General features: G+C 35.3%; 1 protein-coding gene, 1 non-coding gene and 1 pseudogene across 2 annotated transcripts; 1 reads left to right on the plus strand and 2 right to left on the minus strand.

The window, feature by feature from the left end:
* Positions 1–13606: 13606 nt before the first annotated feature.
* LOC140869982 (small nucleolar RNA R71) lies at positions 13607–13717 on the minus strand. The gene has a single exon (XR_012146969.1). It is a non-coding gene; the product is annotated as a small nucleolar RNA R71 (small nucleolar RNA).
* A 15491-nt stretch (positions 13718–29208) lies between these two features.
* Positions 29209–31525, minus strand: LOC140862876 (heat shock cognate 70 kDa protein-like; annotated as a pseudogene).
* Positions 31526–32641: 1116 nt separating this feature from the next.
* Positions 32642–33400, plus strand: LOC140862877 (uncharacterized). Its single transcript, XM_073265913.1, has one exon. The coding sequence runs from the start codon at positions 32642–32644 to the stop codon at positions 33398–33400; it is 759 nt and encodes a 252-aa protein (XP_073122014.1).
* The last annotated feature ends 38689 nt before the right edge of the window (positions 33401–72089 follow it).

A 72089-nucleotide genomic window follows, 5' to 3' on the forward strand; every position in this document is an offset into this window, starting at 1 on the left:
CCTATTCAAATATTGATGGATTAATCTTTCGTAATTCTAATCAAATTCGAATGCTGACGAACTGTGAAAATTCAGTTTACACCCAAACCGCATAATGAAACCGAATTATATTTCTAGTCAGTTTTACAATATGTTGATCATCAAAGTGATCGAAATCGAAACCTCCTCTGTCGACTTGGAATCAATTAACATGCATGCAAATAATTGGCCAAGTAATTCACAAGACAAATATAAATTCGATAATCAATAAAATAAAATCAAGTCTGAAAATTCTCGAATAGACAATCAAGTTTTCTACATAAATTGTCTGGTCCAATCACATGGCCTTGATCAATAAAAAAACGGCTAATCACTAATAAACATAATTGATAAAACAAAGTATAAAACCATAAAATAGAAAATACAAGAATAGAAGAAAAACTGGAAGAATATTCAAGAGCCGCCTTCAGTCTTGCATCCAAAAGTCTTTACAAAAGATAATAATACTCCTATTTATAGAGTCCGCACCAATTAGATTCCTTTTCAACCTAGGATTTCACGAATAATCAGCATCCCAAAATTGCGCCCGCGCCTGGAAGAAGTCTCGCGCGCGCAGGTCTTCAAATCAGAGTCCTGAACCTCCTCTCGCGCGCACGCGAGATATAAACTCGCTCGCGCGTTCCCTCAAAACATTGATGCTGGAATTTACTTGTGCGCTCGCGCGAGGTAGTGGCTCGCTCGTGCGCGGCCTGGATCTCTCGTTGCTGGAAATTGCTATGGGGCACTCGCGAGATGGGAACTCGCCCATGCGCGATACTTTATCTCAATTTTCTTCTGAAAGCTTTAACCTACAAAAATCAACCAAGGGAGTAGAATGCATACACAATAAATAAAATATAAATAAAACACATGAAGTAAAATAAATTCATGCAAAATAATCATAAAAATAACACAAAATAATGCATACACAATGCACTTATCAAGGAGCGTAGCACAACAACCACCACCGCCCAGTCGACGCTCCGGTACTGAGACGATTAATGAGTTGTATTCTTGGGCTCATTACCAAAATGAGTGCCAAAACATCACCTTTATCCATCTTGACTCCATGAACGCCATGCTGCAAGGATTGCTTACCCATGCTAGTTTGGACCCCGCTGCCTTTCCCGCACCACCACCGTATCCACCTCCGTTCTGTTTCCCATATGCTACACTAGAATGTTATTTACCAGGAGATTCGGATGAAGAGCTTGCTGGAGCTGATGACGATCACTGATCAGGGGAGTTTGTATTTTAGTGTTTGTTTGTTTATTTTTGTTTTGTGTGTCTTGCTTTAGTTGTCTTTGTTTTTCGTTCTATGTGATTTTAGGTTTGTTTCATGTTTTGTTTAGCATTGGGGACACTGCTAGATTTTAGTTTGGGGAAGGTGTCATTTTTTTTTATTCATGCATCATGTCTTTTATCTGTAGTTTGTGTGTTGTTGATGGATGAATTCATAAGAGACAATGATGATGAGTTGAAAAAATTTTGAAAATAAAATAGACCTTTGGATTGATTGTGAATATTTCATTATACTATAGTTCAACTAGTGAAGTACACTAGGAATGAGAAAGTGTTTGTGGCTAGATCATTGCACGTCACAAAGGGTTTATCAAAAATTGATTCCATACTTGATGATTTCAGTTGAGTCTACTGAGGCACTGATGAGTTTGGAAAAGTGAATGGTTCATAGCGCACCCGTAAAATTTTTTTATGATGTTCCATCCGGGCTTAACTAGGGATTGAAATCCTAATCCCTAGTCTAAGCTAAGTTTGTGGATTAAATGGGGAATGAAAAGCTGGTTTCTTGCAAAAAGAAATCCAATTTTTACAAAAATATTACATCCGGGCTATAGACGAGGGGATTGAAATCCGAATCCTATCAATTTTATAGCTAATTTTGCGGGTTAATTGGGATATGAAATGAATTTTTTTTATATAACTCCATTCGGGCTTGATTAGGGATTGAAATCCTAATCCATAATCTAAGCTCAGTTTGCGGATCATATGGGGTTAAAAATTTACCGGATGTAAAATCCGATGGTGCGTAAAAATATAAGGATGAGAAAACAAGTATGGGAGAGATAGATTTACTCTGATGTGTCATTTAGATCTGTGAGCCCAAGTAAACTAGGTCTTATCGAAGTGCATAACACTGGAGCCACTACTCACACATGCATGTTCACATGAAAATCTAAAGGAAATATGATGATTTGACTCTAAGTTAGTGAGTTTTTCTGAGGCTTGAAAATTTTAGTTTATCCGGTTGTTTTTCCTTTTAAGTGTGTCAATGGCTTCATGTTTTGTGTTTGCATTTTAGTTTGTCACATGTTTTTCTCTAGGGCGAGCAAAAGGTTAGTTTGCGACGGTTGATATGAATCAATTTTACGTGTTTTTATTGCATGATTTCGGTGTGTTTGCATTAGTTTCGCTTCATTTTGTTTGTGTCAAAGTTAGTTTATTTTCATTTAGTGTTTTCTCATGCATATTGTTCACTCCTCTTGCATTTGTGGTTGATTTAGCAGGAAAACAAGAAAAGAAAATATATATATTGGAAGAAACAGAGTGCGCTCGGGCTGTCAAATACTGGAACCCGAGCGCAGTATTTTAGAAAAGAGAATGAAAGGAATATTTTATTCCTTAAAATCTTTTAATTTTAAAAGATTTTATTTAATACCTTTTGCCTTTCTTGGACATGAAGTAATCTTTATTTAAGTGATTTATGTCCTTGAATAAATTGATTTGAGATATTGATAAGCTTATTATAATATTTATCATATCATATCTAATATAAATCTTTCTTTATTTGTGTAGATTTGAGTTGATCAAATCTAGAGGATCCTACGTCTACAAGAAAATATGTTAAATAAGGACTCTAGCCTATATATGGAGATAGGCGTGCACAACCGAGTATAACCAAGAGAAAGAGAGATCGTGAGTTTTCCCGAGAGCTTCATACACGTACCAAAGGATTAAAGATCTTTGGAAGCTTGCATCGGCAATTGTTACTTGAAGAACTGAAGAACACTTGAAGATCATTAATCAAGAAGTGGAATGTTCACGTGTTTAGGCTTCAAGAGTTTTCTCCTTAACTCATTTTCTTTATTCTATGTCATATAGAATTTTTAGGAGAAATTTTACTCTTTATTTTCTCATATGTTTTGAGAAATTAAATTTTACAATAATCACTAGTTTTAGGATTTGTAAAACTCGTTGATTCTTTTCTAGTGAAGTTTTGCCTTGAGGCGCTGCAAGAGTATTTTATATTCTTGCTTAATTATTCTTGAGTCTATTTATTTGGTTGCTTTTTTATTTTATTCACGCTTTAATTATATTCCGCTGCAAATTACTCAAGGTGTTATTATAGGTGTTATTATAGGTGTTGTCAACACCTTGTGACAACACCTCAAATGTTTATGTGCAACCATTATTTCCTTTCAAGTGGCATCAGAGCCATCTTCTTGATACACTAAGAACTGATCCTGGTTTGTTTATTTTATTACAGGGAATAAGATGGACTCATCGTCTGTTGCAAACTCGTTCTTGAAACCTCCGGTTCTTGATGGCACGAATTATGCACTATGGAAAAATAGGATGCGTTATACTATTAAAGCTATCGATGTTCGTGCATGGCAAAGCATTATGACTGGTTGGACTCCTCAAAAAACGCGAGATGAAGATGGAGACTATATCATCAAGCCAGAAGAAACGTGGACTGCCGAGGAAACACAAAGTTCAAGCCACAATGCTAAAGCACTCAATGCAATCTTTGCAACTGTGGATATGAGGATGTATGGAATCATATCTGACTGCACTGTTGCTAAGGATGCATGGGATGCTCTTCAAGAACATTGTGAAGGAACTGATAGCGTGAGGAGAACAAGACTGAGATATTTGAACACAAAGTTTGAAAATATCAGGATGGATGAGAATGAGACTATTGCTGATTATGATAAGAAACTAAGGGAGATAGCTACAGAGGCTCATGCTCTTGGAGGTCCTATTGCTAGTGAAACTATGGTGAACAAGGTTCTTCGATCCTTGCCAAAAAGATTCAATGGGAAGATTTGGGCGCATGAAGAAGTAAAAGACACTTCAAAGATGAAGATGACTGAACTGATAAGTATCCTTCAAGTATTCGAGATGAACTCATCAGCACAAGAGAAGGATAAAGGGAAATCAATAGCCCTGCAAGCTTCAAAGCCTTCATACGAAGAATATGTTAAATTTCATCAAGAAGTTCATCAGTCTGATTTAGAGGATGATTCAATCTCTCTTATGACTAGGAAATTCAATGATTATCTGAAGAAGATGAAAGAGTCAAGAAAGACGGATCAAAAGCTCAAAGCTCCAATGTTTTCTAACAAACCTTTGAGAATTACTGGACCAGAACAGTATCTAAAGAAACCTACTGATACTCCTAAGCCTCGACTGATGTTGGAAGAGAAGAAGAAGTCAGTTCCAAAGAAGTTAGACATGGTACAGTGTCATGATTGTCAAGGATTTGGACACTATGCAAATGAGTGTGCCAACACGCTTAGGAAAGGAATGAATACATCTTTAAGTGATGGAGAGTCTGATGAAGAAGATCATGAAGATGAAGAAAGCCACACTGCCCTATCTGCCCTATTGGAAAGCAAAAAGAAATTTCAAGTCAATCCTTTAGGTGTCGCCGCAGGTGTTGCCACACCTGGCCGTAACACCTCCCAAAGGTCAGTTTTTTTGAATTCCTCCATTACTGATAATATGTGTGATAATGATACAGGTGAAGAGACAATGTCCATGGAAGAAGCTCAGATGATGTTTGAAGAGTTACACACTGATTGGATCGAAAGGAATAAGATGAATACCATTCTTTCCAAAGAAAACTCTGATATAAAGGCTGATGTGTCTAGACTGGAAGTCATGCTGTGTAGGAAAGACATGGAATTAAGTCAAGAGAAGGAAGAACTCGGAAAAGCAAAATCTACATTGGCCAAGTTTAATTCAAGCACTACCAAGCTTGATTCTCTACTTATGATAGGAAGAGATGGTACGGTTGGTCTAAGTTTTGAAAACAGCAAATTTGAGGTTGGTGAAAGTTCAAAAGGTCCTGTGTTTGTCAAGGAAATTAGCTGCACTGAAAGCTAAACCAAAAAGGCCACACCAACTGGTCCTCCAAAATCAAAACGACAGCCTACTGCTCCTTCTGTGTATAGAAGGAAACGTAAGTACATCTGTCACTACTGTCATAGACCTGGTCATATCAAACCATACTGTTTTAAGTTGCAGGATGACTACAGAAACAGATCTGCACCAAAGGTATTGTCGAAGGTGTTGCCAACACCCTCCCACTACATCTACAGGAACAGATCTACTGTAAGAAAAGTTTGGGTACCAAAAGCTGATATTCATTTTTATATGATTTATACTGCTTTAAGAACTAATGTTTCAGGTGCGTTGTACTTTGATAGCGGTAGCTCACGTCATATGACAGGTTCCAAGAAGTTTCTGACTGATTATATTGAACAAAATAGTGGAAAAGTAACCAATGGAGGAGGTTCAAAGGGAAACATTGTTGGAAAGGGAACTCTGAATGTTTCTGGTTTGCCTAAGCTTCGCAATGTGCTTCATGTTGAAGGACTGACCGCAAATCTAATAAGCATAAGCCAAATTTGTGATGATAATTGCATGTGCAATTTGATAAGAAATTGTGCAAAGTTTTTTATGTTTCAAATTTGTGTGTCATGACAGGTTCGAGGTCATCTGATAACTGCTATCAAATTGGAGAAGAGATGGCTTGTAGATACACTAAAGTGACAGAATTTGACCTATGGCATCAAAAATTGGTTCATGCAAATTTCAAGACGCTGAAGAAATTAAGTAAGTTGGATTATGTCAAAGGTATGCCTAACTTAAAATCTGGTATTCCATTTGTTTGTGAAGCATGTCAGAAAAGGAAGCAGACTAGGGTGTCACACGAGGTGTTGCCAACATCTATGACAACACGATGTCTTCAAATTTTACATATGGACTTGATGGGTCCAATAGATGTTGAAAGCTTTGGTGGTAAGAAATATTCTTTTGTTTGTGTGGATGATTTCTCACGATACACTTGGCTAAATTTTCTGAGAGAAAAATCAGACACATTTGATGCCTTCAAGAAACTGCTCACTAAGATTTCAAATCTACATAATTTGAAGGTAATCAGAATTCGCACTGATCATGGTAAGGAGTTCGAAAACTCTTCTTTTGTTAGTTTGTGTGATAAGAAAGGTATTTCTCATGAATTTTCTGCTCCTAAAACTTCACAATAAAATGGAATTGCTGAAAGAAAGAATAGAACTTTGCAAGAAATGGCACGGGTGATGTTAAGTTCGAAAAATATTTCAAAACTCTTTTGGGATAAATCCTTGAATACTGCATGTCATATTTCAAATAGAGTTTATTTGAGGAATGGTACCACTATGGCATCCTATGAAATTCTCATGGGAAAGAGGTCAAACCTTAAATATTTTCACGTTTTTGTATGTGTATGTCACGTTTTGAATGATAGGGATCATCATGCTAAGTTTGATGCTAAAAGTGATAAGTGTATGTTCTTGGGATATTTATCAAATAGTCGAGCCTATAGGATGTATAACTTGAGAACAAGGACTATTTTTGAATCTATTAATGTTGTTTTTGATGATTTTGCAGATCTAAAGAAGAAAACAGCTGAGGATGATGTTGATGAGCTGTTAGATATTTCTGGAAATTCAAATGTTGTCCAAGGAGTGTTGCCAACACATCAGACAACACCTCCAGCAGAAATTCCAAAAACAGAAGTTGAGAAACTTACTGATGAGAATACTGATGTGGACAGTGAGGTGAATGAAATTGGTAAGAATATTCCAAGCAGAATTCAGAAGAATCACCCAACCTCACAGGTTATTGGAGAAGTGCATGGAGACTTGCAAACTCGAAGGAAAGAGAGAGTGGATTATCTAAAGATGGCATGTCTAATATGCGTGAGTTCTACATACTCTCAGGTAATATTTTTTTGTTTCGTGTCAAACATTGAACCCAAAAAGGTTGAAGAAGCTTTAAAATATGAATTTTGGGTCAATGCGATGCATGAAGAGTTAGAACAATTTGTTAAGAATGATGTTTGGTACTTGGTACCGTGTCCTGCTTATGGTAATGTCATAGGAACTAAATGGATTTTCATAAATAAAACTGACGAGTCGGGAAACATCATTAGAAATAAAGCTAGGTTGGAAACTCAAGGGTATACACAGGTTGAGGGGGTGGATTTTGATGAAACCTTTGCTCCTGTAGCCCGCATTGAGTCAGTCCGACTTTTGCTTGCTATTTCATGTTATATGGGAATGAAGCTTTTTCAAATGGATGCAAAAAGTGCCTTTTTAAATGGGATCCTAAATGAAGAAGTTTATGTGAAACAATCTAAAGGTTTTGAGGATCCAATAATCTTGATTATGTGTATAAGTTGAAAAAGGCATTGTATGGATTGAAGCAAGCACCACGTGCATGGTATGGGAGACTAACCGAGTACTTGCTCAATATTGGCTTCAAAAGAGGTTAAGTTGATAAGACTTTGTTTGTGCAAAAGTCTCAAGGTAATATCTTAATTTGCCAAGTTTATGTGGATGATATAATCTTTTGTGCTTCAAATGATAAACTTGTTAATGACTTTGTGAAGTGTATGTCTTCTACATTCGAGATGAGCATGGTTGGTGAGTTAACCTTTTTCTTGGGATTGCAAGTGAAACAAATGCATGATGGTATATTTTTGTGTCAAAGCAAGTATGCAAAAAATCTTGTGAAAAAGTTTCTAAATGACAACACTAAACACATGTGCACACCTATGGGGTCTAATGAAAAGCTGTCTATGGAGGATGTTGCCGAAGGTGTTGACAACACCCTCTATAGAAGCATGATTAGTAGTCTTTTGTATTTGAGTGCTACTAGACCTGATATCATGTATAGTGTTTGTTTGTGTGCTAGATACCAGTCTAACAAAAAAGTTACTCACTTAAAGGCCGTGAAACGTATACTGAAATATGTGGCAGGAACTTTGAACTTGGGTTTGTGGTACACTAAAGAAACCAATTCGAATTTGGTAGGTTTTAGTGATGCTGATTGGGCTGGGGATTTAAATGAGAGAAAGAGCACTTTGGGAGGATGTTTCTACTTGGAGAATAACCTAGTTTCATGGTATAGTAAGAAACAAAATTGTGTCTCTTTGTCTACTGCTGAGTCTGAATATGTTGTTGTAGGAAGTTATTGCTCTCAACTCCTATGGATGAATCAAATGTTGAATGATTATGAAATTAAGAGTGAAACTCCTATTGTGTACTGTGATAATTCTAGTGCCATTGATATATCCAAAAATCCAGTACAACACTCTCGAACCAAACACATTGACATTAGACATCACTTCATTCGAGATTTGGTCGAGAAAAGCATGATATTAATCGAGTTTGTTGGAACAAATAACCAATTAGCTGATATATTCACAAAAGCTTTGGATTTTGAGAGATTCTCCAGTCTAAGAAAGTCTCTCAGTACGTGTGCATTATAGACAAGAACTGAGATGTTGTCAGGAGTGTTGCCAACACCCTGTGACAACACCTTTTCATGCCTGTGCATTTTCTTTAGGATTTTAGGCATACATTCATTCTGTTTAGTGATGTGTTGGATACTGTGTAACCATCTACTATTTTTCACTCACGAATCTTTGCAAAGTTTTTCAGTTTAATATGGATTAATTGAAGAAGAGCTCTGACTAAGTCACGTAGCAGTTGAGGGATGTTCGTGTATTCCATGATTGTGTCCCAAATGAAAAGTGACTTTACAATTTCAGAATATCAATCGAGCAAAAAGATTAAGCTTAAATTGAGTCAATCATCAAATTTGATTGATAATCAGAAGAAAATGGAAAAAGCTACCTAAAGGGGTCCATTTGAAGATCGTTCCTTTAGTGTGCAGGCTACCACTTCTGTAATAATAAATTGGATAACCAAATTTTTCTGAATCCTGAAGTGTTGCTGGAGATGTTGCCAACACCGTTGAAAACACCTCATTTGTCAACATTTATTTTTGCATGTGATCGCATTTTATTTTTTTGTCACACTCTGTTTTAGACATAATTAGGACATGCATATTTTATTTTGTGAATATCTTAGGCCAAAAGGTTATAAATTCTGATTGAACAAAAATTTTGATTTTTGCCCTATCAACTGAATTTTTGAATTTGAAAGGGATTGGACTTTGTTTCAGTGGCGTTTTATTTTGATGAGGAGTTAAAATTGGAAATATTTGGTGAAATATTTTGGTCAAGATTTTCGGTGATAATCAAAGAGATTTATTTCCTAATTTAAATCGGATTTGTTACTGTTTTAAGTTTGTTACCGTTAGGGGATTTTGTTACCATTGGGGCCTACTGAAGTTTCGAGTGAAGTTAGGAAAGGCTGAGTGTTTTATATATGTGGTACTTATAGTTTTTTGGAAATAAATTATTTCCTTGTGCTAATCCTCGCTTCTTCTTATCTTCATAGCTTTTGCTCATATTGCCCAAATTTCTTCTCTGTTTTTCACTCTCGTAAATTTCAAATGGCAGGAAAAGTTTTTGATCCTCAAGACATCCGCTCTGAGATGGGATTTTCAGGAGGTGTTGCTGAAGGTGTCTCGACACCTACCTCACCACACCCCACAAATGAGCAGGCTATTGTTCCAGTTGCTGAGGAACCTGTTCCTCTGGATGAAATTGCACCAGGAGAGCCTGATAATGCTATTGATGTGGAGAACATGTCTGACATGTCCGTCTTGAACAAGTTGTTTCCTTCGAAACCCTTGACTCGCCGATCCAAGAGACAAGCCGGATACAATCCTAACTACACTGCCTCCAAAAGATTTCGAGGGAAGGGTCAACCATCGATGCCTTCTCTTGTGGACACTGAATTCTCCTCTGGAGATGATAGCAATGATGAAGATTACAAGCTTCTCCATCGAAAAATGGGAAAAGCTAGTGCTTTGGAACCCACTGTTCCAACCATCCCAGTTCCATTTGAAACTGCCAAAGCATCTGAATCCGATTCAAGATCTGATGATGAGTCTTCTGCCTCAGAGACTCAAGCTTCTGTTGATGCTGTCAAGGAAGATGCATCTGCATCTGTCACTATGGAGGAAACATCATATGCTGCTCCTCCTGGTCTGTCTGATGAAGAGGAGATGTCAATAGCCCAATTCATGGCTAAGATGAAGAAGTCTAAAATCAATAAGCCTACTGATGCAGCTCCTGTTCAAGAATCCGATGATGAACCTGATTAAGAAATGCTTCAAGAGTATGCTGATAACCGCCCACAACCCTCTGAGAGTTCCAGCTCTGAATCAAGTGAAGATTCAGATGCCGAGAAAGAATTGTAAGAAGAGTCAGGCTCTGATGACTCTGAAAAAGAAGAAAAAGAGGAAGATGTTGAGGAAGGTGTTGCCGACATCTTGGCCAACACCTTGGGAGAAGACTATCAGGTAAGTGAAGCTTATTCCTCAACCTTCTATTTCAAGGAGATTGCTGACTACTGAGTTGATTATTCTGATCGTGAGTTCCTTGAGGAACGAAATATCGATATGGAGAGCTATGGAGCTCAAAATCTGGTCAGATTCTTTGAGGTAAGAAATCTGCTGGCCACTGTTACCACTGCTGGTTCGTACTGCAGAGAAATCATTCGAGAATTCTACTGCAATTTAATTGAAGGAGTGAAGGACCCAAGGTATGTTAAATATGGTAAGGTGTATGTGCGAGGACAGGTGTTTCAATTAAGTCCTGCAGTCATCAATGCTTTTCTCCATACCCCGTCTGTTGATGATGCCCCTCTGCCTACCTTGAATGAAATGACTACTGTCATTACTGGAGGTCAAGTTACAGAGTTTTCAGCTCATCCCAAGAAGCTGCAGTCTGGCAAACTTACTGCCCTATACTCTGTTCTTCACAAGACTTCTGTCAAAACCTGGACTCCTTCCGGGAATTCTTCTGCGGTCACCAAACATCAAGCTCCGGTCTTGTATGTTATTGGAACGGGCATAGCTTTCAACTACGGCCGACTAGTGTTTGACACAGTCTTAGCCTTTTCAGATTGTGCTCAACCAACATTGAAGCTGCCTTATCCATCTCTAATCTATTCTATGCTGCTGTCTCAAGAGATTGAGAAGAATGATGATGAGGTGCTTATTGAACAAGGAGAGAGCTGAAGATAGCACCTGCATTGCTACGAGGCAACATAAAGATAGACCTACCTTGGTCTGAATCAGGTGTTTCTGTACGTGTTGTTGATGAAACTTAAAATTTGTAATTATTTATATGTTAAAAAGTGTGTTTTAAAATTTAAGTTTAATTAAAATTATGAAGTTATATTATTTTAGTGTTATGTGTTTATATTTAAATGTTTTACTAAAATGTTGTATTTTACGGTTTGCGCAGGTTTGGTAAAAATAAAATTACTCAAGCTACAGAGGTCATAATGGAGTAACCTCAAAACCTGTAAAATCACAAAAGAGGCATCTTCAACTTTGTAGAAGACAAGAAATTCCAAAAACTTCATTAAGATGATCAAAATAATCAAACATCAAAATGGAGATAGATTTACTTTTACTATGACCAGCTTGGAGTAAAAATATCATAAGTATTTCATATTTTATCCAAAAGGGGTGAATGAGTTGTCCAAACACATCTACACAAAATATCCTACGTGTTCTATGTTGAAAAGAAAGGCTGAATCGGTGGTCTAAGGCATCAAACATACCAATTAAAGTTGGGTCATGGTATTGACATTCAAGGAGACAAGCACCCACCAACTTTACTATTTCATATTTAATGAGCCTTGGACTCTTGCTCTCATTTGGCCTATAAATAGATGTGTTGTATAAGCTTTGTAGTGTGCAAGAGTGTAGAGAATTCTTCATTTGTAAAATAAATATTGTGTGTGTGAGAATAAAAGTTTGAGTGTGCAAGTTTCTCAAGTTCAAGTATGAAATTTCTTTTATCTTTATTCTTGAGTTTCATGTTCATGGAAAGCTAAATCTTTTTATGTCAAGGTGAAAAGGTTTCATTGTTGGTCAAGTATAATTTTGGATGATTTGTTGTTATCTATTTACATCAAATGCTTGGTACCTTGAATGTGGTTACCTTGATTTGTTGTCAAATATGATACAATAATTACTACAATAATTTATATACTATAAATATATGTATCTATTTATAATAAAGTCATATATATTATTTAGACGATAGCGTGACACTGTCGGTTGTTCTAAATAATATATTGTGATTTGAACTAACATTTACTTTATCGCATCTAACTTTTACTTTATCGCAACTAACATTTATTTTTCCGCAACTAACATTTACTTTCTCGCATCTAACTTTTACTTTTCCGCAACTAACATTTACTTTATCGCATCTAACATAAAGTCATATATTTTATTTAGACGATCGCGTGGATCTGCGGTTTGTTCTAAATAAATATTGTGATTTGATCTAACATTTACTTTTATGTCAATTTATATTTATGCATTTATATATATATTATGGGTACCATGTATTAAATATCGGTGGATATTAATATAGTGGGAACTATTTATATGATATACTTGTTTAAATATTTAATTGTTCTTTTTATGTTTATATTTATTCATCTATATATATATTATGGGTACATGTATTAAATATCGGTTAATCTGATATTAATATAGTGGGAACTATATTATATGATATACTTGTTTAAATATTTCATTGTTCTTTTATGTTTATTTTTATTTTAGTTTCTTTTATTTATTTTTATTAAGCAATCTTAAATAAACCAACAATGAACCTTTGAAACCTTGACAATTTTATAATTTGTGTATTTGAAGTTTTATAATAATATTTTCATCTATAATATATTATTGCTAAAATTAAACTTACAACATCCTCTCCGTGGATCGATCTCGTACTCACGAGTATATTACTTGCAGACAACCTACACTTGGGTGAATTACAATTTAAGTTGTAGCAAGTTTTTGGCGCCGTTGCCGGGGAGGTATAAATTAAGTTTAATTTTGTTATTATGTAAATAGTATGTTGTTTTTTATTGTATGATTGTTTGGAGTCGTAAACAAAGTGGTAGACTTGTTCGAGTAACTGAAAATATTTTAAACATGGACGATAATTCTAATAATCAAGATGATAATAATAATAATAATCATCATCAAGAACATGAACAACCAAGAACACTTAGGCACCATATGAATCCAATAAGAACTAGTACACCATCTTGTTTAGTTTTCCTCCTGATGCATCTAATTTCAATTTTAAGCCACAAGTCATTCAACTTTTACAAAATTTTCATGGCTTAGATTCTGAAAATCCATATTTGCATTTAGAGAATTTGAGGAGGTTTGCAACACTTATAATGATCAAAATTGTAGCATGGATACTGTTCGATTAAAGCTTTTCCTTTTTCCTTAAAAGATAAAGCTAAAACATGGTTGCAAAATTGAGATCAAGTTCAATAAGATCATGGGAAGAAATGCAACAACAATTTCTAAAAAAGTTTTTTCCTTCCCATAGAACAAACTCTTTTAAAAGACAAATTACAACTTTTTCTCAAAAACAAGGGGAAACATTTTATCAATGTTGGGATAGATATAAAGAGTTACTCAATACATGCCCACATCATGGTTTTGAAATATGGAGAATAATTTCTCACTTTTATGAAGGTTTAATACCTAAAGATAGGCAAATGATAGAATTCATGTGTAATGGAACTTTTGAAGATAAAAACCCAAATGAAGCTATGGAATATTTGGAGTCATTAGCAGAAAATGCTCAAAATTGGGATAATATAGGCTCAATTGAACCACCAAGTAAAACCAATAATTCAACAAATGGGGTGGTATTTATCATCTTAAAGATGATGTAGATGTTCAAGCTAAACTTGCATCTTTAGCAAGAAAAATCGAGTCATTAGAAATGAAAAAGAGTGATCAATTAAAAGTGTTCAAGAAATTGTTTGTCATATATGTGACACACATGATCATCTTACAAAAAATTGTCCTACTTTGCCTTCATTTAAAGAATGTCTCCATGAACAAGCCAATTATGTTAACAATTTTAAAAAACCAACATTAGATCCTTTTTCACAAACATACAATCCTGGTTGGAGAAATCATCCCAATTTTAGTTGGAGGAACGATAATAATGCACAACCTTCACAACAACCTCTTCAAAATAACCAAAATCATCAAGGTTATGCTCCTTATATTCCACCTCCAAGAAAAAATTTTGAAGATGAAATTCATGCATACATTCAAAAGCAAGAGTCTATCAATATTCAAAACATTCAATCTATGAATGATTTGAAAGAAAACTCTTGCAAAATTTGCATCTGCACTTAATATTCATGAAAAAGGAAAATTTCCATCTCAACCACAACCTAATCCTAAAAATCAAAATCAAGAAAATTTGATCAAGTAAAATCTGTTATTACTCTTAGAAGTGGTAAAATAGTTAATGATCCATATAGTGATGAAAACAAAGATCAGTCAAACTCAAAGAGTAAGGATGAAAATCTTGATACTTTCGAGAAAGATGATACTTTGAGTCCTAAGATTAAGAAAATTGATGATAAAATAAATAAACATGTTCCTTTTCCTCATGCATTAGTAAATAATAAAAAACAAAAAAATGATTCTGATATTTATGAAGTTTTTAAACAAGTAAAAATAAATATTCCATTATTAGATGCTATTAAACAAGTTCCTTCTTATGCAAAGTTTTTAAAAGATTTATGTACTGTAAAAAGACAATTGCATGTAAAGAAGAAAGCATTCTTAACGGAGCAAGTAAGTTCTATTATTCAAAATAATTCTACTTTGAAATATAAAGATCCCGGTTGTCCAACAATTTCATGTATTATTGGAAAAAATAAAATTAAAAAAGCTTTGTTAGATTTGGGAGCAAGTGTGAATTTAATTCCTTATTCAGTTTATGAAAAGCTTAAGTTGGGAGATTTAAAACCTACATCTGTTACTCTTTTACTAGCCGATAGGTCAATCAAAATACCTAGAGGTATCGTAGAAGATGTGTTAGTTCAAGTCGATAAATTCATATATCCTGTGGATTTTATTGTCTTGGATACACAACCAATAGAAGTACATAACGAAATTCCAGTAATATTGGGACGTCCATTTCTAGCAACTTCAAATGCTTTAATTAATTGTCGAAATGGAATAATGAAATTGTCTTTTGGAAATATGACTTTAGAACTTAATGTGTTCAATTTATGTAAACAACCAAGTATTAATGAAGATGAAGATGATAATGCAATAGAAACAATTGTGGAAGAAAATATACACCAAGAAAACTTAAATCAACAATCTGAAGTTTGTTTAGTAGAAAGTTTTGATTCAAAAAATGTTTTTAAATCAAAGTTATTTGAAGAAATTAATGAACTTGAAGAAGTAAAAGAAAATGATCATCCAAAACTTGAATTAAAACCCTTGCCAATAGAACTAAAATATGCTTTTCTTGGTGAAAATCAAACATATCCTATTGTAATATCTTCTACCCTCTTACCAAAACAAGAAGAAGAAGATTTAATAACACTACTTAAAAAACACAAAATGCAATTGGATGGACTTTGCAAGATATAAAAGGTATAAATCCTTTAATCTGCACACATAGAATTCATTTGGAAGAAAATGCTAAAACATATCAACAACCACAAAGAAGATTAAATCCACACATGAAAGAAGTTGTTAAAAATGAAGTTTTAAAACTATTAGATGCCGGAATTATTTATCCAATCTCGGATAGTAAATGGGTAAGTCCAACACAAGTAGTACCAAAAAAATCAGGCATCACTGTTATAAAAAATGAAAAGGGAGAATTATTACAAGCTAGGATTCCATCTAGTTGGCGTATGTGCATTGATTATAGAAAATTAAATGATGCAACTAGAAAAGATCACTTTCCGTTACCATTTTTAGATCAAATTTTAGAGAAAGTGGCAGGTAATCCTTATTATTGTTTTCTTGATGGGTATTCGGGGTATTATCAAATACCAATATCATTAGAAGATCAAGAAAAAACTACTTTCACTTGTCCGTTCGGAACTTTTTCTTTTAAAAGAATGCCATTTGGTTTATGTAATGCCCCGGCTACTTTTCAAAGATGCATGCTAAGTATTTTAGTGACATGATTGAAGAATTTGTGGAAGTTTTTATGGATGATATAACTGTTTTTGGAAACTCATTTGAAAACTGTCTTAAAAATTTGGAAGAAGTTTTAAAAAGATGTGAAGAAAAAAATCTTGTTTTAAATTGGGAAAAATGTCACTACATGGTTAAATCCGGAATTGTGTTAGGGCATGTCATATCTGAAAAAGGAATTGAAGTTGATAAAGCTAAGGTTGATGTTATTGCTAATCTACCATCACCAAACACGATCAAAGAAATTCGATCATTTTTGGGTCATGCGGGATTTTATAGAAGATTTATAAAAAATTTTAGCATAATATCGAAACCAATTTCAAATCTTTTAACAAAAGATGCACAATTTGAATGGACTCAAGAATGTGAAACTGCTTTTAAAAAGATAATTAATCTTTTAACTACATCACCTATTTTACAACCTCCTGATTGGTCTTTACCATTTGAATTAATGTGTGATGCAAGTGATTATGCTGTAGGAGCCGTGTTAGGACAAAGAAAAGAAGGTAAACCTTATGTGATCTATTATGCAAGTAGAACCTTAAATAGTGCTCAAATCAATTATTCAACAACTGAAAAAGAATTACTTTCAGTAGTGTTTGCATTAGATAAATTTCGATCCTATTTAATTGGTTCTACTACTATTGTTTACACTGATCATTCTGCCATAAAATATTTATCAAATAAACAAGATGCTAAGCCGAGATTAATAAGATGGATTTTGTTGTTACAAGAATTTGATCTTGTAATAAAAGATAAAAAAGGAAAAGAAAATGTAGTAGCCGATCATTTATCAAGAATAATTTCTGAATCATCTCAAAATGAAATACCAATAAATGAAAATTTTCCGGATGATCAACTATTTTATGCTACTACTATGCCTTGGTTTGCTAATATTGTAAATTTTCTTGTGACAAATAAAATGCCTTCTCATTGGAGTTCACAAGATAAAAATAAATTCTTGAAAGAGGTCAAAAAATTTTATTGGGATGATCCTTATTTGTTTAAGTATTGTCCTGATCAAATTTTTCGACGATGCATACCCGACAATGAGGTAAGTAGTGTCATTAAATTTTGTCATTCTGAGGCATGTGGAGGTCATTTTTCGTCAAAGAAAACAGCTGCAAAAATCTTTCAATGTGGATTTTATTGGCCTTCTTTATTCAAAGATACACATTCATTTTGCAAATCTTGTGAAAATTGTCAGAAAATGGGTTCAATTTCAAAACGAAACATGATGCCTTTAAATCCAATCATGATTATTGAAATATTTGACAGTTGGGGAATAGATTTTATGGGTCCATTTCCATTATCTTTTGGATTCACTTATGTTTTAGTAGCTGTCGATTATGTTTCAAAATGGATTGAAGCAATTGCATGTAGAACTAATGATCATAAAGTTGTGATAAAATTTTTGAAAGAAAATATTTTTAGTCGATTTGGAATACCTAGAGCTATAATAAGTGATGGGGGAAGTCATTTTATAAATAAATCATTTTCTTCGTTGTTAAGAAAATATGGTATTACACATAAAGTCTCTACTCCATATCACCCTCAAACGAATGGTCAGGTTGAACTTGCAAATAAAGAAATAAAACAAATTTTGGAAAAAACAGTCAATCCAAATCGAAAAGATTGGTCTTTAAGATTAAGTGATGCATTATGGGCATATAGAACTGCATTTAAAACATCATTGGGGATGTCACCATATAGATTAGTTTTTGGAAAGCATTGTCATTTACCTGTTGAAATTGAACATAAAGCTTATTGGGCAATTAAAGCGTTTAATACTAATTTAGATGATGCATCTAAATCAAGAAAATTGCAATTAAATGAACTAGAAGAATTAAGAAATGATGCATATGAAAATGCAAAGATTTATAAAGATAAAACAAAAGCATTTCATGATAAAAATATTATGAGAAAATCTTTTGAAATCGGACAAAAAGTTTTACTTTATAATTCTCGCTTGCATTTGTTTCCAGGAAAACTTAGATCGCGATGGTCTGGACCATTTATTGTTAAATTTGTCTATCCTCATGGTGCTGTTGATGTTGAAAATCCTAAAAATAATAAAGTATTTAAAGTTAATGGGCAAAGACTTAAACCGTTTATAGAAAATGAAGTTCTTAATGAAGAGTTTATGCCTTTATATGATCCAACTTAATTGTTACTTATATTTTTATTTTATTTTTGCAGAATTGAGTTCACTTCCCGGTTAAGTGGCGGATAACGGTACTCCGTGACTACTTTCAGTCGGTTTTATTTCAATTTCCCAAAATAATTGAATATATATATATATAAATATATATTATGGATGAAGCTATCAAAAAACTTGGTAAATATTTTCCATCTATTTCTAAAAAAGTTCTGAGAATGATTTATGAAGGCAGATGTGAAAGATTGAGAATGCTTATGCAAAAAGGAATCCGGAGGATATTCGTCTTATAATTGAAGCCAAGGTTCGATTAGGTGGTGAAGTTCCAAAATTCTTACTTGTTCGAAATATGTCTGGACTAGGAAAAAGTACCTATGCGAAGAAAAGAAGGGCTAAAAGGTTAGATGTTTGTCATAATTGTGCCAGATGGACTTGTAATAGACAATGCAGATCTTTGGGATATGTTTCCACAAATAGAGAAGATAAAATTGATTTCATTAAGAATGGGCTGAGTAAAGAGTCATTGGATGATATCTCATTGACTCTTGAGACGCATTCTAGTGGAGATGTACAAGGTCAACTTCTCCATTTATGGAAACTATTCCAAGCGCAGCGTCATGGTGATGGTCTTGGGAATCTGACTAAAAAAGACCCTATTTGCCAATTTATAAGAAAATTGGATGGTAAGCCAACCCTCGACTCATAAATATTGAAGGAACACTGTGAGCCACAATCACATCACTGTTTATACGCATGCATGTTATTATTATATATTATTTTTTTACTATTTTCATCATTTTGTTCACATCTGTATTCCTATTTCTGTCTTATTCCTTGTTTTCCTTATAAAATCACTCAACTCTCTCTATATTTTTTTTTTAAAAAAAAAGAAAAAAACATGACGGGATCTTCTTCACAAAAATTGAAAAATATTTGTGTCTTTTGTGGTTCTAATACTGGAAAGAATGAAATATTTGTTGATGCAGCAATTAATCTTGGAAAAAAGTTAGCAGAGAGAAAAATTCACTTGGTTTACGGAGGAGGCAATATTGGGTTAATGGGATCTATTTCAACAGCAGCTCATCTTGGAGGTAGTCAGGTTTTGGGTATTATTCCTACAGCTTTAGCTGAAGGAAATATTACAGGTGTTACGGTTGGGGAAGAGTTGAAAGTTCCATCAATGTACGAGAGAATAACTAAAATGATAGAAAATTCTGATGCTTTTATTGCCTTACCTGGTGGTTTTGGTACTTTAGAAGAAATTTTTCATGTTGTTTCTTGGGCACAACTTAATATCCATAATAAACCTGTTGGCTTGTTGAATATCAATAACTATTATGATGGTTTGTTGACTTTTCTCGATGTAGCCGTGGAACAAAATTTTATTTCAGAAAATTCACGAAGGATGCTCATCTCTGCTTCGAATGAAGACCAATTAATTGATGATCTCCAAGCTTTTGTTCATCAACCTGATTCAGCTATAACAAAGATCAATTGGTCTCAACCAACTAGTAAGAAAAGAAAACTGGATCATTGATTCAACATGTCATGAAATGGTTTGTGTTTGTTCCTCATCTTCAATAATTTCAGGTGATATCTCTTTCATCATGTACTCTTTATTTTTCTTAAAAAAAAAAATAAAAAATTTAAAATTTAAAAAAAAAAATATTTCTATAATAATATTTATTCAATGGCAGAGTAAGGAGTCAAAAACTCCTGACACGCATTAGTTTTTATTTATCATCTTATCACAATAGATTAGATTTTAATATTCCGTATATATTTAAATTGCAAACTACTAAGAAAATGAAGTCTTTTTGTATAGATGTTTATTTATTATTCTTTTTATCAATTTAATAAAAATATATAATTGATGGGATATAAGTTATAAATAATATATAATTGTGTGTTTTCAAATACATATTTTTTAAAACTTTTATGAGTATATAATTAAAGTGATATTGATTGAATAAATAATAACATGTATAATTGAGGGAATTAATTTGTAAAAGTGCAATAGTTACTCACATAAATTTTGTGAGTGAGGGGTAAGAATTGAGAAAACAACTTATAAGCTTTTATTGATTATTAAGAAATGGTTGATTACTAGATTAAACCCATTTTAAAAAAAAAAAAGAAAAAAAAAATTGAAAATTGGCTGCAAAGTTGTTTGAAGTTTGATTGTAAAGATGTAGAGTATTAATATCTCTACTATAATTATTAATGTAATAGATTTACCTCATAAAAAATAAAAAAATAAATAAACTTTGAAAAAAAATGTTACATTTTCAAAGTTTATTGGAGGTATTTGATTATGTAAAAACAATTTTGCAGCCAAGCAAAAAAAAAAAAAACAAAAAAACAAAAAAACAAAAAAAATGGGTTTATTCTTTGTAAATCATCCTATCTTATTTTCAATATTAGGTTATTTGATTGTCTGCTTTACTAGCCATTTTCAAAGAGTGTATAATTTTCTTCCAACTCCACAAGTGAAAAACAGCTATATATGAAATACTTTAACCCGAGAGAATATGGAGTTGAGACTTTTACATTAATATTCCTGATGATATACATGTTATGAAAATGATTTCTATTATCCTTTTAATTATATTATTCTCAAAGTTTTTAGAAAATATTTATGTAAAAAAAAAAAAAAAAATTATATATATTTACTATTTTGATATTGTGTGAAATATATATGTATAGCCCATCCAATTACATATTAATATATTGGTTGATAATGAGATTTATAAATAAACATATGATCTCCTCACAAGTGTGTTTTTTTAAAATTTTAAAGTTTGCAAATTTGAATATATATATTAAGGAATAAAAATCTAACTTGTGATTTTATGATATTTTATGATATTTTATGATATTTTATTACTAAGGGACTAGTAATTAGCCGGTTTGGGGGTGTGATGAAACTTAAAATTTGTAATTATTTATATGTTAAAAAGTGTGTTTTAAAATTTTAAGTTTAATTAAAATTATGAAGTTATATTATTTTAGTGTTATGTGTTTATATTTAAATGTTTTACTAAAATGTTGTATTTTACGGTTTGCGCAGGTTTGGTAAAAATAAAATTACTCAAGCTACAGAGGTCATAATGGAGTAACCTCAAAACCTGTAAAATCACAAAAGAGGCATCTTCAACTTTGTAGAAGACAAGAAATTCCAAAAACTTCATTAAGATGATCAAAATAATCAAACATCAAAATGGAGATAGATTTACTTTTACTATGACCAGCTTGGAGTAAAAATATCATAAGTATTTCATATTTTATCCAAAAGGGGTGAATGAGTTGTCCAAACACATCTACACAAAATATCCTACGTGTTCTATGTTGAAAAGAAAGGCTGAATCGGTGGTCTAAGGCATCAAACATACCAATTAAAGTTGGGTCATGGTATTGACATTCAAGGAGACAAGCACCCACCAACTTTACTATTTCATATTTAATGAGCCTTGGACTCTTGCTCTCATTTGGCCTATAAATAGATGTGTTGTATAAGCTTTGTAGTGTGCAAGAGTGTAGAGAATTCTTCATTTGTAAAATAAATATTGTGTGTGTGAGAATAAAAGTTTGAGTGTGCAAGTTTCTCAAGTTCAAGTATGAAATTTCTTTTATCTTTATTCTTGAGTTTCATGTTCATGGAAAGCTAAATCTTTTTATGTCAAGGTGAAAAGGTTTCATTGTTGGTCAAGTATAATTTTGGATGATTTGTTGTTATCTATTTACATCAAATGCTTGGTACCTTGAATGTGGTTACCTTGATTTGTTGTCAAATATGATACAATAATTACTACAATAATTATATACTATAAATATATGTATCTATTTATAATAAAGTCATATATATTATTTAGACGATAGCGTGACACTGTCGGTTGTTCTAAATAATATATTGTGATTTGAACTAACATTTACTTTATCGCATCTAACTTTTACTTTATCGCAACTAACATTTATTTTTTCCGCAACTAACATTTACTTTCTCGCATCTAACTTTTACTTTTCCGCAACTAACATTTACTTTATCGCATCTAACATAAAGTCATATATTTTATTTAGACGATAGCGTGGCTCTGCCGGTTGTTCTAAATAAAATATTGTGATTTGATCTAACATTTACTTTTATGTCAATTTATATTTATGCATTAATATATATATTATGGGTACCATGTATTAAATATCGGTGGATATTAATATAGTGGGAACTATATTATATGATATACTTGTTTAAATATTTAATTGTTCTTTTTATGTTTATATTTATTCATCTATATATATATTATGGGTACCATGTATTAAATATCGGTTAATCTGATATTAATATAGTGGGAACTATATTATATGATATACTTGTTTAAATATTTCATTGTTCTTTTATGTTTATTTTTATTTTAGTTTCTTTTATTTATTTTTATTAAGCAATCTTAAATAAACCAACAATGAACCTTTGAAACCTTGACAATTTTATAATTTGTGTATTTGAAGTTTTATAATAATATTTTCATCTATAATATATTATTGCTAAAATTAAACTTACAACATCCTCTCCGTGGATCGATCTCGTACTCACGAGTATATTACTTGCAGACAACCTACACTTGGGTGAATTACAATTTAAGTTGTAGCAGTTGTGCAGGTGTTGCCAACACCCCTTCTGCCACTACTGTTTTTATACCCCCCTCTGCTGCATAGAACATTGATTCTACCTTTGTTCAAGCTCAATTGGAGCATGCTCAGCAGAAGATTGCACAGGCTAAGGCCGATCTTGCCTACTAAGAAGGGTTGAAGGCTCATTACGAGTCCCTACTAAGAGGAGTTGGCCCTTCTGAACAAAAAAGGGGGGAGAAGAAAGTGAAGCAGGAGAAGAAGAAGCTGATTCTGAAAGCAATCAATTCTAGATTTGCTTTAGTTTCTTTTTAAACTTTAGTATTTTTTCTAATTAATTTTTATTTTTTTTGTATGTTTGTTTGCTCTGTTGCTAATCAAAACTATTTTGGTGTTTACTCTGAATTATTTGTCTCTATGTGATTACATGTGCTTACTGATTTGGAGTGTTATAGCTAGGGGTTGCCAACACCTACTGACAACACCTCACATTTCACTTAGGGGGAGTTTTGGTTAAGTATTCAGGGGGAGTTTTGATTAAGGGGAAACTGAGTTAAATTGTTTTTGAATTAATAGTGTTTTGTCCAGAAAGGAAAAAAAGGGAAGATTGAAATGAATATTTTATTCCTTAAAATCTCTTAATTTTAAAAGATTTTATTTAATATCTTTTGCTTTTTTTGGACATGAAGTAATCTTTTTATTTAAGTGATTTATGTCCTTGAATAAATTGATTTGAGATATTGATAAGATTATTATAATATTTATCATATCATATCTAATATAAATCTTTATTTATTTGTGTAGATTTGAGTTGATCAAATCTAGAGGATCCTACGTCTACAAGGAAATATGTTAAAGAAGGAATCTAGCCTATATATGGATATAAGCGTGCACAACCGAGTATAACCAAGAGAAAGAGAGATCGTGAGTTTTCCCGAGAGCTTCATACACGTACCAAAGGATTAAAGATCTTTGGAAGCTTGCATCGGCGGTTCTTACTTGAAGAACTGAAGAACACTTGAAGATCATTGATCAAGAAGTGGACTGTTCACGTGTTTAGGCTTCAAAATTTTTCTCCTTAACTCATTTTCTTTATTCAATGTCATATAGAATTTTAAGGAGAACTTTTACTCTTTATTTTTTCATATGTTTTGAGAAATTAAATTTTACAACAATCACTAGTTTTAGGGTTTGTAAAACTCGTTGATTCTTTTCTAGTGAAGTTTTGCCCTGAGGCGCTGCAAGAGTATTTTATACTCTTGCTTAATTATTCTTGAGTCTATTTATTTGGTTGCTTGTTTATTTTATTCACGCTTTAATTATATTTTGCTGCAAATTACTCAAGGTGTTATTATAGGTGTTGTCAACACCTTGTGACAACACCTCAAACTGTTTATGTGCAACCATTATTTCCTTTCAGAGAAGATTACGGGCAGAGAGAGGTGCGCTCGGGCGGTCAAATCCTGCAGCCCTAGCGCGACCTCGAGGAAAAGAAACAGAATAGAGGCAGAAGTTCCAGCACCCGAGCCATCAAATTTTACCGCTCGGGCGCACTCGCGTATTTGGAAATTTTAATTATTGGGTGTTTTAAATGGAAAGAACTATTTGGCCCTATAAATAGATAAATTCTTGACGCTTTTAAGAGTTGAAAATACTGAAGAGCAAAGAGCGGCGATTCGTGGAGATTGGAAGCTTCTTTCTTCTCATTTTGAGTCTTTCTTCTTCCAAACTTTAATATTTTATGTTGAAAAACTTTGTTAAATTGATTTTTATTATAAATTTCAGTAGCTAACCCTTATTTTGTTGGAATTTAGGGGATCCTACCCCCGAAACACTTTTGTGTGATTGAATATTTTGGACGAAATGAGTTTGATTTATATTATTATTTGATTTTGTCATGCTTATATTATTCTATATGTTGAGGAGTAGCTAACTTTAACATAGTTTCGTATGTTTTGAATTATTATCGAGAGATAAATTCATGATTAGGACGAGTGACACGATCCATGGACTTCAAATATGCATAGAGATATGATATTTAGTACATGTTGATAACCATAGACCACCAGGTTGAAATTTATGAGAATTCAAAGAGCGCAAAGCAATCGATAATGATAAATAATCAGAGAGATTTGATTGTTTCATTAACTTGAATTAGGTTGGCATAATTTGAGAGATAGTGTAGACACATTAGGAATTTCTGTCAAATATAAGTGTATAAAGTAAATTTCAATCGTCCAGTTCAATTACGGGAAGGTGAACCAAAATTCCAACAAATTTCTCTCAATATTATTCTTTGTTAAAATTAATCTTTTGCACTTTTAATTTAAGTAGTTTGAATTATTTTGTTCGTTTATAATTTTAGTTATAATCATTCTCCAAATTTTTGTTACTTTGGGTAGAGAAATTAGATAAATAAATTATCGTTGAAATAGTCCCTGAGGACGATACTTGTACTCAGTACACTTTAATATAACTTGATTCGTGCACTAGCGATAATTTCGAGCGGAAGTGAGGAATATTTATATTGAATTTAAGTGTTAGTATTTGCTTGATCAGTCACCGTCGTTCATGATGTGTCCACTGAAGGATTTGGAGGAAAGGGAAGCGCATTGAAGCGCATAATTCCACAACAGTAGATGATCCACCTTAAGTTTAACTAAGAAGCATAGTCGGGCTATAGACTATAAATTTAGCGCTGACTGAGAGGCAACCTAGTGTTTTCTTTCTATTATTTATTTTTATTTTTATTTTATTATTATCTTTTGCCAATCCACCGTCTTACCCGTCGCTTTCCATGTTCAATATGTTGCCCCGTTAAGTGAAGTTGATGTTGGTGCTCTACAAGAGGAGGATATGGAAGAATCACCTTAGTGTCATTAATTTTTTATGTGTGTCATTTTGTGTTTGAAGCATTGGAGACAATGTTTTGAATAAGTATGGGGGGGGGGGGGGGTATTTTATTGCATTAATTTACATTTAGTGTGCATGTTTTTGTGTCGAGTTAGGATAATGAATGGGAGCCGATGATGATTATGGAGTAAGAAAATTGAATTTTTTTACATGCTTGCCTTTGATTTGACATGAGAAATCTTAGAAACGTGAATATTTTTTCGTGCTATTATTAAACCAGTTAATTGTAGCAAAAAATTGATGAAGTTTTTGACTGCTTGACCATTCCACGACACTAGGTTTTAGTGATCTCAATTGTGTTTTGTGAATTTTGGTGATACTCTAATATTGCACTTATGATCTCGTATGCACACTATTTTTAAAAAAAAAATTGAAAAAAATAAAAATCTTTATTTTTGTAAAAAGAAACCAAAAAAAAAAAAAAACAACTCCATCTGAGTCATGGAAAAGGGATTGAAATCCTAATTACCTAGTCCAAGGCTAAGTATGCAGATGAAATTGGGTTGATGATCTATCCGGGATATAGACGAGGGGATTGAAATCCGAATCCTATCAAAATTGTAGCTAAGTTTGCGGGTAATTTATGGGGCTAATGTAAGCCGAGTGCAAAATCCGGTGGTGTGTTAAAAATACAATCTTCAGAGAGGTGTGATTGTTAAAGGTAACTGAAACGAATTGGTGCATGAGAAGGATACCTGCACTGATGTGTTATTAGGTCGCTAAGAGGTCGTATAAACGGATTCTATCTAAGTTTCATGTAACTGGAATAACATCACACACACGTTCACACTAAATCAAAGGTGTATTGTGATGAGTTGAGGGTATTTTTAAACTTGGAATGTACTGACACTTCACTTAGGCGATTTCTTTCCCATGAAATTATCCTAATTTCATTTTGTGTCATTGTGTTTGTAGCTGTTATTTGTTCTTGCTCGAAGGCGAGCAAGCTTTAAGTATGAGGAATTGATAATTATGTTTTTATTCATTATTTTGTGTTAAATGTTGAGTCTATTTTACATGTATTTGTGTTGAGTTAGTGTTATTTAAGTTTTAATTTTATTTTTATTCATGCATATTATCTTCATTTCACGTTCTCTGGTTTATTTGTAGGTACAATGAAGAACAAATGAATTTGGACACAAGAGAATCTCCACAAGAAGGAATTACAAAGCAACAATTGTCCAAAATTTATTTATAATGTTATATCAACCCAAATCTGATCTTCACTGTTCAAAATGAATTTTAGCATGTTATAAATTTGTTGTTCAAATTTTGGCTCGATCCGACGGCTAGAAATTTAGATATGAATTTTTCAAGAATGTTGCGTGTTGGGACAAAAGTTGGGCGCTCGAGACGGAATTTCTTACCGCTCGAGCAAGCCCGGAGAAAAATTACGGAGAAAAAACTGAACTTTTGCGCTTGAGCGGGTATTTTTGTCCGGTCAAGCACGATTGCAAAGAATTTAAAGTGCGAGGCAGAGAACCGTGCGCTTTAGCGGGATCTTTTGCCCGCTTGAGCGCGATCGCAGGATGAAGTTTTATATTTTTCGAACTCTTTTGAAAAGGAAAGAAAGTGTGGACCCAAGGAGGCATATATATACCTATTTTCATCAGATTTTGGGGGAGAGCAGACTTTTATCGAAGAAAGGCGGCTAGGGCTTGAGGATTGAAGGTTTGAAGAATGCTCCATCCTAGATTTTTCTCGATTCTTTTCTTTAATTTTTTTATGATTAAAACTTTGTTTTGAATCATGTTCTTGGTTATGGAGTAGACTTTTTCTTCAACCAAGACCACGAGATTGGGTCGAAACTAATTTATGTTTGAGATGTGGTTACATGTTTGATTATATTTTGGATATTTTTAGTTATTAATTGGTGTTAGTTTAATATTTCTTGTGAATATCTTGATCACGTGGTTACATGTGTGTTGATTAATCATGAATCGAAAGAGTATTTATTAAAGATAACATCAAAGATATCAATCAACATATGGTTAAACTCGATTAGAAATAGTAATCGGTTTCAGTATGCGATTTTAGGTAAAAACTAAATTTTCATAAATATTGAATGTGTTTGGGTTTGATTAAATTAATTTAAAATAATTAATCCGTCCAACTTGAATAGGTTTAGCAAGTCTAGAAATAGATTGTTAAATATTATAGGAAAATTCACTGTGATTGGAATGGACATGATTTTCAAGTTGTGCCACGTTGGAGCAAAAATTCGTTTGATACCTTTGTGTGTCTTGGTTGTCTCGTTAATTGAATTTAGTTTTGAGGTTTCGTTCTTAGATAGTTTAATATTTATTTATTGTTTATTTTAATTGAATTTTTATTTAACTCCTCACAATATTTTTATTATTTTGTCTAGGTTAAGTTAAATAATTAAATCTTGAAAATTAACTACAGTATTCGTGGGATCGATACATGGACTCATTGTTCATTTACTATAACTTGACATAGTCCGCTTGCTAGATTTATTCATAATTGAAATTGTCGACCACATTGTAAATTGAACTTCTTTGAATAATGAAATTTAAAACTTTTCTCGTCAAAAAACAAAAAAGAAATGCCAATTGGAGCGTGAGAAACAATTTTTGAAGTAAAAATAATATTCTTTGTTTTAATAACAAGGCCACTTTATCATAGTAATTAATTTAAAATATTATCTAATTTATTGCTCATGTTTTTCATGGTTAATTACCCACATACAAACAGGTGCACTTTCCTGGTTAATTTAAATATATTAAGTACTAGCAATCAAGATTAGGAGTATGTGAAAGCGATCAATTTCTTTTCCTTTTTTTTAAAAACAAAACAAAACAAAACACACGTGTATTCCTAAACTATCCTCGAGGAATTAGGAATTCCATCAAATTTCAAAATCATTTTTTAAATACTAAATTGATATTTAAAATTCCAAATCGACCATATTCAGTGGTACCAAATACAAAGTAATGTTTAGTCCAAGGAGAAGTTGATGGAATATGTAAGTGATTGACAAATGATTAGGAGTTCGATTCATCTATTAATACTTTTTTGAATGAGCTTATCACCAATAACTGACTCAATACGGTTTGACCAACTTAGTTAGGAGACTATTGTGTTAGCCACAAAGTTTACTTGAACCGAGTAATAGCGGCTCCACGTGCACGTCATTAAATAAGTTTTGTAATAATAGGATTCCAAAAGAAAATTATCCAAAAAGAAGAAAACGTCCATTCATCAAAACATAGAACTCTTAAACAAAAACTAGAACATACATTCACTAGCTACCGGGTACATTTTGTAATAATAGGATTCCAAATACTCTTCAATTCCTTTGTTTTCTTCTCAAACACGTGCTTCTGCATCTTGGTGTTCATCCAACCACTCCATTGCAGATTTTATCTCGTCTTCGATTTTTTCGGCATCGGCAGCTGGTAGTTTGAAACCTAGTTTCGTGGTCGTAAAAGCAGCCCTGGTGCTATAGACATAATTTCTAGAGATTTTTTTGCCGGTGAACTTCTTTTTAAGCTCTTCATATTCTATCCTAAATCTTTCTGCTTCCTTAAACATTCTTTCAATCTCCTTCTTGGAAAACAAGCTGTTGACATGGTTGATTGTAAAACTCTTCTTAGTAACAGTTGTTTGTTCTTCAGCAGTTAAGTTCAAAATACCATCAGCACCAATCTCAAAGCACTCGGTAACTTTAGCAACGCCCCTCGGAGCAGGAGGAATGCCATATAAAGCAAATGCACCTAATAGAATGTGGTCGCTCGCTCTGGGCCTTTCACCTTCACACACTTTAATTTCTACACTAGTTTGGCCATCACGATGATTGGAAAACACTTTAGCCATCTTGGTTGGAATAGTGGTATTCCTTGGGATTATCACATACATTTGATCCTCTTCTGCAAGCACTCCAAGAGATAAAGGTGTGACATCTGATAATATCAGTTTTCGAATTTAATGGTTACCTTGTACAGTAAAAATCGCCGCTTGAACAGCTGCACCATAGGCTATAGCCTCGTCAGGGTGGATGCTTTCGCACAACTCCTTACCATTAAAAAAATCTTGAAGCAATTGTTGCATCTTTGGAATTCTAGTGGATCCACCAACCAGCACCACATCATGGATACTTTTCTAGTCCATCTTGGCATCCTTCAAACAATTCTCAACATGACCAATGCATTTCTCAAACAAATCCATATTTAGATCCTCAAATTTGGCACGTGTCATTTTAGATTCAAAATCGATGCTATCGTGTAAGGCATCGATTTTGATAGTTGTATGTGCCATAAAAGATAGATTCCTCTTCGCCCTCTCACAAGTCGTCTTCAACCTTCTTAATGCTCGTGGCTTGTTACTTATATCCTTCTTGTGCTTCCTCTTGAGATCTTACACAAAATAGTCAACCATTATGTTATCAAAATCCTCTCCTCCAGGATGGGTGTCACCCGCAGTTGCCTTGACCTTTATGACTTTGTCAACCATTGTGAGAACAGAAACATCAAAAGTTCCACCACCAAGATCGAAAATAAGCACATTCCTCTCACCACTAGACTTCTTGTCAAGACCATATGCAATAGCTGCTGTTGTTGGTTCCACGAGGATGCGCAAGACATTGATTCCAGAAATAGTCCCAGCAGCCCTGGTCGCCCGCCTTTGTGAATCATTGAAATAGGCGGGCACAGTGATAACCACATCTCTTACTTTAACTCCAAGAAAAGCTTCCGCAATCTCCTTCATTTTGGTGAGCACCATGGCAGAAATTTCTTCAGCAGCAAATTGTTTCTCCTCATCTCTGTAAGTAACCACAATCATGGGCTTGTCTTCATGACCAGAAATGACCTTGAATGGCCAATGCATCACATCTTTCTGCACCAGAGGGTCGCTGAATCTCCGGCCAATCAATCTCTTCGCATCTGCAAAAGTGAATCATATCCTAGAAGAATTAAATTACATATTGAGAGACTATATGAGTAAACTCTCATCCAAACACACTACACGACACAAGTTTATTGTTCAGTAAGAAATCCCTTATTTTACAGCAATGTCAATTTCATTAGCAAGAGCATAAACATAAACATATATATGAACAGAGTAAATATCATCCAGGCATCTATCTTCTAAAGATCATAATGGTAGTTAACAAACAAAAAGTTGCAAGAATGATTGGGAAGCAGCAAAATTAAGAATAATTTTCACCGTTACATATCTCGCTCTAAAAGCTTTGCAAAATCACATAGTGAATGCAAAACTAGGGAGTTCTCTACAGAAACAAAAGGCACAACAACTTAGCTTGTTGCGCAAAAAACAAGTTTAACACAATAATAAAGTTATCGATTCCATGATTTTCTAACATAGAAACATGAATCCGAATAACATGTTACCAAAAATAGTGTTGGTGGGGTTCCCAGCCGCCGCATTCATGGCTGCATCGCCGATGAGTCGTTCGGTTTCCTTGAAAGATACACAAGAAGATGTGATGCGGTTTCCCTGCTCATTGGGTACGATCTCCACACGATCATGTCGCCACACGGACACACATGAATATGTTGTTCCCAAATCGATACCAATCGCCCGTGCTTGGCCTTCTCCAGACATGGTAATCTGCTCAATCCACGAAACCATACATACTTATAAAAACCAAACTATTTCACAGTCACTTGTTTTAAATCAATAATATATATAGAGAATCGTCTTTCTTGAAATTTCAAATTGTAATATTTTTCAAAAATACTTCAAACAAAAGGTATCTCAATTGTACTCTACGGAAAGCACCTTAATTATTATTACTATTTCTAAATGAAAGGAATTTTATTCCTTGGTTTTATTCGTTGGATATCTCGTCCCTAATTAAATGGAGATTATAACATTTTGCTTTCTAGACAAGATAAAATATTTGGTAAATATCTTGAGTATATATCGATTATGTTAAAGATATATTTGCCAAAGTTTAATTCATATCTTGATAAGGTGATTATTTGATAGAATATAATTTGATATTATCAAGATTTGATTTGCAAGATTTGATAGAGTTTATTTCCTACTAAAACATGGTTTCTTATTCATGTAGGACTCTATCTAAGGAAATCTTCAAGATTTGAATGTATATCTATAAAAGGGGATTTCACGCACAAGAGAGAACGAGACTTCAAACGATAATACACTGCGCATACTCTGAAGAATTATGTTGAAGAATTTGAAGAACTCTGAAGCAAGGTTTGCAACCATCGTTGTTGCGTGTCCCCGTGTTGCCGTTCGTGTTGAAGACATCAGAGACAACACTGTGGGAACTGTTTTGTTGAAGATCTTTTTTGTCTCTTCAATTTAGGCTACGGGAGTTGCATCCAATTTCTTTTATACTTCGTTGTATTTTAGGATGCATGTTTGATTTCTCAACTTGTTGAGAAATTTAGGATTTACTGACTTTTCATAAAATCACTAGGTTTATCTTTGTAAGACTGATCTTACTTTTACTAGTGATATTTAGCCCTAAGGCACCCGCACGAGTTTTTATACTCGTGCTGATTTATTTTCTTTGTGTTGTTTACGCTTTAAATTTCTACTGCACTGTGTTGTCTGTGGTGTTACAACACGAAGGACAACACTGAACGTTTTTCATAACAAACCACGTACACAGTTTCTTTCACGTGGCATCAGAGCCAACACTTGACTTTACTAAGTGAATTCCTGGTTCGTGTTACAGGTTGGTTGGTTATGGATACTCCGTACACAAGTTCAATTCGTCCACCTATTTTGGATGGGACAAATTACAACCCTTGGAAATTAAAGATGAGCATGTACATTCAATCCATTGATTCCAGATCTTGGCAACATGTCCTTGATGGTTGGACACCACCTATGAGAGAAGATGATATACCTGGACCAAAACCAAGAGCTCAATGGACAGTCGATGAAAATACTGCAGCTATTGCAAATGCAAAAGCTATTAATGCTATGTTTGTTTCTGTTGATATAAATATGTTTAATCTAATTGGTACTTGTACTTGTGCAATGGATGTTTGGGAAAAACTTCAAACTCATTGTGAAAGCTTAGCTAGTGTCAAGAAGACAAGGATGCGTCTACTAACTTCCAAATTTGAGAAATTAAGAATGGAGGAATCAGAGACTATCATGGAATATAATGGAAGATTGAAGACCATTGCAAATGAAGCATCCATACTTGGCGATCCGATTTCGAACGAGAGACGTGTGTCCAAAGTGCTTCGTTCTGTCCCTAAAAGATTTCACACCAAAGTATGTGCTATAGATGAATCCAAAGATACATCTATAATGGGATTGGATGAGTTGATGAGCTCTCTACGCACATATGAGATGGAGATGGAAGCCGGAGATGACTCCAAAGGTAAGTCTATTGCTTTTCAAGTTTCTAATGAAGTTTACCATGATTTTTCTGAAGTCCAACAGGAGGTGAAGGAATCTGATCTTGAAGAAAATTCAATTACCTTGATTTAAAAGAAATTCACTAATTATCTCAAGGTAATGAAAGAAAAGAAGGATGTGAAAGGCGCACTACCTTCGAAAATTCCTAGACTGTCTTCTTCAGAGAAGACTCAAAAACCTGTTGTTACTCGAGGACCTCGTCAAAGGTATGAAGGTAAGATTCAGTCCTCAAACAAAAAATTTGATAGTGTTCAATGCAGGGAATGTAAGGGATATGGACACTATGCATATGAGTGTGCAAATCGCCTTCGGAAAGGTATGAATGTGTCTCTAAGTGATGATGAATCTGAAGAAGAACAAGAAAAAGTTGAACAGGAAGATCTCATATCTTTTACTGCTTTACTGGAGAGTAAGAAAAATTTTCAGATTAATCCTCTCGGTGTTGGCTCCGGTGTTGCAACACCTGGACGCAACACAGTTCAAAAATCTGTCTGTTTTACTGCATCTAACTTTGATGATTCCAGTGATTATGAAGAACAGGTAGCTGATGCTTACACTCTAGAAGGAATGAAAAAACTTTATGAAGAGTTGTACCTTGATTGGGTCAAGAGAAATAAACTGAATACAACTCTCACTAAAGAGAATACTGAATTGAAAGCATCTTTAGCTAGACTTGAAGATATCATGAGCAAGAAAAACCTGGAATTAGGGTTGATAAATTTAGAACTTGAAAAGGCGAATTCAACTCTTGCTAGATTTAATTCAAGTTCAAACAAACTTGATACTATGTTGACTATGGGTAAGGATGACAAGTTTGGACTTGGTTTTAAGGAAAGTGTTTTTGAAATTGGTGAATCCTCTAAAGCACCAGTGTTTGTGAAGGAAAGTAGCAATACTTCAAATCAACCTTCAATGGTTTCCGAAGGTAAGAAACCGCTTCCTAAGAAGGATGTTCCTATCACTACTTCGAAACGTTGGAAACGTCCTTATGTGTGTCATTACTGTCTCAAACCTGGTCACATCAGACCATTCTGTCGTAAGCTTAAAAGTGACTATATTGTATGGGAATCTAAGCAGGTGTTGTCGCCCGTGTTGCACAACACCAAGCGCAACACTGGCAAACAGAGGTCTACTGTGAAGAAAGTTTGGATACCAAAGACTGATTCTAATTGTTTTGTTATCTATAATTCCCTGAAAGCTAACATTGTAGGAAATTGGTACTTTTATAGTGGAAGCTCTCGGCATATGACAGGTTTGAAAGATCACCTCACGGATTATGTTGAACAAAGTGGTGGTAAGGTGACCTGTGGAGGTGGTGCGAAGGGAAAGATTGTTGGCAAGGGAACTCTCAATGTTGAAGGATTTCCAAGACTTCACAACGTTCTGCATGTTGAAGGACTCAATGCAAATTTAATTTTGATTAGTCAATTATGCGATGATGATTTGCATGTGAAGTTTGATAAAGTATTTGTGAAGTGTTTGACAAGTCTAACAGATGTGTTATTATAGGTACAAGATCAGTTGATAATTGCTACCAACTTGGTGAGGAATTGGCATGCAGACACTCAAAGGTTGATGAGTTTAGCCTATGGAACCAAAAGCTTGGACATGTGAATTTCAAGACCTTAAGAATTTGTGTAAGTTTGGAGCTGTTAGAGGTCTTCCAAATCTTAAGTCTGGAGTTCCTTACGTTTGTGGTGCATGCCAAAAAGGTAAGCAAACCCGTGTTGCGCATCCCGTGTTACAACATTGTGGGACAACACGGTGTCTTGAACTTTTACACATGGATTTGATGGGTCCCGTGGAAGTTGAAAGTTATGGAGGTAAAACGTATTCTTTGGTATGTGTTGATGACTTTTCTCGTTTTACATGGGTAAGATTTCTTAGAGAAAAATCAGACACTTTTGATATTTTTAAGAAGTTGTTTACCAAGATTACTAACCTACATACTTTGACTGTAGCAAGAATCAGAACTGATCATGGAAAGGAATTTGAGAACTCATATTTTACTTCTTTATGTGATAAGAAGGGCATTTCACAAGAGTTCTCTGCTCCAAAAACTCCTCAACAGAACGGAATTGCCAAAAGGAAGAACAGGACGTTGCAGGAGATGGCTAGGGTGATGATGAGCTCAAAAAATATCTCCAAGAAATTTTGGGCAGAAGCATTAAACACAGCATGTCATATTTCCAATCGTGTGTATTTGAGAAGTGGTTCGTCAATGACTTCCTATGAAATCCTCATGGGAAAGAGACCAAATCTCACTTATTTTCATATCTTTGGTTGTGTACGCTATGTTTTGAATGATAGAAATCACCTAGCAAAATATGATTCCAAAAGTGATAAGTGTTTGTTTCTAGGTTATTCTACAAATAGTCGTGCATATAGGATGTATAACCTTAGGACCAGAACAATTATGGAATCTATTAATGTTGTTTTTGATGATGGTGCAGATCTCAAAGGAAAAACTGCTGAAGATGATATTGAAGGCTTGCTGGAAATTCCTACCGAAGAACACAGTGTTGTTCCTGATGTTGCAACACCAAACACAACACTGGTTCCTCCAGAAACTGTTCATGAAGAAAATTCTCAAAATAATGAGGAAACTGAGGTATCCACTGAAGAGAACATTCCAAGCAAGATAAAGAAGAATCATCCATCATCACAAATAATTGGAGATGTTCATGGAACAAGGCAAACTCGTGCCAAGGACAAAGTTGACTACCACAAGATGGTTGAGTTAGTATGCATGAGTTCCGTGTACTCACAGGTAATGCATTCCTGTTTTGTTTCCAATATTGAACCCAAGAATGTCAATGATGCTTTGAATGATGAATTTTGGATAAATGCCATGCATGAAGAACTTGAGCAATTTGTCCGAAATGATGTTTGGTTTTTGGTTCCACCTCCTGATCATGGTAATGTCATTGGTACAAAATGTATTTTCAAAAATAAAACCGATGAATCAGGAAACATCATTAGGAACAAAGCAAGGTTGGTTTCTCAAGGGTATACTCAGGTTGAGGGGGTTGATTTTGATGAAACCTTCGCTCCTGTTGCCCGCATTGAGTCAGTCCGACTATTGCTAGCTATTTCATGTCCTATGGGTATAAAACTTTACCAAATGGATGTGAAGAGTGCATTTTTGAATGGTATTTTAAATGAGAAAGTGTATGTGAAACAACCCAAAGGCTTTGAGTATCCACATCACTTGGATCATGTCTACAAGTTGAAGAAGACACTCTATGGCTTGAAGCAAGCACCACAAGCATGGTATGGTAGGTTGACCGAGTATTTGCTCAAAATTGGCTTCAAACGAGGTGAGGTTGATAAAACTCTTTTTATTTAAAAGACCAAAGGTGAAATTCTTATCTGTCAAATTTATGTGGATGACATTATCTTTGGTTCTTCTTCTCAAAAGCATGTTGATAGTTTTGTTGAATGCATGTCGTCTGCTTTTGAAATGAGTTTGGTAAGAGAGTTAACTTACTTTCTTGGATTGCAAGTTAAGCAATCAAGTGATGGTATTTTTTTGTGTCAAAGTAAGTATGCAAAGAATTTGGTGAAAAAGTTTTGCAAAGAGAATGTTAAGAACATGAAAACTCCAATGGGTTCAAGTGAAAAATTGGGAAAAGACAGTGTTGCGGCTGGTGTTGACAACACCATGTATCGCAGCATAATAGGGAGTCTTTTGTATTTGACTGCTAGTCGTCCTTGTAACACCCTCAACCGATGAAGGTATTACCACACTAACATGACCATAAAACCTCTGTGCGGAAAAGAAAATTTTTGAAAGATGTATGCATACATCAAACCTTACTTAAAACATTTTAGAATAGTTTACAAACCAATTCATAACAATTTGAAACATAAAGCGTATTTTCTTCAATCAACATAACAACATTTAGTTCATTAACTTGACACAAACACACTCAACACATAACACACTCATCACATAACACACTCATGCATCGCCCGCCTGTCCGACTCCTTGCTCTTCTTCATGTCCGGCATTGAACTTGTCGACATATGCATAAATGTCTTCCTCATTACCTGCACCATTCAAGTATAGTGAGTCTAAAGACTCAGCAAGAGTATGCAGTAAAAATCATGAGATTTCAATTATCAATTAAACGTAACATAACATAACATAATATAAACTTATCATTTGGTGACGAATTATGCGAAATTGTGGCAACCTTCATAATGGGCACATTCATCTTTTCTTGTTGATCAACAATCATATGGCATTACGCCTCATAACTTTCATTCATTCCTTTTCGGAGGCTCCTCCGGAGCTCATCCCGGAGGACCTAACCCGTACATTGAGCCGTATTTGGGAGGGCTACTCCGGAGCCCAAACTGGAGCACCGTTCCCGTATTGCCACCACAAAGACACATAAGACATCAAAATATTTTCATGCATCAACATATTATATCTTCATAATTCAACATAGCATTATTCATTCATGCTTTATCATTTTCATTTCATCAACATATCCTTTCATCCATCATGAAGCATCATTGAAACATCATAATTTCCATCTTAACTTTTGTTTCATGAACATAAAACTTTACTCGATAACTTCGTGTATGTAATAAATGATAAAAATCATACTTTCATATTGAACATAGGTTTCATGAAAGAAACTTAGACATGTACATGAACCACATAACATAATCGATCCACGTAAGTCGTTCTTGACTTAAAACTTGAAAATTTTTGCATAAGAATTCTTAAATATACTTTATAAGCCTTTAAAGATCATAACCATGAATTTAGGACCCCAAAATAACATAAATAAAGCTTCAAATCACAAGGCCATGCGCGGGGGCGCTACTTTTTGGGCGCGGGCGCGCATACCCTGCTGATGGGTCTGCTTGTTTATTCTTAAACTCTATTTTGCAGTCGGAATTTGGAAACGTGGTAAACATGAAAGTTTTAGCCCTTGCTCTTGGCTTTCTAATGCCGAAAACTGCACCTTAAGTGGAATTTTCAGTAAAACGTTATGCTCATTCTCCCCAGATGTGTCACTGCCAGGAAATCAAAACACTTGACACACTTTGGGATGATTTTGACCAATCTTCCAAAATGATTTTGACAAAACTCAAAACATGAAAGTTGTAGATAAATAAGTTTTTTTTCAAATACAATTGGCCTCATATCATTTGGATCACTACACTAATTTTGATCTTCAAAATAGTAACAAGCGCCGCTAATCCGGAACAATCCAACATAAGTAACATTTCAAAAGTTTCACTCAAACTAATTCAATAATTCAAAATATGATATTTTCTACTCCTCCAGCTATATCCTTTAAATAAAACATCCCTTGAAACTTCAAGAACACATAAAAACTTAGATAAAACATGTAGCTCTTGAATCAAATTCAAGAACATGACGAGAACGACATATACTTCACGATTTCATACTATCACATAACATGCTCTTCAAACCCTTAAAATCTAAACTTCATGCTCTTTAAATTCTTGAAAATCATGCATACATATCTCAACATACATATTTTCATATAAAAATAATTATAATCTTGAATGGGTTTCAAAACCTTAAAATACTAGTTGAAAAACTTGCCTTGAAATGAAGATGGAGTTGATCCGGATTTTTGGCAACAAGCTAACCACGACACGAACGAGATTTGGAACTTGGATGGTGAAGATCTTGAAGAAATCGATTGATGAACCAAGAATAAGAAGGAAGCAGAAAGTGATGAAGGAAACGTGAAGTGAATGAATGAATAAGTCAAGGAGACATGCAATTGATGATGGGGTAAGTGGTGGTTGAGTGCAATAATCAAAATTCAATACGTAATGTGTGTCGGCTACTAAAACGCAGTCAGCCCAACACGTCTCGACTCGGGCTGATAATATTTCCTTTCTTGGTTTGTACATTATAAACATATGAATATTATACTTGAAATTCTCGTAATAATATTTTTTACGATCTCGTGCATAGGTTAGTCTCGTTCCATGAATCCAGAATCAAACTCGCCCTGAAATCATAAACTTAATTGAAAGCGTTAAACATAAAATAATTATATCATGAAACCATAATCATTAAATCATAACTTAAATAATTTATGGCATAAAACCATAAAAATTATTTAAAACCATCGTAAGTGAGTTTAGTGGATTTGGACCTTACAGTCCTGATATCATTTCAGTGTGTGTTTATGTGCTAGGTATCAATCTGATCCAAAGGTAACTCATTTAAAATCTATTATGAGAATTTTGAAATATGTTGCGGGTACATTGGATTTGGGTTTGTGGTATACGAGGGAAACCAACACTAACCTTGTAGGTTTTAGTGATGCTGATTGGGCTGGTGATGTTAATGATAGAAAGAGCACTACGGGTGGGTGTTTTTATCTTGGAAATAATTTGGTTTCATGGTATAGTCGTAAGCAAAATTGTGTGTCACTTTAGACTGCTGAATCAGAATATGTGGCAGCCGGAAGTTGTTGTTCACAACTTCTTTGGATGAACCAAATGATTGAAGACTATGGTTTTAAGAGTGAACCCCCCATTGTTTATTGTGATAATTCAAGTGCTATTGATATATAAAAGAATCCAGTTCAACACTCACGCACAAAACACATTGACATTCGTCATCACTTTATTCGAGATTTGGTATAAAAAGGTATGATTCGAATGGAGTTTGTTGGAACCAATAACCAATTAGCAAACATTTTTACAAAAGCATTAGATCATGAGAGATTCTCAACCCTTCGAAGATCTCTCAGCATGTTTGCATTATAATCCTTTGCATGTGTTGTCTTCGGTGTTACAACACCATCGACAACACTGTTGTTTTTTTTTCTCATGCATTTTAAGGATTTTAGGCATTCTGCACTCATTCTGTTATGTGTAGTGTTTAAATCTCTGTTACAATGATTCAATTGATGCCAAGTTTTTCTGGAAAATCTTTTAAGCACACTGACTCTTTTTAACTTTTGAACTCTGACTAAACTACAGAGTAGTTGAGGGATGTACGTGTACTCCATGTGGTTGTCCCATGTGAAAGGTGGTTTCGCAAATTAAGTGCTTTGTTTTTTATCAAGTTTGTTGACCAATGTCATCAATACAAACTTTGTAAGAAAATCGGAAGAAAATGAAAAAAGCTACCTAATTGAGTCCAATGAAGACTGTTCTTTTAGTGTGCAGGCTACCACTTCGGAAAGTAAAGGGAATTCAGTGTGTATATTTCAAATACTTTTGAAAAACTTTGGTGTTGTTGATGATGTTGTCAACACGAGAGACAACACTATACCCGTAAACATTTCATGTGCTTGTGATTGCATTTTTATTTCATGTTACACTCTGTTTTAGGCATAAAATAGGACATGCATATGCATTTTTGCTAATAGGGGTCTGTTTTTGGGTAAGGTTCTAAATAGACAAATTTTGATGATTTACCCTATTTACTAAAATTTGAATTTTTGTGAATGATCTTTGTTTCAGTGGAGTTAAGCTGATTTGGAGGTAATTCTGGAAGATTTGGGTTGAAATATTTATCTCAGATTATTGCCTTATTTATGGGATTTTATCTCTTTAAATCTCGGTTTTTAATTTTCTGTCCGTTAGGAAAGTTACCGTTGTAACTTGTGGGAGATCAGGGATCAGAGTAATTATGGATTTGTTAGGATTTTATTACCGTTTAGTGATAGGATTCTTATATATTTGTTTTCCTTTTTATCGGGTTTTATCATTCTCTTCATTCTTCAAAATCCCGATTGATTCTGCAAACCCTACCTATCTCTCACTCTCAATTTTTTTTTATGGAATGGCTCGTCGATCAAAAAGGCAGGCAGGTTATAATCCTGATTTTACCCAGTCCAAGCGTTTTTATAAGGGTCCTCGCATATCTATGGCCGAAGAAGATCGAAGCTCATGCGATGATTCTGATGATGCCAACTATGAATTTGTGGCTAGGAAGAAATCCTCTGATTCGACTGCTGCCTCTGCCTCCGCTCCTTTTGTTGAATCTGCCTCTGAGAGCGATGACTCAAGCACCTCTGGTGATGTTTCTCCTAAGGATTTTCCTGAAGAAGTTGTAGCTCGAGAACCTGATGTTTCTGATGAAGATGCCAAGTTGGCACAAATCTTGGAAAGCCTTAAGCAAGGAAAGACTACTTCTTCTGTTCCTCCCTCTGCTCATCTCTCCGATGATAAGCCTGATGCTGAGATGATGGAGGAGTTTGCTCAGGGCAAAGCACATCAAGATACTGTCTCTTCCTCTTCTTCCTCCTCTGCAAATTCTGATGCTGACTCTTCTGATAAGAGTGCTGATATTGGAGATGAAGAAGACTCTGAAGATGTTTCCAGCATGGATGCTGATGAAGACCCTCTGGTACAAGAGGATGTTTCTACTGCTGCTGCCAGTGTTTCTGTTGGTTTTGTCAACACCACAGACAACACTGTTGGTGAGGACTATGACATGGATGCTGCTCATTCCCTCATGTTTTACTCTGGTGATGCTGCTGCTATATGGCCTCTCTTTACTCATAGAGGTCTTCTGGATGAAATAAATATAGATGTACTCTCCTTCGATAGGTACAATCTAATTGATTTTTTGAAGCTTCGGCAACTTTATTCCACTGTTGTTGCTGTTATACCCTACTGTAAGAGGGTAATTCTGGAATTCTATGCTAACCTGACTGCTAGAATTGAAGATCCAGAGTCTGCAAAGTTTGGCTAAGTATACCTTCGGGGTCGGCTATTCGAGTTCACTCTAGCAGTGATCAACTCTCTTTATTCCACCCCAGACATTGATGAAAGCAATCCTCCAGAGATCAACGAAGTGATTACGTTTCTAACTGGTGGTAGGGTCAAAAAGTTCTCTGACCATTTTTATGCAGCTAAGTTTACCTCCTTTTATTCTGTGCTGCACAAGATAGCTGTAAGGAATTGGACTCCTTCATCAAACTCAACAGTTATCACACGACCACAGGCGGTCATTTTGTATGCCATTGGGACTGGGAGTTCCTTTAATTTTGGGAGGCAGGTATTCAAGACAGTGCTCCAATTTGCTGATGGAGGTCTAAAATTCACAAAGCTGCCATTCCCATCCTTAATCTCTGGCATTTTGGAATCTCAGGGTTTCATCCGCAATATCATAGAAGATCTCTTGGATCAACCTGAAATTCTAAAGTTAGCAGCTGGTTTACTAAAGGGGAATCGTGTCCTTGATTTGCCCTGGACTACTACTCATATTCCTGCTACTGAAGTTGCTGGTGTTGCCCCCAATGTTGCCAACACAGGTGACAACAGTGAAGAAACAGTGCCTACTCCTACTACTTTGGAATTCACAACTGCCACCATTCAGCTGCTGATGACTCGTGCTGAGAAAAAGATTGCTCAAGCACAGGAAGATATTGTCTTCTACAGCATGGTCTTGGCTGATTGTCAAAGACTTGTCATTTCTGGCCAAACAAGGGGAGATAGTGCACAAGATGAAGCTGCTGGTCCATCTGGGACTAAAGATGATGAGGATGAAGCTATTGCTCAAGAGGCATCCGATAGTGATCAATTCTAGATTATGTCCCTTCTCTCATCTTTACTTTATGTGCTTCGTCTTTGATTCTAATAGAATTGTTTTTATTGTGTGCTCTAGTTATGTGTCTCAAGTGTTCTTACTTGCTTTAACTAGACTAACATCTCTTCTCCACTTAAGCTATGATTATGAATTATAGAATCCCTTAGTCATATCTCGTGTTATCCTTAGTGTTACAACACGAGGGACAACACTTCAGGGGGAGACTTACAATTAAGGGGAGAAGGATTATTAAACTTAGGGGGAGTTTATAATTTTTTCATACTTGTGCAATGTTTGTCCAGAAAGCAAAAAAAGGAGAGATTGAAAGGAATTTTATTCCTTGGATATCTTGTCCTTAATTAAATGGAGATTATAAGATTTTGCTTTCTAGACAAGATAAAATATTTGGTAAATATCTTGAGTATATATCGATTATGTTATGAAAGAGTGGGTGCCCAGTGAGCCAACTTGTGGCTAAGGGCTTTGATGACTCTTTGTATAAACAATCTTTTGTTTAATATAATTTACACTTTTATTGAAGGAAATGACTTTATCTTTCTTCATATTGTTATATTGTGATATACTATTGTTGTTTTGATAAAGACCTTAAATATACTATAGTGTATGTAAGATGTGGTAGAACATGGGGATGTCTATCATGAAACACATCTTATAGTCACTGTATATTCTAAACTGTTCCTAGTCGATTGAGCCGTCCGATAATAAGGATAAGGATCGCTCGAGTTTGAGACTAGCATTTGCGATGCAGAGTACCACGTTTCATTGGTAAGGAACATGGAGATGTTCGAAGCATGCAAATGGATATTCATATGATGAATGATCGAACTACCCTATCCGGACTTTCCAAGTGATTATCACTTATCGAGTGGATAAAGTCCGCCGTTTTGGTTGTACACCATTAGTCCTTACTACTTGAAACATCATTGAGACTCTATATGCTAGTACTGTGCTTTGACTCGTTTACCGACTCTATTGGGGTCATCAGGTGTCGGGATTGGGTACAATTACAACACATATAGGAGTCGATGCTTTGTTGTCAAGGATTCACCACATACTTGCGAGTGTGGATATCCTATGCGATCTGAAGAGATGTTAGTGTGACGAATCTCTGGCCAGAGTACATGATGTGTTTTAAGAAATGGTTTCTTAGTAGCACATGCGATGTCACTATTTGATCTTCAAGATGTATTGCATAGTTATCGAATCTCGAGCGACTCTCGATATATCAATGGTTGTTGATTCGATTGGGATATATGGATGAAGGGACCGTACTGTACGCTAACCAAAATCTATTGGTTCTTGCAGGCACTATCAGTGATACCTAGGGAATCATGGGGCGATGTTGCTAGGAGCTCTACCATGATTCGATGGGCAAGTCGGAAATTGTTGTTTCGAGTCACAAGGAGTTGTGAGCCCACGGCTAGCTGTATCCCTGAACCATTGAGGGTCACACAGAGTAATAGATTTTTAATCCCCGTTGAGATAGTTAAATTTAAAGAGTTAAATTTAATGAATTAAGAAGTTGGACTTCATAATTAAGAGTAAGGGAGTAAGATTTCCTAAAATGACATAGGGATGGACATTTTTGAAAACCACGGAATTTGGATTTAGAAAAATTTATCTTGACTTTAAAAGGTGCAGAAATGGTTTCTGTGCACATTGGTGAAATCGGTTTATCAATCGGAGTCACGATGAATTTTATATTAATTTCTGAACATGCGGGCTTTGCTTGTCGGGCCTGAACTTATGACTAATGGGCCCTAAGCTGTTAGTGGCCTGCATTATAAATAAGTTATTGCAGTACAGAAATTACACACAACAGGTCACAATTGAGTCAGGATTTTTCGAAAAACCTAGCCTTTTCTCCAATTGTTGCCGCCGCCCCTCTCCCTCTGCTTGAGAAAATTCCGGTCTGTGATTTTGAATTACAGTCTGGTTTTAACGGATCAAATTCGTTATTCTCATCGTAGAAAACTTCTGATAGATTTTCTAGTGCAATCTATCAGAGGGATTAAATATCTGTTCATGGACCTGATTGAAGAAAGGTTCGTCCATTAGTTCCAGGGAGATACAACAAGAGCAGAGCAATCTGTTTGGTGTCCATAAATTTCGATTCGAGATTGAAGGTAAAAATTTAATAATCGTTATTTAATTTTTACACGCACATAATTTAATCGTAAGTTTTGATACCCACACTATGGAATCGTTCCATATTTAAATTTTTAAACTTCCGCTGCACCGGGTATCAACTCTGATTGATCTGAACGCCGCGTTTTCCAACAGTGGTATCAGAGCCAGGTTGCTCAGATCAAACGATTAAATTAATCGATTGTACAAAAATTTTTAAGCCTCGGTTTTTGAAACAAAATAAATATTTTAAAAATAAAATTTTTTTTTCGGGCAAAACCCGGGCAGCGATGGTCGCTGCCCCGGGCTGCGCAGGGCAGCGCTCGGCGCTGCTCATGGGCAGCGATGTGATCGCTGCCCAGGGCGGCGCACGGCGCCACCCAGTGCAGCGATAGTCGCTGCCCTAGGGGCAGCCGGGCTGCCCAGCCCGACCCGCTGGGGCGCGGGCAGCCCGGGAATGTCCCGGGCGGCCCGCGGGAAAAATTATTTTTTTAATTTTTAAATTAATTTTAAAATGTTAAAATTCTATTTTTGGTCCGATCGAAAATTGTTTTTGATTGGTTCACGAGGCGTCGGATCGAATTGTTCGAGTCCAAAAATTTTAAAATTGATTTTTGGATAAATTTGAATTTTTGGAAAATTTTAATATTTTATCCTTAAATTGAATTTTGAAATTAATTATTTTTAGTACAATTGATGATAAGATATGATCTTATGGATATATTAAATAAAATATGATTTTATATATAAAATTGGATTTTATAGATAAAATATGATTTTATTTGATAAAAAGATAAAATATGATTTTGTATGTAAAATAAGATTTTATATATAAAATATGATTTTATCCTTTTAAATTTAAATTGTCATTGCATGTTATCCAATAAATTAATTTTGAATTAAATGTTATTGGATAAGGATGATCGATTGCCATGACCAATTTTGTAGGTGTATGTTAGGAATGTACATTTGTTTTATTGTTGTTGGTTTTATTAATGAGCCTGGTTTATGGCCCAATATGAATTTCATATGTAATAAAAGTGGGCTTGGTTTATGGCCCGTTCCCACCCCTAAAAATGTATCCCCTACTTGTCATTGTTATTTATTGTAAATACATTAGATTTAGTGGGAGATCAAGATTTGAAGATGGAGGTGGGCCCAGCAGACAATAAAGACAGAAGAAATGTAAATTGGAAGCTAATGTAATAGGATTGCATTGCATACTGCATATTACCTAGGATTGGACTAAGACTCGTGATTGGCAACCACGGGTCAATTAGAAATGGAATCGATCATCCTATATAATATATGATATTATGATTGTATGCATGTTTTAGACATAATTGTGTGAATCCAGCAAGCATGCAATATTTGAAAATGATGAGACAAATTTTCATAATTAAAAATCCCTCATTTTAAATATGATTTAAAATTGATATCAAGATAAATAAAGGAAATTTAAATTTGTTTAAATGTTCCTACCTTCCATTAACGATCAATGTATGAGATGCTACCCGCGGATACGGTCCGGCTCATATTATTGGGGAGGCCCGTTCGTCGGAAAGCTGTACATTGGATCGACACATGTTGTAAGTTGGGTGGAACTCCCATGGAATCGGCTCATATTATTGGGGGATCCACATGGTGACCGTCCATCACAACTTAATATTGATGGGTCATCTTGACATGTCACAATAAACGGCGTCATATTATTGGGCCCTTATTGGACATGAGGTAAAAACATGGAGGTTGCTTTGGAAGCAATTGGGCTCTACCTTTTGAAAATTATGGTTGGCTAATATTATTCGGGACCGTAGATTGTCAATTGGACTCCATGTTCTCACTAAGGAAAAAGTTTCCCGTTTTCACTAGAGAGTAGTGAAATCGTTAAAATAGTGGGAGTGAGATTCATAAAATAAATATCACCTATTTTATGTCTTAGTAAATTGCTTAAACAATCACTGATATTTGTCTATTTCTTTTCAGTATTTCATAAGATGAATTCGCGTAATCCACTTTTCTCAATCCTCGAACAAAATAAGTTGACTGGCGCAAACTATACGGAATGGTTCCGTAAGTTGAAGATTGTCTTGACTTCGGAGAAGATGTTTTACGTGTTAGAAAAATCTCCTCCGAAGGAAGCACAAGCTGACATAAGTCCGGACGAGTTAGCCAAGCTTGATACATGGTGGGACCATGATATCAAGGCCAAATGCTATATGCAAGCCTCGATGTCTGACGAACTCCAGAGGCGATTTGAGGACACCGTGAATGCTGCTGACATTCACGTACAACTCAAGGAACTTTTTGGGGCTCAATCGAGGGCTGAAAGGTTCGCTACTGTAAAGGAGCTAATGACGTGTCGCATGCGTGAAGGGACTTCGGTCCGTGATCATGGGGTACGAGTGATTTGGCTCATACAGAAGTTGGTAACCCTTGATTTGGTGTTGGAGCATGTACTCAACGTGGACTTACTGCTTCTGTCTCTTCCTTCTTCGTTTGACGGATTTGTGGTAAATTTCAATATGAACAAGATAGAGGCCTCCCTTGAAGAGATGGTCAATATGCTTGTGACATATGAATCCACATTAAAGAAGGATAAACCGGCTTTCCTGGTGGGCTCCTCTTCTTCTGCTAAGAAGGGGCCAAGTACGAAGGGTAAGAAACGTTCTGCCCCACCCAAGAAAATCGAACCCGAGAAGAAGCACAAGACAAAGGCTTCAAACATGGAAAAATCCAAGGATGTTTGCCATTACTGCAAGAAGCCCGGTCATTGGAAGCGTAACTGCAAGAAATATCTAGAGCAGTTGCGAACTGCGAAGGGTATGTTCTATATTGAAATAAATGTTTCACTTAATACTACTTCTTGGGCATTGGATACCGGATGTGGATCTCACATTTGCAATGATTTGCAGGTGATGACAAGAAGTCGCAGGCTTAGAATGGGTGAGACCCAGCTGAGGCTCGGGAATGGTTCCAGAGTTGAAGCTAAAGCCGTAGGAGACGTTTGTTTAATTTTGCAGAACGGTTTTAAGTTAGAATAATTTAGAATTGAACAATCATTAGAAATAAATTTTGGTGGACAGTCAAGTGAAGTCGAACCTCTAGCATTCTTCGCTTATTGAATTTTCATCTCGTGAATTCGTGGTTAATTAATTTTTTTCTTGCAAATTTTAGTTTCATAAAAATCAAACCACTTTCGTAGCTCTACATAGAATTAGGATTTTATTAGTTGCAAATATTTGATATAATATCATTCATTCATTCTCCATGGGATTGACTTGGACTTAATTCATGTATTATAACTTGACATCGTGCGCTTGCAAGCAAAAAACACGCAACAGTGTTGGTGAGGATGACTTAGGTACCGAGGGGCAGTATACCCTAGGCTCTGCAGTGCTGACCCTCGATCGTTGCCTTTTTTTTCTGCATTTGAGTACTTGAAATAATGAACTAGAAATGTTATGTTTATTTTCAGAGTTTGATGGCGGGATGTGCATTACCTGCAAATTGTTTTATTGACATGTAAACAATTTAACCGTTTAACTTTGGTGTTTGTGTATTCGAACCTCTTTCATTGGTTTCATGACCTTTACTCATTTCAAATTTCTATCTTGTAGTTGCATGTTTATTGTGTTTTGAGACAGGTGGATTTTTAATAATTGTAGAAAGGTTATGTCGAATTTTTTTCTTAAAATCTGCATTTTTTATTTAAGATTTACTCATAGTATAGGTTTGGGTCGTCTTATTAACTATTTTTTTTCCCAAAAGCCGCCTGTTGTGGCGAGGGGTTAGGCGGACCCCTACTCGTTTATTGATAAAAAGTAAAACAATAGAGGGGGACTAAACCAAAACCTCTCAAATTTACAGGAGCACCAACAAAGATTAAGAATACATAAATCGAAAATTAATCAAAAGGAAGAATTATTTCTAATATACGACATAGAAGATCTATCTAAGCGACAAATTCCTTTGAGTCGACCTGTGATATCCTGCGAATGTAATATAGCCGCGCCCTTCACCAATCCCATGTTTGCAATTTCATTCGCCGCCGCATTTGCTTCTCGAAAAACATGAAACTTTCGGACCACTCGAGATTGTAAAATTCCCTGAATTTGAGTCTGACTGCTGGAAAGATCCCAGCACGTAATATCCGCATCAATGATGGATAAGGCCACCATAGAATCCACTTCCAGCCACAACGGAAACAAACTATAAAGCAAAAAACGCTTCAGCCCCTTGAGAATAGCAAAAAGCTCGGCTCTCGTATTGGTTCCAATTCCAATAGACTCATGAAACTCAAGGATTGATCTGCCAGCATGATCTCTGATAATACCACCAATACCTGATTGACCTCCACCTTTCGAACACCCATCCGTGTTTAATTTAAAAAAACCAACAGGAGGACGCACCCATTTAATTACACGTATGTAAGAATGACGAGTAATTTGGTAATGTATTCCCATCATAGAAGCAACCTCCACATACCCAACCCAATGAACCGGTTTCAAAACACCTGCATGGCTAAGAGAAGTAATAAACTCCTGAATACGCACAATAATCCTAGCCGAAAGGATGCGCACACCCTTGTGTTTATGATCATTCCTAGCTTTCTAAAGGAACCAAATAATCAAAAAAGGCAACAACTCTCGTATATGGCCATTTCATCTCCACTCTTTCGCCACTGTCCAGTTGGAGAAATTATGAAAATTCTGCACACCAAAGCATGACGCAAAGAATTGCCAGACAGATAAAGAAATTGTGCTCGAAAAAAACAAGTGATCAAAAGACTCCAGATTCTGGCAGCACTGACACTTAGAAGCTAAAGAAATACCCCTATCTTGGAGAATATCATCCACAGGAAGACGTTTATAAAACCAACGCCAACAAAAAATAGCAATTGATGGTCTAAAAAGTTTCGACCAGCAACCATTTAACCACCATACCACATCACGTCTGTGCCTAATAAATTCCCAAGAAGATTTTAACGTGAACAACCCATTTTTTGAAGGTTTTCAGATCGCAACATCCTTAGAGAACTGATGAATTGGGACTTCCATAATCCCAAAGGCAACATCTTGAGGCACCACAAGTAGAAGCCGATCTAGATTCCAATGACGATCCATCATAAACCAGCTAACCCTCCTAGCCGATGACCCTTGAATAGGAGTTAACACTGAAAGAGGACCATTCGGAAGCCAAGAATCGAACCAGAAACTTATGTTGTTCCCATCACCAATACGCCAACAAATTTCCGGTTCAGCACGATTCCTGATCTTCATCATTCTGCGCCAAGTAGGTGACATGATCTGCACCATTTGCACCTCAGCAGGAAAAGAAGTCCGACAATAGCGCATATTGAGAAAACTACTCCAAAGTGATTCCACCGTTCTAAATCTAAACCAGAGCTTAATAGAAAAAAATGTAATCATATCTTTCAGACGGCGAATCCCCAGAGCCCCTTCAGAAGTTGGAAGACAAATCTGTTTCCAAGAAATCCAATGAATAGTTGACACCCCTACTTTCGATCCCCATAAAAATTTAGCACATAACATTTTGAATTGATGCAGGACTGTTCCCGGAGGTTGTAAAACCTGAAATAAATAAATAGGCATAGCGCATAACACACTTTTGATCAACACAAGCCTATTTCCAAAAGATAGCATCTTCGTCTCCCATCCCTGAATCTTTTTACTAGCATTAGCAACAATATGATTAAAGTAAGAAGACTTCTTGTGCCCCAAAAATAACGGGGCACCCAAATAACGAACTGGAAGGGAACCTTCCCCAAAACTAGTAATACTATATAATCTGCCCTTCTTCTCCTCCGATCACGTGTTAGCTGTAATGATAATGCTTTTCGCATTACTAATAAGTTGTCCCGAACACTGTTCATACTGGTAAAGGAATTCACGAATACAACGGATGCCTGGGATCGAACCATTAGAGAACATAATGAGATCATCTGCATAAGCCAAATGAGACAAACAAAAAGGCCTCCCGGTGCGAAAGAGAAGACTTTTTTTCCTAGCAAAAAGATTATCAATACCCCGGGACAAATATTCTGCCGCTATAATAAACAACAAGGGCGAAAGAGGATCCCCTTGCCGCAGACCTCTGTTCGAAGAAAAAAACCCAGACAGTGATCCATTAATGTTAACAGAGAACCAACAGTTGTTCACACACCTCATAATCATCTGATAGATCTCCCCAGCGAACCCAAAAGCCCGCAACACTTTAAGCAAAAAATCCCATTGCACTCGATCATAAGCCTTCGCCATATCAAATTTCATAATAATGTTTCCTCCTCTAACAGGATATTTAAGATGCTGAACGATCTCTTGAGCCAGAATAATATTGTCATAAATTAATCGGCCTGCAAAAAAACCACTCTGCAAAGGAGAAATAATCTTATGCATAATTCGACTCAATCGAGTAGTGATAAGTTTTGTGAAATTTTTGTTGATCACATTGCACAGGATAATCGGTTTGAATTCAGTCCACCTTTGAGCATTTTCAATTTTGGGGAGCAAGATAATAGTTGTTGCCGTGAAACTCCTAGCAAGCGGAGATCCAGCCCAAAACTCACGAAAAGCATCCATAATGTCCACTCTAATAATCTCCCAACATTTTCGAAAAAAACCAGCAGAAAAGCCATCAGGACCTGCAGCACTATCTTCATTTAGAGAACAAACACAGTTAAAGACCTCTCATCCGAGATAGGAGCTCCCAACATATGATTATCCACATCATCAATTAAAATTGGAATTAAATCAAAATCAGCCCTATTAAAAGCAGTAGGTTCTCCAGTTAACAATTCCTCAAAAAACTGAGCTCCAAAATTCGAGATTTTCTCTGGAGATTCGAGAGCAACCCCATCCTCCCAGATCCTGAAAATATTATTTCTGGTTCGCCTCAGATTAACCATATTGTGAAAGAGTTTAGTGTTTTCTCCCCCTCCACAATCCACTTGGCCGACGCTTTTTGCTTCCAAAATGCTTCTTCCATAGCTAGACAGAGAGATAAATTGGCTTTAGCTAGTGATAAGTCCACCCTATTGCCTTCCGAATGATCCAAATCAAAGTTAAATTCCGCTTGGGCAGCCACCAAATCCATAACCTTAACTTTATCATGAATGTTGCCAAAAACCTCCTGATTCCACCACTTTAAATGATTTTTAAGTCTCTTTAACTTAATAATGAACCGAGACATGCCCCTCTCTACACAAGGATTATTCCAATTTAAACGAACCGTCTGCATGAAATCAGAATGAAGCAACCACATCTTTTGAAATCTGAACGAACCCTTCGATTTCGGCAAACAGGGAGCCAAAATCATTAAAGGACAGTGATCCGAATTTCCCCGATGCAGATGCACAACCTTAAAAGAGTTAACAAAAATTTGCCCAGGAAGAAGATATAAGGATCCGATCCAGACGTTTCCAAATTCTTGAGTTCGTCCAGGTAAATCTAGAACCAACAAAACCTGCATCCGCTAAACCAGCTGAAACAATGAACTCAGAAAATTCAAGCATACCTCCCGTGTGATTAACCACTCCTAGAGAATGTTCCAACGGATCTGCAATGATGTTAAAATCACCACCAACAACCCAAGGACAACCGTCTTGAGGCTGACAGTCAAGGAGGCTTTCCCACAAATTCCTCCGAAGTACCCGGCTGCATTTAGCATATACAATAGAAAGGAAAATATCAGTAGGAAACAGTCCACATGAAATTTTCAGGTGCAGAAACTGCTTATGGTCAGCAATTACAGAAACACAAATATCCTCAACACTATAAAACTAGATTTTATTATTCACATTGGCTGTAACAGAAGAGAAACCAAATTTGTTACTTCTCCATCCTTGATCGAGAACGTGCATCGGCTCAAGGAGCGCTAGAAACAGTACAGGGTTTGAATCTTTCAAGAATCTAATTCTTCGCTGGGAAGATTTATTTCCGATTCCTCACACGTTCCAAATGAGACCGTTCAACATTGAGAAATATTAACCGATTCTCCAAGTAGCTTGCTTTGACCACCTCTTGCCACTAATGCGTTTACCGATTTACTTCTTTTAGGAGGACGCCCAGGCCCTCTCTTCTGCGATCCAGCTCCCTTTATTATGGATTTGTCCGCCACAACTTCAGAGATATGGACAATTTTTAACACCCCTTCCTCCGGGATAGGATGGTGATTACTGCACTTAGCTATTCTCCATCCTCCAAACGATATTCCAGTCTATTACCTCCTGAATCCAAAATCTGCTCATGCTCACTTTCAAAGAATTCACCACTGTCTTCAACCAAATTAGGAGCGAGAGCAACCTCCACCCCTTCTTGACTAAAGACCTCATCAACCCAAGAACCCTGCCAAATCCCATCAAATTTCTTGTTACATAAAGAATTATTCGGAATAACCAAACTCCTAGCAAGCACAGGATCATCTGCAAGATTATCCATACTTAAATCAAGATCATCGAAATTTTCCTTCTGTAAGATTCTCAACGGAGATTTAACCAAATTAGAACCCTCTATTGGTTGCTGCACCACTGGTTCGTCATACAAAACTTCAAGAAGCGGATCAAACCGATTTCTGGACTTAGATCCTTGGCCAAAATACGGGCTGCGAGGCCCCAAGAATAAATGCTCATCATCCAAATTTTAGGAGAGCCATGCATATCATTAGGATTAGGAGCATCAATACCATTTTCTACATCCACCACCACCTTCTCTTTCCCTTTTTTTGACCCCACCTTTTGCCAAACCATTCGATCGTGTGTCGCTAAATCCGAAGTCTGACAATCACCTTCGACATTAGAAGCTGCTTCTTTTTGCCTCTTATCATTTATCACTTCACAAAGATCAACAGGTTTTTTATTCTTGAGGGACGGCCTTGGACGACCATTAGCAAAACAATCTTCAATCCCATGTCCAACATGGCAGCAACATGAGCAGTATTTCAGAATGTATTCGTAAATAACTTTTTGCTGGACAATCTTATCACCAAGGCCAATATATACTTCATCATGTCGAGGCTTTAACAAGTCAATTTCCACACAAACTCTGGCCACGGTAAGTCTCTCTGATTTTGACGTGGCTTCATCCAATTTTAAAGGTTTACCGATGAGGCTTGCAACCGAATACAAAAGCTTTTTGTCAAATAAAGATATTGGCAAATCCGGAAAACGTTCCCAAACCGGGACGATGGAACTCTCTTTTTGATAATCAAACTTCGGCGTCCATTTGAACACCGTAACAAATGACCCTGTAAATACCATCTCCCCTTTCCCCAGAATCTCGTCATGTCTTCCTCCAGCTTAAAATCAATAAACAAAAACCCAGGTCGCAGGAATTTGACAGTGTAAGGCCCTATAAACCCTACACCCGCAAAAGCCTGTAAAGTTCGCTCCTTGGTAGGCCATCCACCCGAGAATTTTCCGATCAAGGCAAATGGATATGTCTTCTCCATCGCGGCAGTCTCTTCTTCCGAGAAGAAAATCCCTGGCTTATTTTTGTAAAGTACCATCGGCTTGCATTGGATCATTCCATCGCCGCCTTCTATAAAACTCTTCCGAGACGTTCTTGGTGAAGATGCCAAGAACGCAGCTGCATAGAAGGTTTTACCTCTATCCGGTGGTTCTAGATTGGACGTCGAGCCATCACCATCGGCAAGGGAGCGATTAGGGTGTCGCTCGTTCATGTTCCTCGTCGTATTATCTCAATCCAAAATGTAAAATCATTCGTCTTATTAACTATGTGCCTTCAAGATTCATAAAAAAAATTACTCATGTTTTGAATTTTAATTATACTAAGGTGGTGTTTACTTAGTGAGATTGATTTTATATGATGTTGAATAATGATGCATAAACAATCACATGTTTACTTTGATGGATCAATTTTATGATTGATAGTATGCTTAAGTGACGAGTTACAACTTTGCTCTTTGTGTATATATAATATATAATATTATTTTATTTTTTATTTGTAAAATTGAGATTGTGATTTTTATTGGAAAATGTAAATTATTATTAATCCACTTGTAAATTATTTTAATTGACCAAAATTATTGAGTATAAATATTATTATTTTTTAAAACAAAAATTAAAAAATTGATTTAAAATTTTTTCCCCGTGAATAAATGAAATATATTAATCATATATATTATTAGAATTTTATTTATGTTTTATAATTTTTAAAGGATTTTTATTATATTAAAATCAAATTAAATGTATTAATATATCTTAAAATATTTGAAATTTATATCCATGTTATATAATTTTTTAAATGAGGTTTTCATATATTATTTTTTGGGAAGTAAATTAAGGTTATTAGTGTAATTTTTTCAATTGAAAATATAATTATTTAAAAATGATTTTTTATCACACCATTTATTTGTAATAAATCATATAAATTTAAAGGTTAAATTAAATAAATATGGATGAGCTTTATGAGTTAATACGAGCCCTCAAAAAGTAAGTAAACATATGATTGCATATAATTATTAATATGATCTTATAATTATCATAACAAGTAAACGTAGCCTAAAGTTTTAATTTCAAGTACATTTATATTTGATAGTTCTTCCTCATTTTGTTTAATTGTACGTTTGTTAATTTAAGGAATTTGGTAACGATTGAAGTTGAAGACACGATAGCAATTATTCAAAATATCAATTCTCTGTTGTTTAATTTAAAATATTGCCCATAAATCACTAAAAAAAAAATCTGCATAAAAATTTGTTGATTTTAATTACTTGCTCTTACGTATACGTATTCCTAAAACATGTTACATGTTTCAATAATTAAATTGATCGTATCATTTTTCCTACTAAGCTCAACATTCAATTAACAACAAGGTAACTTCCTAACATCTAAAGAAAGTTTCAAGACTAGTTGTGTTTACTTGACTTGATAAATGAGGGATAACATAATTAATATTGATTAATCCAATGTTTAGTTGCAAAATTAAAAATCATTATAAATCCTTATGCTCGATAATATGAGATTTTCAAATGATTTTTAATCCTTAATTTTAGAAGGGATTATAAATCTGTACATGGTGAAAAAAGAAAAAAAATATCAATCCCAAATTCAATCCATTAAACTAAACATATTATTTTTTTTTCTTCATAATTTCATATCCTATCAAATTATATTAATAATTAGTTTTTAATCTATCCTTACACAATCTCATCTCTCAAAGTAAACGTAGCCTTATACTATTAAAATATAAGTATAATTATTAGCTTTTAATTTCATGACAATATGCATTTTATTGATTATTATTTTTATTAGGTTTTAATTTCATGACGAAATGCAATTTGCTGATTGTTAGTCTACTCAACCAATTTTTCTTTTAGCTTCCTAGATAAATAAGAACTAGAATAGTGCGAAAACAATTCTCACTAAGCTAGGTGATAAAGATGGAGAGTAGTGTAATGCAGTAACGTAAATGAACACAAATATGTTTATGGATGTTCGGATATCAATCTCCTACGTCACCCCTTCATCCTCACGGGAAGGATACACTAGAAGGCTTTGGTTATTGCAACGTCTTGTAATACACTCGATCCAAGTTAGGACATATCAATCGCCTAAGATGGAACTTCTAGATTTACAATGATAAGATCTTTAGTTCTTATAAAACTTTTTTTCAGTTGATGATGATAAATATCTAACCTAATTGAGAGCTTAGAATCTCAAATCCTTGTGACGATGAATGTTCTTCAAACAACAGCTTGTATCTTAGTAACCCTTGAGTAGATCTCTTGATAGATCAGATGTGCTTTTGAACGAGAAGGGTTAAGTGAGCAGTCGAGTATTCAGAGTAGTGTCAAGTGCTCAAGTATGCAAATCTTTGTGAAGACATTGTTGTTTTTCTTCTTGATGAGCTCTGATGTTTATATCAGTTTTTCCAGCGTCTTTTTCTTTCTGTCAATGGTAGAAAACGTCTTGAGTGTCAGATATCATTCCTTGATTTGTGAAATGGCTTTTTCTTCTGAAGTATCTGTACTCGGACTGCCTTAAATTGTCTATTCAATGTGTCTTGGCATTAAATGTTATTTATGGTTTTTCTCACTTTATCAGACGGCTCCTTAAATGCTTCGTCCTTTGCATTTGAGTTGTATTTTCAACTATACGATACTGGGGATTAGTGACTTTTTTAATTTGCCAGATATTTAGCAACTTGTGAACTCAGCCCAGATCAGTTGAGCAATAGTTGGTTGATGTTTTAGCTCAGTTGACAGATAACGGTTGACATGCTTAGATCAACTGAATATTCCAGTCGATATCTTCCATTGTTAGCTGATATGATGAAGTTGGTAGAATTCTCTTTGTCACTTGTTATACACGTAAACGGAGATCGAACTATAACAATAAAGTGTTGTTTTGTTATCACCAAAAGTTAGGATTAAACAATTTCCCGCTTTTTGGTGATGACAAAACCTAGGACCCGAAAATCATTACGAATAAAATTTACGAGATGAATTAATTGCGAAAATTAATTGCATTGATACATAACATGTTACAAGAAATCATTGATAAAACGCAATAAAAACTTATTACACCTACGTTGTTGAAATGTGATAAAATATACCTGATATATCACTATTGCCTTTGATTTGGAACATATCGCTTTTGTCATTCAGTGTCAACTGATTTTTTGGATATTTTTCCCTTTTTGACATCACCATGGTTGAGATGAGAGATAATCTCTCCAAGTTGTGCCCCAACGGTGGCTTGAAAGGAGTCAATACGGGAGTCAATATAAGAAGTCAAATCAGCTTGAAGGATTAAGATCTTTGCGGTGGTGTGCTCATTTTTGCGACGAACAATTTGTGACACCTGTTTTGCAATAGTATCCATGGCGCGAATGTTATTTTACTTGTATTTTTTTTAATTCAAAGGCTCATCTGCCGATCTCAGAGGATAAGCTATTAAGGTGAGACATGATGGCAGATCTAGAGCTTGCAATACCAGCATCTTGCCCTTGAATGCGATTGCTAAGGCTCTGCGTCGTAGAGCGAAGATCTTCTATAATGCGTTCCAGAGAATAAGTCGAAGATTCTTGTTCAACAATATATTCTGAGGCAAGTTTGTCAGTGTTAGCTTTTGAGGCACCAATTGTAAGTTCTTGAGCGTTTGCAGGAGTAGTAACATGGGAGGAGATGATTTTTTCATCACATATGATGGTTTTGTCCAAGGCGGAGGGTGCAATTACCCTGATCTCTTTATCAACATGACTGACTGGACTAGTAGGGTGAGTATCTTCAATGGTTGTATTTGGAGAAGAATCAGCAGAGTGCATCTCATGATGTAAGGATGTAAGCTGAACTTCATCCAAATTGGATAAGGACTTCAAAACGTTCGAGACAAAGGTGAGTGGAATCTCGGGGAAAAAGTCATCTGCAATAGTTGTGATTGGTTATATCGGTCGGGGTTCGGAAGCAGTAGGATGACATGATGTTGTTGGTTCCTCAGAGTTAGAGACAAATGATGAATACGCCAAAGGGTAATCATCTTGAGCTGCAATGAATTCTTGTTCCTCTTAAGTGAAGATGAAGTCAGGTGGTTCTGAGTTATCATGAGAGTCCAGAATTGGAATCATCGATGTGACTTCTACAAGATACATTTGAAGGTATTCGACGGTCGGTTGAGGAATGTAGTGCTTCAGCCGATATTCTCGTAAGAATGTGTCGGTAACATCAACTGACTGTTTGAGACGCAAAATGACTTCACTGTCATCTTTGGCAGTTTTGATCATTGGTTGAAAGTTTAGTTCTCTTTGGGAGAGAATGTAGCGAGCGAGGCTATCACGTAGTTGGACATCTATAATTTATGTCTGCTGAGGGCGGTCTCGAGATGTGAGGTAGCTGTGAGAATAAACATTTTATCCTCTAGTTTGGAGAGGTATTCCAACTTGTCCTCGTTCAAAATCTGAGTGTATGAAACGTTTAGACGATAGTTGACCACTCATCAAATTCTCTAAGTCTGAAGCAAACTGCTCTGAGTATGACAGAGATGATAAGTAGTACTTCCATTTTGGCTACAAATTGAGATTTTGGAGGAGGTATGAGAGTGCCTTTGCCTTTTCCTTGAATATCGGTCATGGTGTTGTTGCCGATAGCTGAAACTGATGGCTCGGTGAGAGTGATTCCTTTGGATAAAGGAGCTTGGGAGCTGATGATGGGGTCAGTGGAGGAGGGTGTTGTATCAATTGACGGAGAGGATACTGCAACCGAGATTGGTACAAGTGCAACACTAGTGCTTTCAGTTGGCTTGGATATCAGATGGGAAGTCGAGAGCAACTAGATTCATAGAGGTTGAGACTGCGATGGTTGTCTTTGTGACTTGAGAGGTCGGTGTGTGAACCGTTGACAACAACTTTATCCTTTTGGGTTTCGGTTGAGATGACTTGATTGTCGTTTTCTTCCTTGGAGAAGGAGATGAACTACCGAAAACTTGAACCAATGGAGCATTGTCACTGGCATCGTCATCTGCATTTGATTCAATGATCACAGTGCGTCTGCTGGTTCTAGGACGCTTCTGTGGAAGAACTGTAGTCCCCATAGTATATTGCTGTTGTTCTGCGCCAATTTCTTTCTTTATAGTTCGCAACTGATCACCCGTTACTTGATTTTTTTTGTAAGAAAAAAGGAATGGTGACCGCGTTGAGCCATTTCGAGACATGCAATGCCTCAAATTTAGAAGAGTCAGCATCCAAGGCCGTAAGAATGTGACATATATGCAGTGTGAAGCCTTCAAATTGTCCCTTTCCTCGAATCATTTCACACAGAGTGGAATAAAGAATAGAAGACCAGTTGAAGTTCAACTGAGATGCAATGGAGTCCATATACTAAAACTTCTCGAGAGTGATCTTGTCATAAGATCCTGCTTTGACCAAAAGTGTTTTTACAACGATGTTGGCTAGGAGTCGATAAGTTGGCTTCAGGATTTGTTTGAGTCCGTTGAATTTGATAGGTACTCCATCCAACGTGAATTCAGCTGTCCAGTGAGCTGCATTCCCATCTAGTAAGTCTGTGCATTTCATCAAACCACGGGTGGGCAATGTAAACGTTTCACCGAATAAGTGTTGATTGAGTTCCACACGTCGTCCCTTGATGACACAAGTGATACTGCCATGATGTAGTTCTGCAGAGTCAAGAAATTCCTTGACTAGAACGTAATCAACAGCGAGAATGAAATGAGAAATTTCCGGAGCCCTGATTCTTCAAGCATACGAAATATTGCAGAGGTTTCGGTGTTGTTGATGGAGTACACTTCATAAAATTTGTTGGCCAAGCATGTTTTCTGGATAGACATCGTGAAATGCTTAAATCAAGAAATACGATTAGAGTTTTTGAAGGAGATAAGTAATGAAAGGATTGATGTTTGGTTTTTTGCAAAAATATAAGTATGTTGGTGTTATGTGCACATGTTGCCGCGATATGATATACACATCTGTGAAATTTTAAATTTTGAATTTTGAAAATACATAGTGGAAAGAGCACGCAAAAGTACGGATGAGTAATAAAACAAAAAGTATATATCAAAATATAAATAAATATGGTTGGCACGATATCCAATGTATGTATACAACTCATGTCAGACATCAGGAGTTGTCTTTTCGGATACGCCGTTAGGTCCTGTAATCATGATTTGCGACATTTGAGTGTATCAGTAGGTAAGGGACAGGTGAGGTGTATGTCTGCCGACCCTTCACCTTCCTTGTTACTCCTATAAATACGAGATTATCAAATAAGTAAGGCATCAATTATTCACAAAAAGAACTCATATATCTATAAAAGATAAGAGATAAGAGATCAAAATGTCGGGTCCTGGAGGAGATTTGTCTACTGAATTTGATGATGCGTTAACTCGAGTTCAAAAGCGAGAGTATGAATATGTAGTGTTTGAGCGAGTCATAGAAGAGTGGGAAGCAGTAGAAGAGCTAGGTCTTCATTTGTCTGCTGCTCATCCACCGAGTTCTTCGGATGCAGTATGTTGTCCAGTTTTTGCGTTATGAGGAGATTCTGGGGTCCAATAGTCAGGATAAGATCTATGGTTCTGAGGGGGTATATCTAATCTTGCTCTATAAGGAGCTCGAAGAGCTGGAGCTTATCTGGTCGGAGGATATCGGCTTTTTTCATTCTCCTACCAGAGAGCTTAAGATTTTCATGTTTTCATGGAAGTTTGCAGTGGATAAGGAAATAGCGAAGGCAGTACTGGCCTTCGAGACTCTAATGTAACTGTTAAATTCCAGCAAAACTTATGTTAGTTCCTTTTGTAATGAGCTTGAAATGACTATGAAATTATATATCTGCTGTCCCAGTGCAATAATTTTAACTAAAGTAAGGATATATGTAATATACAATTTCATTGTCACACCTTTTCACATATCAGCGATTTGAGCATTAAAGAGATGTGACTAAAAAGGTGTATATTCATGAATATAGGTTTCAGTAATATAATGAACAGAAATATACTACGCAAAAGGTATCTGTTTCAAGCTTTTATTAAATGCATGGTGCACTATTATCGATAAATATAAGTTTATCAGAAGTCTGTACGAATATATTTTGGAGATATAAACGACGATTCGGTGTGGGTGACTGTTGACCTACTAGACCTTTAGCCTTCTTCTTTTCTTGTCTATAAATATGATACCATGCAATCAGTTCAATCATAATATCACAAATTCAATATCAACATGGATGAGTTAGAATTTGAGATAAGAAAAAACTGATATAGAAGGAGAGTGATAGCAAGGGGTATGCGTATATGGTTTCTCTTAGAGACCATTCGTTGCAACCTTCCTTCAGGATTATCTCTCATGGAGCCACGTTTTGCTGGGGGGATATTACAATGCAATAAACTCTTGCGAACTCAGAGCACTCGTGATGTGCTAAAGCCTGCTGCAGTTCGCCTCTTGATGCTCTTGGCTGAAATGGATGAGATGCAGAACATCTGTTTCTAGGATGATGTCTACAATGGTCAAGGCTCACTTACTCTGTGGATGATTGAGTGGAGCCGTGAAATGAGAGTTAGGATATCTGCAGCTCGCTTGGCATATCAACGTGCTTAGTAGATTAAGTAGGAGAATCTTTTGTAAAAGAAAAGCATATGCTTATTGTATTGAAATTTTATGCAATGATATGCAATATTCCCCCTGAAATCATTCTTTTCTTAGCTTAAATCTATCAAACCAAGTATATTATGAAAGTAAGAAAACTTAGCATTCGGTAGCGGTTTAGTGAATATATCTGCTGCTTGCTGATCTGTGGATGTAGATCATCTAAATCTCTTTCTTCAGCACATGTTCTCTTATGAAATGATGTCGTAAGTCAATGTGCTTTGTTCTCGAATGCATCATGGGATTTTGAGTAATTTCAATTGCACTAGTGTTGTCGCAAAAGATGGGAGCTTCGCTTGACTGTATTCCATAGTCTCGAAGCTGTTGTTGTATCCATAGCATTTGTGCATAACAACTGCCAGCTGCCAAGTATTCTGCTTTGGATGTAGAGGTGGCAATTGATGTTTGCTTCTTGCTAAACCATGAAATAAGTCTGTCTCCTAGAAACTACAAGACCCGCTAGTGTTTTTTCTATCAAACTTGCATCCTGCATAATCTGCATCTAAATAGCCGACAAGATTAGATTCTGAGTCTTTGGAATACCAAAGACCCGCGTTTGTAGTACCCTTAAGATATTTAATAATCCGTTTAGCAGCAATATAATGAGATTGTTTTGGTGCTGCTTGAAATCTTCCACATAGACATACTGCAAACATAATATCAGGTCTGCTAGCAGTTAGGTAAAGTAAAGAACCGATAAGGACTCGATACGTTGTTACCTCTATCGGTGCTCCGGCATCGTCTTTGTCAAGCTTTATGAAAGAACTCATAGGAGTAGTTATGACAGAACAATTTTCCATGCCAAACTTTTTGATAAGTTCTTTGGTATACTTAGCCTGATTTATGAAAATGCCATTTTCAAGATTTTTCACTTGCAGCCCGAAAAGAATTTTAATTCACCCATCATGCTCATTTAAAATTGTTCCTGCATCAACTTAAAACATTTCTCGCATAAACGAGGATTAGTTGATCCAAATATAATATCATCTACATAAATTTGAACAAGTAAAATGTGATCTCCTTTAATGAATTTGAAAAGGGTTTATCGATTGTTCCTATAAAAAAGTTATGATCTAATAAGAACTGTGATAGGGTGTCATACCACGCTCTTGGCTCTTGCTTTAAACCATAGAGAACTTTATCAAGTTTAAAATGTAATCGGGAGTAGAGGGGTTGATAAAACCTGATGGTTGTTCAACATACACCTCTTCTTGAAGTAGACCATTTAGGAACGCTGATTTTACATCCATTTGATATACTTTGAAGTTCTTGTAAGCAGCATATGCATGGAATATTTTGATAGCTTCAAGTCTTGCTACATGGGTGAATGATTCATCGAATTCAATGCCTTCATCTTTTCTAAATCCTTGAGCAAACAATCTGGCTTTGTTCCTTATGATTGTCCCATCCTCATTCAATTTGTTGCGGAACACCCATCTGGTGCCTATGATATTTTGATTCGTCGGTCGAGGGACTAGATTCCAGACTTTCTTTCTAGTGAACTGATTTAGTTCCTCTTGCATTGCTTCAATCCATCTAGCATCTTGTAATGCTTCATCAACTTGTTTGGGTTCTAGCTGTGATATAAATGTTGCATGCAATAGTTCGTTGATCATTTAGTGCGTAGAGGGGAGATAGGATTACCGATGACCAGCCCAGGTGGATGATCTTTGCTCCACTGGAGACTTGGTCCAAGAGGATTTGTGTCCTGATTTCTTGGAGTGTTATTATCTATTCTGATTGTGTTGTCAGGTGTGACAATTTCCTCTTCAACCCTTGGCTCCTCATGATCTTGACGCTCTAGTTCAATTCTCCTGATGGAAGGTTCATCACTATCACTGTCATCGTTTAGAACAGTTGATTCTAGCATGTTTGCTAGATCTTTGATATTTTTTTGAGATTTATCTACGCATACAATAGCTTCGTCAAAAATAACATGAATGGTTTCCTCTACTGTCAGTGACTTTTTTTTAAATACTCTGTAAGCTCGACTGACTGAGGAATATCCAATGAATATGCCTTCTTTTGCTTTTGCATCAAAGGGTGTTAAACGATGTTTACCATTCTCATGGATAAAAAACTTGCAGCAAAAAATTTTAAAGTATGAAACATCGGGGTTTGTGCCATTTCATATCTCATATGGTGTCTTTTTGTGTCTCTTGTTAATCATGGATCTGTTTTGAGTATAACATGCTGTGTTAATTGCTTCTGCCCAAAGTCCTTGAGACGTTAGAGTCAGCAATCATAGTTCTAGCGGCTTCTTTAAGAGTACGATTTCTTCTCTCAGCAACACCATTTTGCTGTGGAGTTCGTGCAGATGATAACTCATGCTTGATTCCCTGGTCATCTAGATAGGATTCAAGGGTTTTGTTTAAAACTTCGGTGCCATTATCACTCCTGATCTGATCTATCCCAGTACGTTTCTCCCTTTGCAAACGTTTTAAAATTTTTATTAGGTGAGTAGCTGTTTGATCTTTGGAAGATAAAAATATTATCCAGGTAAAACGAGAGTAATCGTCTACAATAACTAAGGTGTACCTCATTCCCCCTAAGCTCCTGATCGGTATAGGACCAAGCAGATTTATGTGCAACAGGTCTAAGCATTTAGAAGAAGATATGCACCCTTTTCTTTTAAAAGTAGTTCTCACTTGTTTACCCTGCTGACAAGACGAACAAAATATATTCTTTTTAAAATTTCCTCTGGGTAGGCCAAGAACCAAATCATGTTTGCTCAGATGTTTAATGGACTTAAAATTAAAATGATTGAGTCGCTTATGCCATAACCAATTCTTATCACCTTGAGCAACAAAACAAGTAGGAACTGATGGTTGTTCACATTGCCAATTTAGCCTATATGTGTTTTTCTCTCTTAGAACAGTTAATATGATTTCACCATTACTAGATTTTATTGTGCATGAGTGCTTGTGAAATTCAATAGTGTGACCATTATCACATAATTGACTGATGATGATCAGGTTATAGCATAGAATATCAACAAGCAATACATCATTAATAATGATATTACCATGGGTAAACTTACCCTTACCCACGGTCTTACCCTTAGAATTATCTCCAAAAATTATTTTAGGTCATTTGTAATGGATGATTTCAGATAATAGCTCTTTGTTTCCAGTCATGTGCCTGGAGCATCCACTATCAAGATATCAAGTCGTCTTTTCTATTGGTTTGTTCTTCTTAACTGATTTCACTGAAAGTACTTGCAAAAAAGAAATATAACTACGGTACCCTTATCTATTTGGGTCCGAATTGTATTAGTCCTTTCAGGACCCACACCTAAATTACCCTTACGGTTTTACCCGTATGTGCATTTACAAAGTGAGTCGGTCAAGGTGCGTGATTTGTGTATGTTTGTGGTATAGATTTTACTGTGTGCTGTTTGAACTTCTGATCTTTGTTGTCCAGTCTGTACCATTTTTGAACAGACCTGCAATTGAAGTACTGATTCTGTGTCACCTGATGATTCCTGTACTTGGGTTGACTTGGTTCAAAACTTGACTTCTTAAACTTATATTGGTTTCTCTTTATTTGTTCATCCATTCTAGATTTGCCCCGTGTCTCTCTTTTCCTTGGATTCGGAGGTTCTACATATCCCAGTCCTTTATGTCTAGCCTGGTTCTCATAGCGAATCGACTATCCACCATTGATCTCGGGTTCATTATGTTCATATATCGTACTAGATCGAACAAATATTATTGCATTAAGATCGTTCCTACTAGAATATGATTGAGTACATTCCTTAGTAAGGATACATTCATTTGAGCCATATCCAAGTCCAGTTTTATCACCTGTCTGTTTTTGGTTCTCATGTATCTTACCCAGTGAGGTAGAAGCATTATTTCAAGAGTTGATTGTTTTAAGCAACTTCTGATATTCATTCAAAGTGGCTTGGAATACTCTTTCATATTGTCATTCTCAGCTGCCAGCAGATTTAGCTTAGTCTTTAGACCATCAAAGTTCCTTTCGCCGTAAACAGCTAGATTCTCTTGAATTATCAATAAGACTTGCCTTTTTTTGTTTTCACTTCCTCGAATGAAATAGAAAGCTTCTTATACTCAGCAACCATATCGTTAAGTGCTTGAACAAGTTCTTCTTGTGAAAATTCAGAAGTTAAAATCAAATACCTCAGTATCTTCTTCCTCATTCTGAGAGTCAGCCATAAGACATTGTGTAAAACCCGAAAATATTAAGTTCTTAATGACGGGATTTCCGAATAAGAGAGAAAATATGAATTTAAGAATTTATGAAATTAGAGATTTCAATTTTGGGTCAGAAATATTTAATTTGAAGATTTTCGGATTTTAAGATTTTAATATCCGGAATTAGTAAATTAAAAGATTTAAAATATTTGAATTGATATTTATGGAATTTAATATGTAAATTCCAAGATTATAAATATCAAGGATTTAATTTGAGGATGAAATCCGAGCAAGGACCCATGTGCAAATAGTGAATAGTTCAAGGACTAAAATGCGATAAGGGAAATGATTTAATTTTAATTCGAGAATATTTAATTTGAGAATATTTAGAGTTTAGAATTAAATTATAATATTCTTAAATTATTTAGGATTGAAATTGAATTAAATCGCTTGTCCGGGTACTGAATTGCAATTAGGCCAAAATTCAGGGTCTAAAATGCAAATAAGGAGATATATATCTACTATTAAACGTGGGAATCAGATTATTTCAGCCAAAAAGTCAGAAAGTGGCCGAGAGAGAGATAGGAGAAAGGGTTCCAAGCCATTTTCAAGTCTTCAAGCTCCGATTAAAATCAATCCGCCCGGTAGAATTTCCGATTAAGCATATATTTGAAATCACAGCTCCGAGTGCTACGTTTTGACGTAAGTTTTATGAAGTTCTACCATGTTTGAATTGTAAGTTATTGTTAGAATTAAGATTTGATTGTTTAAACATGTTCTAGTATATACGACGATAGTATATTTAAGACGGATCGAAAAAATATCGTCGTTTGGACATGTTTTGGATTTTTGAAATATTTTTGATAATTATGATTTGAGAGTTGCGTTGGACGTGTATAAGCTAGGAAACTAACTTGAATATGAGATTGAGATAGCATTGTATAAATTTTGTGGCGTTGCGGGATTATCGATTTCGAATCGCTACGCTGTCGGTTTGATTTTTAATCTGAATTCAGCTATCGATCGGACTTAGCAATGAATATCAGATTTGATAAGAGTTCTAAACATGTTAAACACTTCAGTTTCAGTTGATAAATGAGGTATCAAAGTCGACTCGTCCAACTCGGAAATTAGAATTTGAATAAGCTAAGAATGAGCTAAGTTTGCACTTAGTTTTGGCCTTGAAGTTGAGATGTGTTTAAGCATATGTCAATGTGAGTTCATTCGTTGATGTGCATAAATTGTTATGCCATATTTCAAATTGTGAAAGAAGCAATTCGGACTCGCGATTTAGAAATCGAATCGATGACGTTGAAGTTGAAAACAATATTAGGAATGCAAACAGAAATGAAGCAACAAGAGTTGGAATAGCAAGATGGAAAGAGAGCAGAAGTTTGATAACTTGTGATTGATCACGATTTTCACGAGTTCAGAAGTTTGAATCGAGATCGAAAGGTATGAATAGACATTAATAAGATGGGCAGAATAACTCGAGATTATTTATGATTATCGAGTTGCCTAAAATCACATACATGTATGTTTAAGTTATGTTATTGTCTACGTTTACATAAATGGGATAGATTATTCAAGATAGATATCTTCTTGAATTCCCAGAATATTTATGTAATTGTTTACTTGTCATCTTTGATTTATAGTATGTTCTGTATTGAACATGTTTTAGGTATTCCATGTGATGCTTACAAATTTGTTGATATCCTTGAGTAATTATATGATCATATGATTATATGATTGATGCGTTCAAGATGTTGTTTTTAGCTTATGTATATTTGATGCATCCAGATTATGTTGCATTCATCTTGAACTCCAGCCTGAAAAGCACAGAGGGTTGAAAGGCCTAGAGTGCAGATGACGTTTGGAGAACTGTAGTTGAGTGGCATGGAATGTAGATTTACTTCCAGAGTCAGATGACGCATGACACGGAATATAGATTTATTTCAAGAGCTAGATGACTCACTATAGTTACACCAAAGTCAGGGGGGATTGAGATATTTAACACCACCTCGATTGGGAGAGTCGGTGGTTGGTTAAAGATTTTATTTCCCCGGGATCCCAGAACTACGATTTATTGATATCAGATTTGATAGCCTATTCCTTGGCAAATGCATTGCATTTATGCATTAACCTAGAGATTTCTATGGTTTAGAATATGTGTTTATAAATGGTAGCATGTTATGTTATGACATTCAAGATTTGAATGAGTTCATATGTTTAATATTGGAGATTTATGATTCATTTGGCATATAGATATTATATGTTTCATTGATGTATTTGCATGTTGTTCATACTGAGATTTATTGTCACCGGAGGTATCCGACTATTGCTTTGTTTTGTATGTGTGCATGGCAATAAGTGGGGCAGGAGCTGGTCAGAAAAGATAGGGATAGCTCGAGATAGAGTCTTAGCATGTGAGGACTCGGGTTTAAGCAAGAGGACATGTATTATGACTTGTTAAATATGTTAGCACAGGAACAAGAACCTTTGTATATGTTAAACTTGTAGAATACTCGTTTATGTTTATGATGGCATGTATTTCAGATGACTAGAACAGAGTTTAAATGCCTAAATATGAGGTTTGAGATTTGAACAAGAGTTGTGTACTTTGCTGTTCACCTTGACATGTTTAAATTATGAATGTTTGTAGCAGGGCACGGACCCCGTGCAGACTTTGGGTAAGGGTCCGTGTACCCTACTGACTTTGTGATTGTGCAGAAAATGAAGAGCACGGACCCCGGGCATGCCTTGTGCCAAGGTCCGTGTAGTCCACTGTTCCTCAACTCCTTAATTTTGATTTCCATCCTTAGGCACGGACCCATGTCCAAAAGATACACGGACCCCGTGCCTTGGTCCGTGCATGGTCCGGACCTAGGTCTGTGTGGTGGTCCTGTGTAAAAAAATAAATAAATAAAAATTATGCTTTTAGCGACGTGTTTTTGCGTCGCCAAATGTAAGGTTTTGCGTCACCAAATGTCCTGTATTATTTATTTGATTATTTAGCAGATTAATATTCAGATTGAATATTTCTCGTTAATACTCGCCCTATAAGATGAGATTTGCAACCCGAGGTCCCCACAACAGGTGGTATCAGAGCGTAAAGTCTTGGACTAAGATAGAAGTTGAGCGGGGTAGATGGAGTCGCATGCATTTATAGTATTTCATGAGTATGCTTTACTTACTTTAAAGAATTTTATGCGCATATGATTGCTTATTGATCACTGCTTGCTTTACTGAGATGAGAATTACATGCTTATATGCTGATATGTATGCCTGATGTATTGAATTCATTAGAATAAGAGAATTCGTTGCAAGCATGTTTTATTTGAAAAGCATGAGATTATATCTATATTATACTAAAATAGTATTTTATAATCTCTGCCATATATATTGCTTCTGTTATTGAATAATACAGATTATGAAAATAGCATGAGAACCTCAGACAGAACAGAATCGCAGACAGAATAGAACAGTGTTGAGGTAAGTTTTTGAGCCGATTGCACTGAGGAGTATGTTAGTTGAACAACTCCAAATCTATTGATCATCAACTCAGAAAGATACAGAATATGCTATGTCTAGAAAGGGGTTGATTTGAAGAGCTGGATCAGTTGTTCAAGAGGAGAATATTCAGATGAACATAGAATCAGCTTGATGTTATATCAACTCCAGGACTTAGCAAGAAGTTGGTGAAGTTTCCAGAAGAAGTACTGAAATTGTTTGGCAGGTAAGTAAACAGAATTGTTTCTTTCCGTATATGCTAAAGAAGATAGAACAGTAGATTTTGCAGAATAGAAGCATAAGTGTATTACAAGCCAGTAATAGAAGAATGAAAATCATGAATTGGTAGTGCGAGGCAAAGTTGAATTTTTATTCACGCCTTTGTAATTGTGAAAACAATATGATAATCACCTCCACTACAACATTCATAGCAGTATAGCTATGAAGCAAGATATAGTGACAACAGCAACAAAGATTGATTCAGTCTCGACGTCAGCAGATGAAGACATATAAGCATATCTTTCCCTAGCTGAAAAAGATCAAGAGAACAAATGAAGGACAGATATTTTCATATGAAATAATCCAATACATAAAATAAGGCTCAAGTTGTATCAGATAAGAATATGACAGGTAAGTGAGTTAATTTTAGTTAACCGCTTATTTATTGATTGCATAGCATACATTCATAGATCAGTGATTTGTTATGCTATAATCCGTATCTGATGAGCCTTTCTTCATTTTATGTGCTGAGTCTTTGCCTTTGAGTAGATGGAGAATAGTTCGCAGATGAAACAGAACAGATATAATACAGATTTGAGGAAATAAGATTGAATTTTATAATGAAAAAGATTTGGGGTACTAAGCTAGTATGCATGATAGATAGTAATGAAATATCTGCAGTGATTCAGTTAGATTAGCAACAGAAATGACTAAAAAGTGATGATATGAGTTGTAGATAGTACGATTCATTTTATTCGGTACTGGTTATATCAAGATGAATGTATAAGAATATCGGAAGAATTCTAGTTGATGTACTGAATAAGTATAGAACTAACATAGAATTGACAGATATGTCAGTGTTAGACTATACAGAAATATTCAGAAGACATATTTCGACTTTTCTACGAAATGAAAGGAGTTCTATAGAAAGTGATGTCTAGTATGAAAGTCTGATGACAACTCGTATAGAAGAGCATTACTTGAACTGACGAACTCCGGAAACAGCTAGAAGATTGAATAGAAAAGAGTTACGTAGTATCGAAATCATGAATAATACTAGGATAATAAGTTAAGTCGAAAATATTCTATTCGACTATTGTCAGCTAAGATTTAATAACTGAACTCATGTCATTAGAGAATAAGAAAAATCAGTTACAGTTGAGCTTTATCTTCAATTTTGCTGAAGCTAATACATCATAGAAAGCATGATTCTTGAATTTCTTGATATCGATTCAGAGGTTGGGTTATTTGACCTCGATTGATATTGATTGACTCTTATTCTTTTTCTAGAGTCTACTTTGATTCACTCGCTGTCATTCAGAATATTTGATTTTGACTGACATTTCCTTGAGCGAGTTCCTTTGATTTGAAATTTGAGAATTCTTGATGTGGCTATTTAGTATATCTTGATGTATTTAGCTCGTAACTGATAGAAATTCAGATTATGACCATCAGCAAGATTTATGGGTTTTAGATAATTGATGGATTTATTGGGTACAAATCTATACTTGTTGAATGTTTGTGTTTGACAGATACTTAACCGATCAGAATTGTTGCAATCCAAGCTAAACTCGAATTGGGTTGGAAAGATGAAAGCAACATATTTATTGAGAACACTAGATTAAGATAAGAGATAAGACAACAGAGCAGAACAGATGAATTTTTGCGGTGAATAATCGTTTGATTATGCCAGATATTCTAGATATGGAATATCAGATTCTGAAAGAGGCATATGAAAACATATTTCATATCCATTCAGTTGTCTAAACATGTATGAATTACATGTAGTCATTACTTGGAATCAGTATTGGTGAAAGAAATGAAAGCTAATACGACAGAATTTATATTACCAATACAAAACATTCCAGTAAAAGAAGCAAAAAAGAAGAACTCAAGTGGTTATGTAACAGATTAGTTACATAAGAGTTGAAATAAGATCAACTTTATGACTGGCTGTCGTTCGAATCTACTTAAATCGTCATGATTTTGCGATTTAGAGTGTAGTAGATTTCGACAGATTTATGAATATGCTGTATTAGATA

Source organism: Henckelia pumila, chromosome 4 (assembly GCF_033568475.1).
Source record: "Henckelia pumila isolate YLH828 chromosome 4, ASM3356847v2, whole genome shotgun sequence".
Taxonomy (NCBI): Eukaryota; Viridiplantae; Streptophyta; class Magnoliopsida; order Lamiales; family Gesneriaceae; genus Henckelia; species Henckelia pumila.

Excerpts from the sequence above, each read along its gene's own strand:
- LOC140862877 (XM_073265913.1), top strand. The coding sequence starts at position 32,642 with ATGGATACTCCGTACACAAGTTCAATTCGTCCACCTATTTTGGATGGG.